The sequence below is a fragment of the Amphiura filiformis genome, unplaced genomic scaffold, assembly GCF_039555335.1.
Source record: "Amphiura filiformis unplaced genomic scaffold, Afil_fr2py scaffold_24, whole genome shotgun sequence".
Lineage (NCBI taxonomy): Eukaryota > Metazoa > Echinodermata > Ophiuroidea > Amphilepidida > Amphiuridae > Amphiura > Amphiura filiformis.
Genome location: NW_027305488.1, coordinates 1,672,963 through 1,745,051, shown reverse-complemented (window position 1 = coordinate 1,745,051; position 72,089 = coordinate 1,672,963). Strand labels below are relative to the sequence as shown.

Below are 72,089 nucleotides of genomic sequence, written 5' to 3'. Positions count from 1 at the left end.
TCCATATCTTCAATATGAAAGGTCAAAATTTTCAATTGATCGTCGGCTTTTCCTCCCAGCTACATACACTTTAAGAATATGTCATTAGATTTATAAAATTTACTTCGAGGACTGTTATATATCAAAAATTTGAAAAATATCAAATTTGAATAATTTGTCATAAAATTTGCATTATATCGTGAATTTCAAAAAATTAAAATTATTTGATATGAGAAAGACATTCTTCGTATTCAGAATGCAATTCGATATGTCTGATGTGCTCTCATTTCCCACAAAAATACTGTCGAAACGCTCAAAACGCTCATTCCAGATCCCTTAAGTATATGTCATATTACATGTTTCACATTTGTACGATTTTAAATAATTCTTTATCATGTTTATAGGACATGGTCTGTTATATTTTTTTAATACACACCTATGACGTCGCGCTATTGTTTTACCGCTCCATTATTTTCCACGAATGGAGCGATGATCACAATAACACGCCATTCGTAAATGCCTTTCTCTTTTCTCTGAAAAGCAAATACTTTTCAGGGAAAAAGTACTGGCATTTACGAATGTAGTGTTAATATCAATTGCACTTTTGAAAAGCAAGTATTTGCGAAAAGTGCGGTATTGTTATCATCACTTCATTCATGCAAAACAATGATACGAAAAAACAAGAAGAAAATGATTTTCATTAAGGGGTACTACACCCCTGGCCAATTTTGTGCCTATTTTTGCATTTTTCTCAAAAATTATAGCGCTTTGGTGACAGGTAAGATATGTATATTATAGGGGCAAAGACTACAACTATACTGCACTGAAAATTCAGCAACTCAAGGCAAGTAGTTACTGATTTCTTGATCAAATATTGGTTTTCCTCATTTTTGACTGTAACTCCAAACTGTTGTCTGTGCTGAAATAAAATTTCCAGTGCAGTAGTTGTAGTCCTTGCCCTATAATATACATATCTTACTTGTCATCAATGCGCTATAATATTTGAGAAAAATGCAAAAATATGCACAAAATTGGGCAGGGGTGTAGTACCCCCTTAATACAATAAATTGAGGAAGCGGATAGCAACATTTGCTCAGTATTGTTATGGGATCTGAGAGCACATCAGACATATCGAATTGCATGCTGAATACGAGGATTGTCCCTATATCTAAAAATAATAATAATTTTGATTTTGTGAAATTCGCGATATAATACAAATTATTAAAATTTCATATTTTTTATATTTTTCCAAATTTAACAGTCCTCGAAGTAAACTTTATAAATCTAATGATATGTAATTAAACTATAGGCCTATGTAGCTGGGATGAAAAGCCGACTCAATTGAAAATTTGACCTTTCATATTGAACTTAAACATTTTTTTCCAAAAAGACCTACATTTTTTAGTGTTTTGAGGAAAAAATCTATATCTTTAATACTGAAGGTCACAATTTTCATATGATTGACGGCTGTTCAACCCAACTTCCTACTATTTACTGCATATCGTTAGATTTATACAATTTACTTTGAGGACTGTTAAATTTCAAAAATATCAATTTTAATAATTTGCCATAAAATGTATAGTATCGCGAATTTAATAAAAATCTAAATTATTTGATATCAGAAGGATGTGTCTGATTTGCTCTCAGGTGCCACAAAAAGAAATACGTAAAAACGTCGCTATCCGAGCCCTTACAATGCAATCTGTGAAAAGCAAGTCAAGATCAAAACGGGCAGGTTAAATTGTTGGCTAAGTTGTACTTATTATGCAAGATGTATTTTTACCCTCACTTTGGAAAATGCTTATTTAGGCTTTACTTCGTAGGCCCTTTATTTATTTATTTGGACCTTTCTTTCTACGCTTACTGTTTTTTATAACATTTTTTTTTCTTCTTTATATTTTTATACGTTTTCAGTGGCTTAGGCCTTACATATAATTTGTCATATTTTGGGCAACATTGCTACATATACATAATACACATTCTGTATCAATGTATTTAGGCCTATGAATCTGTTTATTTTTAAATCGTTCTCTTCGGGCATGTTTAATAATGATAAAAGCCACAGTAGGTCTATTTTCTGTATACTTTTTATTTGTCATTAGTATATCTGATGTTTCATCTGATGGTATTTTGGCATGCTTGAATATTTACATACATCGATCAGTAGGCCTATCCGATACCGTAAAATGGGGTAACTTTGGGCACTTTTCGGAGTTTTTAAACCACTGCTTCCAAACAAAACCAAATATATTTCTAATTATCTCTTTTTTATGACATTAGGGTTCCTTCTAGACCTTGAAGTTGAAAAAGATTTTTGAATAATTTTGAAAGGGTGCCCTAGGGGTTGAAAATAGCCTGACCAAAGTTACCCCGCATTTGGGGCAACTTTGGTCAGAGTATTACATTCCATGAAGAAAAAAAAAGAAAAAAAAATTGATCTTCGCTGTATATGGGCAAGGTTTTGTTTTTTGTGACATTTGACCCCTTGCAAAATTAAGCAAGCACGCATCCTTGCTCACAAATATCGATTTTTATTTTGTCTGAAAAAATTTTTAAAAAATGCTCATTTTTGGTCAAAATGCCAATATTTTCGTAACTTTCAACGAAATTGGACATGAGCGACTTTTATTTCTTCCAAATATATTTCTTAACAAATTGAGACCAAATATGACTAAAAACAATATTGCTGTACGGAAATATGACCATTTAAAAAATATATTTGAACGACCAAAGTTACCCTGCTTACCGAAGTTACCCCCACCCCATTTAACGGTAATTAAATATTACAATGTTAGGGACGATCCATTTGATTTCGGAAGGGGGACTGGAAGTTGAGGTGGCTTTTATTTCGCGTCGAAGGCGGCGAAGTTTGTTTTGTTTTTTGCCGACAAAGTTCAGGGACATAATAGGCCTAGGTAAAATGTGTTGTAGTACATTTAAAATTTTCATACCTTTTCGTACCCGATTTTGGTCCTTCTGCTGCGAATCAACGATATATATCCTCGGAATGATTCAAACACAAAATTATCCAAGATAAACAATAGTGTCCATAATTGCATGGTTGTTCCAAAATCGAACACTCGATTCACAGAGAAGAGTATCATTGCTCAGGTATAGCGATAGGTGTGGCTTTCTTGAGGTACACAACTGTAATGACCATTTCATATGAACCTATATGACCTTTTTGCCCATTTTCCTTATTATGCAAAATAGAGACCTAAACGCAACTACTTCAATAGTTAACGCATTAGAAGTGGGCATAAAGAACTATTGATTGTCTAATCACTTGGATGATTTTACGAATCTACGTTTATTCAATTTGTGTAACAAACATTTTAAATCTTTATAATTCAAGAAGGTGGTTACGGATGATTTGAACTAAACACCTGGATCGTGATATGATGGGTATTTCTATAGAAATTTTACATAAAGCTGAGTTGGACTATTTTTGCACTCGCACCTAAAATTAAGTACGATCATTATATTAGTGTATTGTCCGGCATCAATGAGTAATTGATCAATTTGTAAAGAGCAGCCTATTTCAATAACACTCCATTCGTGAAAAATAATGGAGCGGTAAAACAATAGCGCGACGTCATAGGTGTGTATTAAGTCGGTTAATGGCCGCGTATTAGAACGTGAGTGGATAAGAATGGCTTCGCCGCTCCGCGGCTCAGCCATTCTTATCCACTCACGTTCTAATCCTTGGCCATTATCCTATACATATCCTCTTTTCATTCTTGAAAAGATAGATCATGCTTTTTATTTCACCCATTGGGTATTTCTTTATTAATTTGTGTTTATATGGCGATTTCAAGTGGGATAATAACTCCTGGATGACGTAAGCATAATGTTAGGCTAAGGTTAAGGGGGTGCTTGTTCAGGCCTTCTGAGCATCTCCTCATTCAAATGTGTTGTTTTGCTGTTATTGTATTGTTGTATTTTGAATGAAATAAAGATTGATTGATTGATTGATTGATTGTTGATAGATTTAAATATCATTATAAATAGGCACTTAATAATAATGATATTGAAATAAATTGATAAATAGATAAATTAATAGATAAATAAATAAAAGATATATAAGCCTAGATAAATAATAAATAAATGATAAACTAGGAGTAAATTGCAAACATTAAATATCTTAGAGCAAATGAGCATTTAATAAGTTTTTGCGACAAATATTTTGCCCCTTCTTGTACGTTTTATCATTATTTTATCTTTTACTAATTCTTTTTTGGGACATGCTCGCTTATTTATTTTTTATGTGTTCCTCTTATCATTTGTGAAGTATTTCTTTATTTTTGTTTTAGTACAAGTGATCACTGAGTATGTTTAACTGTGGAAATATCGGTAGATAAGGTGTCTTTTATTTCACCCTTGAGTATTATTTATAAGTGTATCAACATACATTTCACATGTCATGATTTTTCATTGTTTTATTTTAAAGCAATTCTTTATTGGGGTGCATGCTCTCATATATTAGGTGGTTTTTTTTCATGTTCCTCTTGTCATTCTTGATAGATGGCTGTTTATTTATGTCGCGTGTTAAGTATTTGTTTAATTTTTGGTCGAAGTGTATAATTATCATCAGACACATGTCACATTTTTATGTATGATTTTGCATTATTTAATTTCAAATTATATAATTTTTAAACGTACTAACGTAGTTCTTTATTTTTGTTTCTGTGAATATCATCCGAAAAGTAGGCCTCCTGCACATTATGATTTTGCCTTGCTTTATTTAACTCTTTACTGGGGTGCATGCTCTCTGCTGGTTTTTTTCATGTTCCTCTTATCATTATTGACAAGATAGCACCTGCTGTACGCTGTTTATTTATTTCGCCCTAAATTATTTCTTTACTTGTGTTTTTAGATTTTGAAGTTTATATCATGATAGCACACGCTATGTTTTTATACCAACCGCGTTTTCTTTTTGAAAACAGTTCTTGTTTCAAATCCTGGTCCGCAATGTCAACATTCAGTTCGTTCATAAAATATGGCTATTTATTTATGTCGCGTGTTATGTAGTTCTTTATTTTTTGCTCGAAGTGTATAAATATCATCAGACACCTGTCACATTTTTATGTATGATTGTTCATTATCTAATCTTAAAATATATAATTCTTTAAACTTATTTCTTTTTTCTGTTTCAGTGAATATCATCCGAAAAGTAGGCCTCTGCACATTATGATTTTCCTTGTTTTATTTAAACTCTTTATTAAGGTACATGCTCCTCTTATCGTTATTGACAAGTCATCACATGCTGTACGCTGTTTATTTATTTCGCCCTCATTTTCTTTACTTTTGTTTTTAGATCTTTAGTTCTTTATTTTTGTTTCTGTGAATATCATCCGAAAAGTAGGCCTTCTGCACATTATGATTTTTCCTTGCTTTATTTAACTCTTTACTGGGGTGCATGCTCTCTGCTGGTTTTTTTCATGTTCCTCTTATCATTATTGACAAGATAGCACCTGCTGTACGCTGTTTATTTATTTCGCCCTAAATTATTTCTTTACTTTTGTTTTTAGATTTTGAAGTTGATATCATGATATCACACGCTATGTTTTATACCAACCGCATTGTCTGTTTAAAGACAGTTCTTGTTTTAAATCCTGAATACAATGTCAACATTCAGTTCGTTCACCTCACAATGCGGTGCGATGTTATATAACTGTATATATTGCAGGGTTGCCAAACCCGCGATGTAATAGGCCTAGGTCAATAGGATGAGTTTTGAAGATTTTCCTCGCGACAATTTCCTGTCCTATAGACACCAATTGATGGTTAAGAAAAATATTGCATGACTTCTCAACATTGGCTTACGCGACTTCTGGTAGTTTTTTATCTCATAGAAACCAACGGTTGATAAAAAAAATATTGGGCGACTATTCAATGATTTGACCCGCGGTTTGCCCTCATTTGTTTGGCAACCGTGGTCTGTGTTAAGTGAATATATTTCGGTAAGAAAATAATTATCATAGACCATGTAGACAGAACGGACAATAGTCATAGGCGCTCTCCTCCATTTTGAGAAATATACTTTTACACACACACTACATTTATAATTAAAATGATCAGCCTTAAAGTTTTACCTTTTAGTGGGTTAAGCCAAACCTAAGTGGATGAAATATAAATCAACACTTCTGGCACTGATTGGTTTCCGTAGTTGTTATATGGAATACGAGCTGTCTGTAGCTACAAAATTGTCTTCAAATCGGCTTTTGCCGGGCCTCTCTTTTTCGGCGTTTTTCTCATTAAATTAGGGTCCCGTTCAAATAAAAAATAAACTGGTGTCTAGATGTAATCACAGTTAACACACCAGGAAAATTATAGAATATACAACAACCTAGTTACACCTGTAGACTGCGAACAAACATGCACCTGGCCAGACCTGGCCGTATCACAAAGTGTTCTCCCTACGGATACCCTTAAGGGTCACACAATTATGAAGTTTGAAAATCATGGCCGGGTGGAGCGATCTTCTAGGTCATGCACAGTCTTAATGGTGTTAAGATTATCAAGTCCAGGTTAAATATACATGTAGGCTACTACATCATGTTGTCAGTTCATTAAGTCTATTATTGTCGCCAACTTTGGACGGACGACGGTGGGTTGAGCGGCTTGGTCCGGGGGAACCCTCCTCTGATATCTCAAGGACTTTTCTGCTTCTCCACTTTAGAAAGGATTACTTCAAATACACATGTTTTTACATGAACTCCAACTTGATAAAACTGTAGAGTTATACAACGCAATTACTAGAACTGGTGCAGGTGGAATTACATTGCTGTTATGCAACGTCAGTTAAAAACAAACCAACGATTGCAAAAAAAGTTGCACTTACGATTCTGTGCATCAGGACATTACACAGAAGTACTAAAGAGTGACATTCCTCTTTCATTTTACTTGTGTTTTGAGTAATGAACGATTTGATCGATAATTTATTAAAGTGATTTAGAAATGAGATTTTAGTGTAATTTAATTTATCTGATGGAATTGGGCTGTGTAAATTGTTCCACTCCAATAATTTTGCAACATTTTAGTGTGTATATATGTTACGAGACTTGTATAGGTTGTTCCGTATCAAAAACAGGCTCTGAGATTCGAGATAAATGTGTTTATGAGACGCCTTGAAGGCTTCAAGTTCGAATTAAAATAAGGATTTTCTTTAATCTGTTAATGTGGTTCTACAAACCTATATACTAATGTAAATAATTCGTAGGCGTTAACGCGCCTTCAGACCACGGTCTCCAGACTTAGTATTATGCATTAACGATATCAAGGCTTCAGTGCAGTAGATTATTATCTTGAATAAAGTACGTCTTCGCCGATGCGTATAACGTCATGCAATGCGCAAGTAAAAAACCCTCAAAAAACGATGTACTCATCACGATGACATAATTTATTCTCGGTTAAATTTGCTTTCGGGAAATACTGTTTATAGTCTATTTGTATTTGCATAGGTATCTTCTATGAAAGTATTTCAAAAAATAATAATTTCGTGTTTTCACATTTGATCTTTACCATTGATAACATTTTATTTAATTAAAGCAAAACACGATCTTACCTTTAATAACTATTAATAATGTATTTCTGTCAGACGCCTCCAGTTCCATGTTTTTCTACTTGTTGAAATTCAATTTGAAATCCTTCCTTTTACCCTTTCATGACAAATTTGATTAGAATTTAACTTTTCAAAAGAGAACCGCATACGGCATCCCTCAAAACATGCAAAACATGTTCCTATTTGTAACCATATGCCCCAGATTCAAGTGAATAATTGACATTCCTTTTCCTTTTTATTCCTTTCTTATAAGGATTTGACATCTCTTACTTTAAGCACAGACACTGGAAGATCTTTGTGGTTCTATATGCTTTCTGATTTTGTCATTCATAATTTTTTTTTGAAGATTTCTCTAGATATCCCGATTTGGTCCGCTTAGTGTAATGTTCCAATTATGAAATTGACATAACAATCTCATGTAAAGAGTTCTCTGGAACACTGACTAGTGATTTATCACAAGTATTGTCAAAAATCACAATAGAACACTGAGCTGTCCATTGTGAATCAAACTTAATTCGACCATGTTACTTCAGACTTTTTACTTGGCGTTCGATGTATAAATCATTTCCTTTACTTTACCTGAATTTCAATCGTATTTGAATGCAAATGGGAAAATTGTATCATGGAAAGAAATGAACACTTTTAAACCAGAAGCGGGTCGTGTAGCTTTGTTGTGCTTATTATTATATAGTTTTATGTAACAGGATATCATAAAACGTATTTCATCGGCACAAGAATTGAATGAAAGAAACCCGATATGAAATTTGTTTACCGATATGAAATTCTTAAGTAATCTTGAAATCATTGCTACAGACAGACGAGGTGATCGAGGCCTACTTTCTCTCGATATGAATGGGCACAATTCGTAGCAACAACAAGCAACTTGCATGCACACCGAAGCCTCCGCCGCGAAAGCCAAATCTATTCCTTTTTCCACCTTAAAAATGTGTTCTTTTGTGTTCCCACAAAGCATTTAAGTAAAAATGTGATTTTGTATAAGCCGCATCTGTTATGTTGTTGTCTGCTCTATATAGTTACAATGACAATACTATATGTCAGAATGCACTGTTCTTAGATTTGTGATGTTTTTAAAGCATTAAATTCCCGGAGAAAATAGCATACGACATTAGATTATGGTAGACAAGCTTGTAGTCATATTTACTCGTACTAGGTCTGCTTAGTGTTTAAATTTTAAAATGGAATGATATTCATCGTAGCTCAACTTCAATTAAAGATGGCAAATCGTAGTTATTTTAGGACGTGTACATTATTGATGGTGTTAGGATTATCAAGCCCAAGTTATACATGTACTACATCATGATGTCAATTCTTTTAGTCTATTATTGTCGCCAACTTTGGACGGGCGACGGTGGGTTGAGCGCTTTGGTCCGGGGAACCCTCTCTCTCTCCAGTTGCAGATACTGTCATGACATCAAAAAGGATTTTTCTGCTTCTCCATCCATAAAAGGATTTCTTCAAAATACATAGTTTGAATAAAACATGAATCAGTCATAGGTCCGCCAAACAAAACATTTTTCTTTCATACATCATTTTGTCGACACTATATCATATAACACACATTGAACAGGTTTGTACACGAACTCCAACTTTATAAAACTAAAGTGTTATGCAACGCAATTGCTAGAACTGGTGCAGGTGGAATTACATTGAGGGAAAGCACAATTTTGATATAAAATTGGATCGATTGAGCCCATTTATTGGTCGAGCTATGAGTATTGAAATACGTAGTAGAGTCCAATATTTTAAAACTTACAACGAGACCAATAAAATATTGGGCGTAAAGCGTCCAATTTTATCATTATTATGTTTTGGATCCAATATTTGCACACACTTGGATTCATCAAAACATAATTATACAGAAATGAGGGTCAAAGTCGTCAAGAAATAGTCAACAATTTTATTCCCCTCCCCCTTTTTTTTCATGGGGCGGGGAGGGGCAAGAGGCAACATGTCAATAGAAACAAAAATCCGTTCCTGAGAATGATTACGTAGAATGTTTAATTGGTTACCGTATGTTGACGACATCTTTTGTGAACGAGCAGAAGCAAAATAAAGCAACTGAATGAAATACATGTATTGTACTCCTTGTCAGTTTTATTCTTATGCGCTGCAGTATGTAGCAAAGTGGCGTGAACAGGGGCGTAGCCAGCTTTCTTGGTCGGGGGGGGGCAAAATAAAATTTTTGGGGCACAGACGAAAAAAATGCAGTTGCATCATACAATACATAGAGACTGTATGTCTTCAAGCTTCCCGAAAAGGGCCTTATTGGGATGACGTGCGCGCGTAGCGCGAAAAAAATGGTATTTTACACTATTTTCGCCCATTATCCGGCTAGAAAGGGCTTTATTGTTACAATGTACGCGCGTAGCGCGAAAAAATTTTGTATTTTACACTATTGTGGCCCTGAATTTTGCTAGAAAAGGGGCTCCTTGCCCTTTTTCTTTTCCTTTGCCCTCCTGATTTTCTCTTTCATTTTTTGTCAGAGGGGCACTTTTTCTTTCATTTGGGCGTGAAAGCCGCTATTGGAACGAAAAGTACCTTTTGTTACCATAAAACCCAAGGGTGTGATTGAGTAGCCGTAAGCACAAAAGGCACACATTAGCCGCTGATGTACAGTTCGTTGTCACCCTACTGAATCTAGGTGCTTCATTTAAATAAATTGCTGAATGATTACACATCAAGGCTGCCATGTCTGCATGTCTATAGTACTGTATAATGGTAATAGCTACGTATACATGTAACATATAATAACTTGATATACCGGTATAGGCCTATATAAAAGTTGTTTCACAAATTGACATTTTATTTTATTTTAAAAAGGAGAATGTCATAAACAGTGGCGTACTGAAGGGGGCAGCTCTTCTGTGAGAGGTCTTGGGAGGGAGGTAGAGGTGGAGGAGGGGGTATGAAGAATGAGAGGGGGGCTGGAGGAAGAGAGAAAGAGGAAGAAATGAAGAGAAATAAATAAATGGATGTAAATAAATAGAAAGGTAAGGAAAATGATAGGAATGAGAGGGGACAAAAAGTAAAAGGGGATGGAGAAGGGAAGGGTGATAAGAAGAGGGAGTGATATTTTAGCAAGGAAAGAATAAGAACAGAGAAAGGAAAAGAAAGGAATGACAAATAAATGTAGACCTAATAATTATTATAGAAACTAAACACAGCCCCCCCCCCATAGGCCTAACACTAACAGTACTATAGGCAGCCATTCGATGATGTCAATGCCTTTATGCGTTACGTATTTAAAACGCCCAGTCAGATGTATTTTACACCTGCCAAGCACAAGTCACCCAATTTCGAAAATTGGACCAGGAGGGTGAAAGTGCATAGGAACAATGCTGGAAACTACGTCACGCTATTGTTCGACCTAGGCTACATCATTTTTAACGCATGCGTGTTCGTCAATACAGCTTTAGACTCGTGGAGTGACTGGAATCACACTGACGGCGGAGGAGAATACTAGCTGGTCAAACAGTTTAATTCTATCAAGCATATAATACCTGAACAATCATCGTCATTTGATCTATTTACTACAGAATATATTGTATACTCAAAATATAATTTTAAAATTGTAAACCTGTATATTTGTGTACTAAAATATAAGGACATGTGAATAAAATCATGTCGAAGACAAAATGGCCGCTAATCCGCCTATTGTGAGACCTTGGATACATATTTCGAAAGAGGGCAGCAGACTAGGATGCCTATCCCTTTGTCTATTATTCCTGATTGGACGTTGAATGTACACTCTCATGAATATTGATTGGCAACATTTTCCAATATGTCAGCCAGAGCCCTGACACTGAATAATTTGCATGGCAAAATGACCCGTCTCCTCCGCAGCCAATTTGGTTTCGCTCCATCGAAATCAAGCTGGTCACGGAGGAGACTACCCTCCTTTGTGTTTGTTCATTTGTGTATGGAGAGCCCTTCTTGGAGTCCGTAATGACTTAGGCTACGCTCTCAGCTAGAGTCCGACGCTGCATTGCACTAGAAATACCTTTTCTGTGAAATCGCTATAGAGCCAATCGGGAACACGTATTCGTTTTGAAAATATAGCATTAAAATTAGTATCACCCTTGTGGCCCCGTGCAGTGGAAAACCTTAATTCTTTCATTAAAAGGAAATGAAAATTAAAAAAACACGGATCTACCTGTGCACCTATAAAATGGGCACAGCAATTTGTCTCAAATATGAATGAATTTTAAGAAACATACGGGATATGATGAACATTGACCTGACGCCATGATAGTATAGGATCTATTAGTCGTTTTATATACAATGTATATACCGTATTGTCATAATACCAATATTTGTCATTATATATAATGAGTAATATTTAGCATTAACGTAAATGTGCAGTTCATATGCACAAACGAATACTGATCTTTATGATATTCAGGTTTTGTACATCACATATAACATGTCACATACGTGTTGACCTGCATCTATTGTATTTGTTCATCTGTGTATGGAGAGGATTAACGCCATTAAACGCCATTAAAACTCCATCAGTATTAGGGCGTAGTTCAGTGAACTCACCGTATTGCTATTCCAAGTACTTTGATAATACAGATAATATGTATTAATGGGTCGAGGCGATTGCTTGAAAAACCTAATAAATTATTCATAACAGTTACGTAATCAATCGATAGTGCGGACACTTTTCATTTGCAAACCACCAAAATTCGCGATCTTTTAGCGTTGGAAAAGAAACCACGTGAATAGAGTGCCCTCTCAAGAATAGGTTCTCTGTGATGTCAGCGCTCAAATCGGACACAATAGAACAATAGACCATTCAGTGCGTTGGGGATGACCAGCACATGAACCCATGCACCCATGAACCCAAGAATGAACACATACACAATCTCAATGGAGCTATGCACATTATCTCCCTACACTGCTGACCAATGGATTTGATTTGAGTGCACACACGGTGCATCAGTATTAATAGTACCTCATATTATACTCGGGGAGCTAGGACCACTTTCTGTGCACCCCCACAGGACCAAACCAAACCAACTTTTTTAGGTTCCTGAGATGACCCCAAAACATAATCAGGATGTTTCCAAAATATAAACTGGCCCCAAGGGGGTAAAAGGTCATCGAACTTTGCATAGGGTCAAAATTTCAAACTTGCTCAAATTGTGTTTAAAACCATTCCAATGTATTCCCCTAGTCACAAGGATTCAGAAAATGTATAGTTTGACCTATCTAGGACGTATTGTTCTTGAGTTATAACCAAAAAGGTCAAAGGTCACGTTTTTGCCTCTATAGGGGTCGAAAACAACAAAGTGCTCCAATTTTGCCAAAAGAGGTGTCAAATTGTTCGTTTTGGTTAAGGGAGGTGTAATGAGCGAACCGTGGTTTGGATTCCAGAGGGAGGGTGTCTGTAAGAGGCACAGCCATCAGAAAATGAATAACTGAGATCGCACGCCAAATAAACTTACTGCAGTAATTTTCCAAGTCTTTAAAAAAAATAGACATAGGCCTAGTTGGGAATCGAACCCGGCAGCTTCCGGTTCTGAATCAAATGATAGTATCACTAAGCCAACTTCCTATCTGCACTAAAACCTGTGATATTAATTCTTGATAATGTTTAACGAAAAAATCAATACTAATGTACGATGCCCGGGTACGATGTCATTCAAAATCAAATAGAAGTCCCACAACTAAAGTAGCAATCGATAAATCTGCTCACTCAATCATCAAATAATCAATCGAAAAATAAATAAATAAATAAATAAATAAATAAATAAATAAATAAATAAATAAATAAATAAATGTGTCCATTCTCTCGAGCCCCAAAACGTCATTAAATAAAATAAATAAATAAATAAATAAATAAATAAATAAATAAATAAATAAATAAATAAATAATACAAAAAGAAATTATAAATTAGTTTTTCTAGGCCATACGCTGGAAAAATAAAGCAGCATAAGAAAAGTAACAGACGCACGGTTTCGAACAAGCGACGCTCAGAACCACAAAGCCTTAGACCGCTCGGCCATAGAAGCACACAGTCTTCTCAATGTCAAAAAAAATATATTAACCTTTAACGTTACGCAATATTGGCACATGACACGGGCACATGTCTGCGGGTACAGATACTGCATGATAGAAAGGCGTATAGGCTCTACAAAGGGTCTATCCCTGAAGTTAATGGTCATTGACATGTAACCAATTATTTGTATACCAGGGTTCTGCCAGCTACAGTCAACCAATACAAAGAAGTATATTATTAGGCGTTGACGCAATCATGAATGCGGGAAGTATAAAACCATAGTCGCCACTCGTGCACTTGTTTGAGTCCACAGGCATTCCGAAAACAGCCTTCAACCAGGGGGATGACACTCACCTCATTTGCATGGCAAAATTACCCGTCTCCTCTGCAGCCAATTTGTTTTCGCTCCATCGAAATCAAGCTGGTCACGGAGGAGACTACCTTCCTTTGTGTTTGTTCATTTGTGTATGGAGAGCCTTTCTTGGAGTCCATGACTTAGGCTACTACGCTCTCAGCTAGAGTCCGACGCTGCATTGTACTAGAAATACCTTTTCTGTTAAATCGCTATAGAGCCAATCGGGAACACGTATTCAATTTATAAATATAGCATTAAATTAGTATCACATAGTGGCCTCCGTGCAGTGGAAAACCTTAATTCTTTCATCAAAAAGAAATGAAAATGACCAAAAAACCGGATCCACCTGTACGCCTATAAAATGGGCACAGAAATTTGTCTCAAATATGAATGAATTTTAAGAAACATACGGGATATGATGAACCAATGACCTGACGCCATGATAGCAGGATCTATTAGTTGTTTTATATACAATGCATATACCGTGTTGTCATAATACCAATATTTGGCATAATATATAACGACTAATATTTAGTATTGTAAATATGCAGTTCATATGCACAAACGAACACTGATCTTTATGATATTCAGGTTGTTGTACATCTCATATAACATGTCATATAGGAGGTCATATGTGTTGACCTTCTCCTATTGTATTTGTTCATCTGTGTATGGAGAGGATTAGCGCCATTAAACGCCATTAAAACTCCATCAGTATTAGGGCGTAGTTCAGTGAACTCACCAGATTGCTATTCCAAGTACTTTGATAAATACAGATAATATGTATTGATGGGTCGAGGCGATTGCATTGAAAACCTAATACATTATTCATAAGAGTTACGTAATCAATCGATAGTGCGGACACTTTTCATTTGCAAACCACCAAAATTCGTGATCTTTTAGCGTTGGAAAAGAAACCACGTGAATAGAGTGCCCTCTCAAGAATATCAACTCTCTGCTTCAACCCCGAATTCAGATGTCGATTTTGGGTTGTTACATGCAAATACAAACTAATTATATCATGAAAAAAACCACCAAGAGGACTACGATACTTATTCAGAGCCAATCTACATTCTGTTATTTACAAAAGCCGACGATCAAAGTAAAATTATAAAAGGAGCAAGACCAGATATCAACGTTAAATCACGGTAAGCCTAAAATCGCATCGAAAACGCCAAAATGCAGTCACAAAATATATTAGCACTCGGCGGCCCAGTCACTACCTGTCGCTGTGATTTGGGGTAACTCGTTGCTTCCCTTCTCCAGATACCTGTACTTCAAGGTCGCTCATACCCCAAAACCTTAAACAAATCAAATAAGGATAGGATTGTAATATCTCGGATGCTTCGTTAACTAGATAACACAGTAAAATAGGTCAAGTAGGCCCTACCATTGAGGCCTATTGACCTTGAAGCAAGGCCACAACGTCATTTTAATAACAATACGCTATTTACATAAGAATAGGACATATATGCAAATTAGCTAGTGCCACCAGGGATAATTGAATAGTCGGGATAGGTCTAGACAATTTCCTTCAAATTTTAAATTTGTCATTATATACTCAAAATGCTGAAATAATACTAGTAATAATGATCGGGAATGGTTTCTGTCCATTTTGAGCTGAAATAACGAGGTAACGTGAAAGAAACACTGCTTGTTATTTTGGCCGTTTAACACGCAGTTCTATGGGCGGACATAAAGTCATAATTTCTTGAATTATGACTTTATGTCGAACTTTGCTCTGTTTACATACAAACACAACAAATTTGGCTGATTCCATTTAGGTGCAAGTTGTGACATGTGTAAACATTACAAATATGAAAAAAAATCAGGTTTGAAAAAAATTAACCAAATTCATATTATAAGATCGTACATTATGACTATGATGTTATTCACATGTCGATATACTTTAGTACACAAATATAGAAGTTAACAGATTTACAATTTTTAAATTATATTTTGAGTATACAATATAGTCTGTAGTAAATCGATCAAATGACGGTGATTGTTCAGGTATTATATGCTTGATAGAATTAAACTGTCTGACCAGCTAGTATTCTCCTCCGCCGTCCGTGTGATTCCAGTCACTCCTATAGGTCGAACAATAGCGTGACGTAGTTCCCGACAATGCCCCTATGAACCTCTGCCTATGAACAGATACCATCCTGGTGCCACATCCTGATTTATTGATCCATGGTCATGCTAATTAGCGTGTGTTGCTAATCTTCGAGTATCGAGTTTCGAGTTCGAGTATCGAGTTTCGAGTTGCAATTTTCGAGTATCGAGTTGCAATTGTCGAGTATCGAGTTGCAATTGTCGAGTATCGAGTTGAAATCTTCGAGTATCGAGTTGCAATTTTCGAGTATCGAGTTGAAATCTTCGAGTATCGAGTTCAATTTTCGAGTATCGAGTTGCAATTTTCGAGTATCGAGTTGCAATTGTCGAGTATCGAGTTGCAATTGTCGAGTATCGAGTTGAAATCTTCGAGTATCGAGTTGCAATTTTCGAGTATAGAGTTGAAATCTTCGAGTATCGAGTTCAATTTTCGAGTATCGAGTTGCAATTTTAATTTTCAATCTGCTTTTGAAGTAGGCTATAGGATGTCCCCTCTCCGACATGAAGAGAAAGCAATGTTTAACCCTTCTCTATCCAATTTGTTATTACGTTCTCCACGGAATTCGTAAAAGCCCCGGTAAAAGCACACTAGTTGTTCATAAAAAGGGTAGGCCTACTAGTGGATAGGTATTAACCTCGGGGGTATATTTACTATATATGAAAGGCAAAATACTTCAGATCAATTTAGATTAACCTTTGGCCTAAATAATATGTGTTTACCACTTTGATTAAGGGCCGCATGTGCGACAAATGCATCATTTGCAACAGAAAAGTTTAACTCGAACTTCGTTCATTTGAGCGCATTTCGAGTAACAAACTCGAAAACCTGCAAAATGAGCGTACTTCGAGTTAAAAACTCGAAAACCTGCAAAATGATCAATATTCGAGTGAAATCCATATTTACTATATATGAAAGGCAAAATACTTCAGATCAATCTAGATCAACCTTTGGCCTAATAAAATGTGTTTACCACTTTGATTAAGGGTCGCATGTGCGACAAATGCATCATTTGCAACAGAAAAGTTTAACTCGAACTTCGTTCATTTGAGCGCATTTCGAGTAACAAACTCGAAAACCTGCAAAAAGAGCGTAGTTCGAGTTAAACTTTTCTGTTGCAAATGATGCATTTGTCGCACATGCGGCCCTTAATCAAAGTGGTAAACACATATTATTTAGGCCAAAGGTTAATCTAAATTGATCTGAAGTATTTTGCCTTTCATATATAGTAAATATACCCCGAGGTTAATACCTATCCACTAGTAGGCCTACCCTTTTTATGAACAACTAGTGTGCTTTTACCGGGGCTTTTACGAATTCCGTGGAGAACGTAATAACAAATTGGATAGAGAAGGGTTAAACATTTGTGCTTTCTCTTCATGTCGGAGAGGGGACATCCTATAGCCTACTTCAAAAGCAGATTGAAAATTAAAATTGCAACTCGATACTCGAAAATTGAACTCGATACTCGAAGATTTCAACTCGATACTCGAAAATTGCAACTCGATACTCGAAGATTTCAACTCGATACTCGACAATTGCAACTCGATACTCGACAATTGCAACTCGATACTCGACAATTGCAACTCGATACTCGAAAATTGCAACTCGATACTCGAAAATTGCAACTCGATACTCGAAAATTGCAACTCGAAACTCGATACTCGAACTCGAAACTCGATACTCGAAGATTAGCAACACACCTAATTAGCATGTGTGCATTGGTCCATTATTTCTGGTGCGATCTGCTGCGACCTACTACTGTAGTACTGATCTAGGAAAAGAGCATGTGAATATGGCAGTTGACTTCCATAACGTTTCAAGCACGATAGGCTTCATTATTTTAATTACGTCTTTGGGTCTGTTTGTAAACTTTAGTTTGACGGTGTTTGCTCTGTTCAAGAAAAGATGGAAGTTTCTCAAAATAACCGAGTCAGTAGAGGAAGGAGGATTGAAACATCCGCATCTTCTTTTCGGTAACCTACGTGAGGTAAGCTTATGTATACAATGTAGGCCTATAGGGCGAGTGCGCATGTAGTGCATGGTGTGGAGTGGGAACCACAGACGAAAACACAGCCAATATTTACTTATGACCAAGTATTCAAATACTTCCAATTCAAGAAACTGTTTGCCAGACGCGGTGCTAAACACGACTGTAGAATATGCTAACAAGTTACATAAGTGATTTTATAATTTATGGTCAAACACTGACGCATTAATAGTGATGAAATTTGTAGTCTGCGTACTTATCTAATTTTTAAAGGCTGATAACGGATGAGACAGTAGGGAATCTCCGAAAAGTTTGTTCGATAAATTCATTTATTTCTCAAAAAATAAAAATCGCAGTTTAAGAAATAACGGTTACCATGATCATTAATTTATAATAGGTCTGACACTTCAACATTTCGAGGGTTGAGAGCCAGAAAGCCTCAACTCAAAATGACCTGCTCCCATAAAATGAGCATTCAATCGCCAGGGCAGTCCATTAACCCGGTCCATTAATCATGACAAAATTAAATAGAAAACAAAAGACACTGTGCAGGAAATATTGATTTTCTCCTTCACTATCTATGATCAAAGCAAGGAGCTAACTTTATGCTTATTTTGTGAGAGCTGGTCATAGTAAGTTTTCTGGTTCTGAACCCTCGATTTGTTGTGGTGTCCCAAGTTCATAGTCATTAAAGGAGTATTTCGTGATCCTAGCATCCTCTTTTTATGACATTTTCAGTAGATATCCACGAAAAAAGCTTATTTCCAAAATTTCAGTTGATTCCGATTTTGCGTTTGCGAGTTTATATGCATGATTATGTGTATTACACTGCTCATGGCATAGGCCACTTTTGTAATTTCGTTCTGGTATACCAGAACGAAATTCAAATTTTGCGTTATTTTGCTAAACGAATTTATCTGCAAGAAATATTTATAAACATTATGTAGCCAGAGGTATCCAGTGGTGTAACAATCTCAATTTTTTTTGGAAAAGTGGGGGGATGAGGCTGTGGATCACGAAATCCCCCTTTAAGGCTCACGCCCTTTTTTAAAGACCGCCTCAGTAATTTTATATTTAGGTTTCAGCGATTGCTGGAAAAAAGGTGATATGCCCGGGGGGGGGGGCACTTCAATATGAAATGGATATAGGTACTGTGATGTAGGGTTGGCATTTCACAGTAAGGGGCATTCGGTGAGGAAATATAAAAATATGGTGTCATTGTGTGAGAGCATGATTTTTGGCATTTGGTGAGAGCAAAATGTAAAAGATATTGGGTCATTGGGTGAGAACATGGCCTTTTTTTAATGGAACCTTCGGGTGAGAGCCGAAACAGCGCCACATGCAGAAACCTCGAACATTGAAATTCTAGTTCTAAATGGCTTCAAAGTCTTTGTTTAAAAAAAAGGAACAAAATCAGTGATAAATGAAAGTTGCTGGTCAAATTAAAAATAAGGGTCTTTGGGTGATAGCCCCTGGGGGTACTCAAGTTTGGTTTTGGTAGGGACGTGCCGCTGAGAATTTGAAAGTGGGCCCATAAATATACCAATTTTTCAAGAAATTTGGACCCATTGATATACCAAAAGTCAAGTTTCGGCCGAATTTAACCCAAATTGTCTTAGTTTTTACAAATTTTCCCAAAATTTTGGCTAGATTAAGGGATCTAAAATGAGCGTTTATTGGGTTTCGACAGTATTTTTTGTGGGACATGAGAGCACCTCAGACCTATCGAATTGCATTCTGAATACGAAGCATGTCTTTCTGATACCAAATAATTTTCATTTTTTGAAAATCACAATATAATACAAATTTTATGATAAATTATAAAAATTTGATATTTTTCAAATTTTTGATATATAACAGTCCTCGAAGTAAATTATATAAATCTAATGATATACTCTTAAAGTGTATGTAGCAGGGAGAAAAAGCCGACGGTCAATTGAAAATTTTGACCTTTCATATTGAAGATATGGAAAAAAAAAAAAAAAGACCTAATTTTTTTTGGTGTTTTGGGGAAAAAAAATCCATATCTTCAATACGAAAGGTCAAAATTTTCAATTGATCGTCGGCTTTTCATCCCACCTACATACACTTTAAGTATAAATCATCAGATTTATAAAGTTTACTTCAAGTACTGGTAAATATCAAAATATCAATTTTAATGATTTGCCATAAAATGTGTATTAAATTGCAAATTTCAAAAATCAAAATTATTTGATATCAGAATGACATTCTTCGTATTCAGAATGCAATTCGATATGTCTGATGTGCTCTAATGTCCCAAAATAAATACTGTCCAAACGTTCATACCCCAGCCCTTAAGGAAAAAATGGGCTATTTTCCGAAAAAATTGAGAAAATTTTGAAAAAAGGACCCATTCATATACCAAAATAGGCTTTGAAAAAGGGGTCATTGATATACCAAGAGGCTGAAAATGCTACCCATATTTGCGGCACGTCCCCGTATGGTCATTTGTACTGAGTGCCCCCCCCCCCCCCGGGGGTGATAGATCAAATTGAGAAATAAGGGGTCTTCGGGTGACAGAGCATGTGTTCGTAAACCTGAAATATGGGGTATTTGGGTGACAGCAACGCTGAAAAACGCGTCACCTCCAAAATGGAAGTGGTCCCCCCGGGTGATATGTTTGTATTATATGCTCTTTATCTGACAATCACAATATTGATCGCCTTTACACAGCTCAAAAAGTTTGCCATGAATAAGTTCTATTATATTAGCCGGGCTTTACATGTTTAGTCCATTGACCAGTGACCATTGTTGAGGAGTTAAAGGAGGATTTCGTAATCCTAGCATTCTCTTTTTATGACATTTTTCAGTAGATATCCACGAAAAAAGCTTATTTCCAAAATTTCAGTTGATTCCGATTTTGCGTTTGCGAGTTATGCATGATTATGTGTATTACACTGCTCCATAGACAATGTGTTGTAATTTCGTTCTGGTGCACCAGAACGAAATTCAAATTTAACGATATTTTTGCTAAACGAATTAATCTGCAAGAAATATTTGGTACATAAACATTATGTAGCCAGAGGTATCCAGTGGTGTAAAAATCTCAACTTTTTTGGGGAAACGTGGGGGATGCGGCTGTGGATCACGAAATGCCCCTTTAAGAAGATACAGAAATGCCAGAATCTATGGTGGATATCCAAGAGGCCTATCGAGTGCATATCCGTCGGAACACGCTTTTCATAAATGCTAACCTCATCGTGACATCATCCAAGCAGCGAAGTTCATTTCCCATTGAAAAAAACGTTATCCGACGGATCTGCAGTCGACCATTCTGCCAACTTCAGTTGTGTCAACATCTACTATCTAGTCCCATTCTATTTCCAGTAATGTTTAAGTTCTAACGATTGTTTGATGACGTAAAATCGATAATATCAGTTCGGGGGCACTCATAATTCACGAACGTCTCTGATATCAAATATTCTTGAAGCGTCATGTCACATAACAGTATCTATTTTAAAACGGCATAAATGATTCTGTTCATATAAATGTATCATTCTCACATAGATAGTGAAGTAGTCAATTCATTCACTATCTATATTTTTTACTGCTTAGAAATCCATTCATGTTCAATCTGTGTCCAAGCTGTGTCAATGGAGCTTATAATCATAATAATAACCACCACCCTGCATAGAGGCCTTGCATGTGACGTATCATCCCGTAAATATGGCGGACTACTCAAATGCATTCAACAAAAGCATGATTGCAATCTACCGTGACAGTTCGTCTCGCTCATATAACCCTGCACTACGATCGAATAGGTTGATGACAACATTTGATTGAATGGACTGCACTCCGCCATAACTACGGTGAAGGACACCGGTTCAAATCCTTTGTTTGGAGCCAATCGATAAAGAATGCAAGGCCTCTATACGGGCCTGATTGAATGCTTTTGTTTGTTCAATGGACTGAATATTTTGTCTCATGAAGTCTTTGAACAAGTTCTTTATTCAAGTGTGCACATCATCTTTGAGCGGGTATAAAAGTGCTCTTCGCTATTGTCTCGTGCTTGGTACTTTTGCCGGTAATCCCACACCTCGTTGGCTACTCTGCTCAGGTCGATGACCTATTTTTTCCAATAACATGCAGTTCTTCATTAAATGTATGCGTTATGTTTACAAATAATGTTATATTATGTTATCATATCCATTATTATTAACTACTGTTCATTTCTCTGAATATGTTCTGTGTGACTGTTTTATTTTATAGCCACACATGACATAGTCAGAGGATATGATTTTGTGGATTTGTTCAAGTTTCTGCTTATTTATATTGCTTGTTTAAAATGGTCAGTTTTCTGGCATTTTTAGTTGTTTACTACTGTCCATTTCTCTGATCATGCTTTGTATGGCTGTCTTTTGCTATTCATGGCATGACCAGAGGATATGGATATATGGAACAAGAGTTGGCTTTATGTTACAGGCCTATAGGCCTGTATTTTTTTGTCAATGGTATTGAATTTTCATATCCTCATACATAATATGGCAATTTCTCAGCTCATTTCTGGTATTTTCAATCTACTACTATCCATTTCTCTGATCATGCTTTGCATGGCTGTCTTTTGCTATTCATGGCATGACCAGAGGATATGGATATATGGAACAAGAGTTGGTTTTATGTTACAGGCCTATTGGCCTATATTTTTTGTTAAATGATATTGAATCTTCATCCTCATGCATTATGGCAATTTCTCATTGCTCATGTCTGTCATCAACGTTTATTATGATACGTATATTCATGACAACTTAAATATATATTTCTTTAAAGGTTTATTTACATTATTAATGTTATTTTGAATCTATATTTATACAATCAAATCAGTTATTATTTGCCATCAATATACTTCACATTTTTCTGATCATGCTTTGTGTGCATGCTTCTGCTTTTGTGATCAGAAGATTTGTGGCGCTTCACCTGTGCCCAATCAATTGATTGACTTATTCTGTGTTTCATAACATTGTGAGCTGAGTTTGTATAATCATCTATTCAAAGTATTCAGTTATGTATCCTGAGTCCATTATTTTATATGATCAGATCCTCTGTAGCAGTCAATACGTGCATCCTCGCCTGCTCCTATTTTACTATCATCAGCTGTTTAGGTTGATTGCACTTTTCATTGACATGCATCATCAGCTTAGTGGGGTGTTCACACTATCACTGACTCAGTCAGTAGCGCAATGTTTACTTTTTCAGTTCATTGACCTGTCCAGACATACCTTACTTGATTGTATTAATCAGCTGATCAGGAGATGATGTGATCGATCTGATTTTTCTCCACTTCTGTTATCGTGCTCAAGCCTGGAGTTCTATGGCCTTTGTAGCTAGCTGCTGCTGGTCTTCATCATGTGGGCTTCTCTGATCGGGTCAATGTCCTCCGTTCCATTTCACCAGAGAATGTGATGTACTCAGTGCAATTTGGTCTATTTATTTAAATTGCGTCTTATTTATTTGTACGATTATTAGTACCATGTATAGTAATAGTAAATAATGATAATTGTTCAGGATGCACGTTCACAAGTGGTTGTAAATTGATTTATTATGAACTATTAATGTTTATTAATATCAAGTGAAATTACACTTGGTCTTATTGAATCTGTTTGCTGTTTTTGAAATTTGGGCCTACTCGCATAATATTATAAGCCTTTTGTTCTCTCATTCTACTGTGCTCCTCCTTGTCATCTTGATCTTGGTATCAACATAATGATGTACCACATCGCGGCACAGCTAGTGTACGTTATAGTATTATGCAAGTATGGCTATTCCGATTTCCTTGGTTCATCTTTTGCTACGTGGCCTATCACTTATTTTATCATTTTCTACTGACTTTGTTGTTAAAATATTGTCTTTAAATATTACCATTTGCAACTTTGGTTACAATAATGTTGTTTTCACTTTCGATTTATCTTTTTTATTATAATCATTATTTTTTGGGTATATTTTGTGGTGCATTATGTTTTACCATTACATTTGTTCAAACCCTAAGCCCTATGATACCCATGTTTTATTTTTTGTTGTACAATAAAAGCATGTTGACATGGCACAGGATGTCTGTAACATGGAAATCGTTTTCTCCACCCCATTACACCAAAATAATAATAATAATATTAATAATAATTAGATTTGCCATTTGTATTGAATCTTTTTTGTTGCAGTATATCTATACATTGTCTTTGAAATTGACCTACTTCTTTGCATAATATTCTTGCCTTTTGGTGCTCCTCCCTGTCATCTTGATCTTGGTATCTACATGTATACTACAACTCAGCACAGCCTGGCGCACCTCAGTATTATGCAAGTGGGTGTATACCGCGGACAAGTCATCATCTGCTGCTTAGCTTATAGGGGCCTACTTTATATATAAGTTCCTGAAGACTTTGTTATTATTATTGTTATTATCCTTTGTAACTTTCCATAATGTTGTTCTCTTTTTATTTATTTATTTTTATTGATCTTTTTGATATTTCATTATCAGTTTTATTATGATGCCATATCTTTCACCATTACTCATATAAATGATTCCCATGTTCTACGTTTGTTGACTTACAATAAAAGCATGTTGACATGGCACAGGATGCCTGTAACATGGAAACATCTCCACCCCACCCTCATATATGCTTAATCAGTAGTAAGTTGTAAGCTATATTAATTGACTTTATTATGAATTCATTATTATAATTAGTTAATTTTGATCTGCCTTGTACACATGATTGATGAATTGCATACAGGCGGTGTCTACTGTCTTTGATATTTGTCCTACTTGTGCGATGTTTTGCCTTCTGTTCCTGTGCTTCTCTTTCTCAATTTGGGTGATTTGTTAGATCTTGGTATTCATACCATACCACAAAATACAGTGCAACAGAGTGCAAGTAGGCCTACACTCTAAATTGCAGGGATTTAAAAGTGAATCCTTGAGACTGTGGTTGGGGACCGGTCAATTTTAGATTTGAAGTCAATCTTATGGATTTTAATTTTAATTCTTAAAGATTTAATTTTGAATCTTAAAGATTTGATTTTGGATCTGGCACTTGATTGGTCCCTAATCGCAGTCCCTTGGGATTTATTTTGAATCCTTGAAATTTGGAGTGTATACTTCATAGACATTTCCTTAAGCTGTTCAGCCTATATTGATATCTACTATACTTATTTATATTTGACAGTACCTTACATTACTGATGACATGTTCAGTTGATATTAATTCATGATATTGGGGTATATTGATAGGCGTGTACATACACTTCCCAATTGTTCTTTCATTATTCTATATATTTATGTTCATGACATGTTGAGTATCTTGATCATGTTGAAGTATATTTCTTTGTATATTAGCCAACATCCAGCCATTACCCTTTTATTATCAGTATTTATTATTATCCCAGCCCACCCATATTCCCTCACATTTTGGTATAAGTGAGCTTGACTCATCTGTTCCAACTGTTTTAATTTACTTTTGTTTCTAGATAATCCAATTCCTATTCACTTTGGATTGTATATATATATTATATATATATATATATATATATTTTTGCATTGTATATTTATTATTCGTTATGTCTACGTCTGATTTGTCCGATTTTATGTCACATGTCAAATTCAATCCATCTACTTTTGATAGCACTTTAAACCCAAATTCACCAACATCCGATCAATCATGTAATATTGACAACACCATGATTACTGATTGCAATTACTTCGACATTGAGCTTTTCAACTCAACTGACTTCAAAAACACTGAAATTTCTCTTTTCCACCTCAATGCATTAAGCCTTAATAAACGTGCCAATGATGTACCAAACTATCTTTCAGCTATTGATCATCAGTTTGATATATACGCTTTCACCGAAACATGGTTTAGGTCATCTGAGGACGCGGATCTCATCGATCTCAATGATTATTCAAACGAAAATTGCATCAGGCCAGGAGGAAGAACTGGCGGAGGGGCGTCTCTTTTCATTCATCCTAAATTCCATTATCGTATTAGACATGATTTAAAAATTGATTGCCCTGATTGTGATTCATTATTTATTGAAATTACAAACAACTCCCATAACACCATCGTTGGAGTAGTTTACAAACCTGATACAGTTGTTATGAATGACTTTATTATGCAATTAGACAATACACTGAACATCGTCACTAAAGAGAAAATACCCTGTTACATCACTGGTGATTTCAACATTGATCTCCTAAAATATGATTCTAGGCCTGAAGTAAATACTTTTGTCCATCTTTTTACTCGTACCAATTCATCCCATGTATAGATAGGCCTACACGTATTAAAACAAATAAAAATGGAGTCACCAGTGTTTCCCTCATTGATAACATTTTCACCAATAACATATCACAAGTAACTAAGTCTGGTATTTTTGTTACCGACCTCTCTGACCACTTTCCAATATTTTCCCTCGTTAATAGGAATTCACGTCATAACACATCCAAGAAAACATCATTTAAAAAGTCACGTCAAATGAAACCAGATAACATCAGAGGTTTTAAAAGTGCTCTTGCACTTGTGGATTGGTCATTCATTACAAACAACAATGACACAGAAAGTGCTTATAATGATTTCAATAACAAATTAACCACCTTGTTTGATATTCATTGTCCAATCAAAATAACTAAATTATCCAAAGAAAAATCGCCTCGGAAACCATGGATTACAAGTGGCCTAATAAAATCGATTAAAACTAAAGACAGACTCTATAAAAATATATCTCTAAGCCCACTGTGGAGAATAAACTGAAATATAATAAATATAGAAACTACTTAAACTCACTGCTTCGTACCTCAAAGAAACTGCACATCACATCCGAAATTGAATTTCACAGTCATAACATGAAAAAAAATGTGGCAAACTCTAAATAAACTCTTAGGTAGGAATAAAAAACGAAATTTCCTGATTTCTTTACTGATACCGTTAACGGTCATAAAGTCACTAATAATAAAGACATTGCATTGAAATTTAATGATTTTTTAACAAATATTGGACCATTATTGGCAGAAAAAATTCCGGAACCCGATAATAATTCCCCGTCAACCTTCAATGACTTTTCAAACAACAAAAGCCTCTTCCTTTCTCCAACATCAATTGAGGAAATTATCAAGCTCTCTTCCAAAATTAACAACACCTATAGCTCTGGTGCAGACGGAATAAGCTCCAATCTTCTAAAATCAATCATCTTCGAAATAAGTATTCCTCTCACCCACATCTTCAATTCATCTTTATCATCCGGTATTGTACCCTCAAAACTAAAAATTGCTAAAGTCACACCCATTTTTAAAGCAGACGATTGTCACAATTTCTCTAATTATAGGCCTATATCAATTCTACCATCAATATCAAAACTTCTTGAAAAAGTTATTTATAATCGTATTTTAAATTTTATTTCACTTCATGATATTCTAAGCCCTCATCAGTTTGGTTTCCGGCCACAAAGATCCACATATATGGCCATTAATGAGCTTTATTGCAAACTTGCAGAAAACCTTGATAAAAAGCATCATGTTGCAGGCATTTTTCTTGACCTCAGTAAGGCATTCGATACCTTAAACCACAACATCCTCTTGAACAAACTCGATCATTATGGTATCAGAGGTCTGGCCAATACATGGATTCGAAATTATCTCAGTGATAGGAAACAATGTGTGGTATTTAATGAAGCAGTTTCTCCTCTCACGAATATCACCTGCGGAGTTCCACAGGGGTCAATTCTTGGTCCCCTCCTCTTCTTATTATATATTAATGACCTTCCCCTGTGTTCCAAAATCCCACATTTTATCCTTTTTGCAGATGATACCAACATACTTTTCTCGCATGAAGATCACCATCACCTCGAATCAATCATTAATACTGAGCTTATTTTAATATCAAATTGGTTTAAATTAAATAAACTTTCACTAAACATCAAAAAAACTAATTATATGCTTTTTAAAAATAAATACAATAATAAATCTGAAATCAATATAAAAGTACTAATATAGATAATACAGAATTAAATCTGGTTCATACTACCAAATTTCTAGGCCTACTTATTGATGATAACCTCAGCTGGAAATCACATACTACACACATCACTAAAATTGTGTCAAAATATAATGGTATTATACGTAAAGTCCGCCCTTTTCTACCGGAGGCCTCTTTGCAAACCTTATATAATACACTTGTGCTTCCCTATTTAACTTACTGTGCAATTGTCTGGGCAGATAAAAACAACGCCAATCTGGATTCTCTTTTTCTCCTACAAAAACGAGTTGTTAGGACGTGCACAAATTCTTTGTGGCTCGCCCACACTGACCCACTTTTCCACCAATTAAATGCCCTTAAGATCCATGACATTTTCAAATTTCAAACAGCATTTTTATGCATAAATTTCATTACAAAATGCTACCAAATGACCTCTACGACAACTTCTTTACTACTAATGACGACATCCATACACACGATACCAGACATTCTAAAGACTTTCACATCCAATTATTTAATACGGTTTTGCTAGCAACACCATCAAAACACATGGTGCTCTCCTCTGGAATGATCTTGACCAATCCCTTAAACTCATCCCGTCTCCTACAGTATTTAAAAAAACATTCAAACAAAACCTCATCAATGGATATTTACCTGATGATGTTTAAAGTGCTTTCTCCTACATGATGGATTTACATGCGCTGCTTTAGTTCGCATTTTATGCTTCATTGATTTTTCGGACTTTATGTTGTCTGTCTATGGCATTCATAGAATTTGTAACCTTATAAATATCGAATATTGTATTTAAGCTATAGACTTGTCTGTAACTTTCAAATGGGTGCCACAACTTTACACGCTTTGCGTTTCTGTGGCATCCACATCTCTCATACCACATTGTTAAAATATTATTTTGTAATATTAATATTGGTATCTCAATTATAAATTATTTGGCATTGCATTGTTACTAATTTATTACAAAATGTTTTTTTTATATCATGTTATTTATATGTATGTGTGTTGAGATGAAAATAAAACTGAACTGAACTGAACTGAACTGAACTGTATAATCCCTTATCGTTAGGTCCGAGAAGTATGAAAGTTCTATGTTGTGGAGATTATGGTATGCAACTAACCATGGAAATAAACATCTCAAATAATGGACATAATTAAAAAACGGGCTATTGTATTGCAAATCTGTAAAATCAGAGAAGATGGTAAAATGCGTTGGAACAGAGAAGATGAGAAAAGGTACATCTTCTCTGCTCGAACATATCCGATTACCCACAGTTAACCTCCATTCACTTTTCTTTGTTTGGGGTACTTAAAATACCACTTGAAACTTCCTTTGTGGTAATCTGTTTGCATCCGCCACACGCTCGACTGATTCAGTAGTTCTCTTAGTGGAGAAAATATTCCACACACGGAAGTACATCGTTAAATTCCTAATTTCGCAGTCAAATCATGTTTTTTTTCTTTAAAGAAAAATAATACTAACCAGTGTGACCATGATTTTTAAACGAATGAAAAAGCATTATACATATCGCAACTCCCATTAAAAAAATCAAAAGTTTTGTTAAGTTATGGAAAGTCAAGCATAATTAATTTTCCAATAAAATTAATATAAGGTCAAAGGAAAAGAAATTTAAATGATAACCATTTGAATATTTGCGGCAGTTTACGGAAACTTAAGGTATGCACGGCCTCAACCAAAATTTTTTGATATATGGTTTAGATACATATATAAATAGCATTATTGATAGACGTTGCTTAATTCAACTCTTAATTAGTGATTAATTAGTACTTAATTACATCAAAATATATACTGCCCTCCATGGTGAAGTTTGGCCATGACAGATCATTCCATCTTATTATTTGGGAAAAGTCACTATGTTGCCATAGTGACTGGAAGATCATGTTTCTCAGAGATGGCCTTCACTAGTTTTGCAAACATACTCAGCAGGCTGTCTGAAACTAGTGAGTACCACTTGGGGAGTTTTGAATAAGAAAAGAGTTACGGTTTTAAAAATAAATGCATGTATGAAATTTACACACACCTTAGGGCCTACTGATTATTGTTATAGTTTTTACACTTTTTGCTTGATCTGTGCTGATGGTCAGTTCCACCACAACTTTTACACACTCCATTCTCAGTCCCCTTTGAGTTTTTGTTTGGCTTTGTTCTCTTATAAATCATAGGCCTATATGAGGATGTGGCTGGTCTGCTCATGATAGAAAAATTATGCAATTGCTTTACAATTTGCTGTGGATCATCTCAAACTTACCAGGAAACATTTAGTTTAGTGAGTTTACTAGCAAGTTTCAAGTTATAATGAATTCAAGTCTCTGTCAAAAAAATCATTTGTTAGAAACTTAGTAACTAGAAAATTGATGCATTAGGAGTCTACACTGTTTGTGGAAAATAATGCCCAAACACAGTAAATATATATATATATCCTAATTTGTGATTTTGTTCTTTCTTTTTATAATTTTAAATACTAAAGTACTCTACCCACAACTTTTTATACAGAGAAAGTACCATTTCTATTAGCCTACCAAAATAAAACTCTCTAATTTACAGGCCCTACCCCACCTTGACCAGGCGAGACATAGCCACAGGCATGGTTGGCACAGTTACATGTGCAACAGGTGACTAGATTAGCTAAGACTTTTGCACCCTCATAATGCTAAAAATTTACCCAAAGCTGGAAATGGTAGAGTCCACCCTTTGTGTAAACATATTGGTAACCAGGACTATTGACTCTGCTTTTTGGTAACAGGGTGAGGAAGGCAGGGTGTAAAGAAATGAGTGGCATGGGTATTTGGTGTATTGTATGGGGAAGACACCTACATTTTCAAACAGGGGAGAATTACAGCTTTCAGCTCATATAAGAAACATTAGGTAAAAGCTTTGTAAACTTTAGTTAAACCTACCTTTATTTGGACTTAGATAGATCATACTTTTAACATTTTCTAACAAAGTTAGTTATTTTTCTACCACTTACAGCTGGTTCAACCTATACATACTTGTACTTTTCACTGATTGCACTACACGATATGTCTCAACTTTTGACCAAAGGGCCCATCAATACAATGAATCGTTCCAAAGTTACATCCCTTTAAAGAGAGGCTCTAAATTTGAAGGGATGACTGTATTTATGCCTAGTAAATGTGGATGGAATCATGAATGAATGGGCCCTATGGCCAAAATGATGTTTACAGTCCACTCTAGGCAGGGACCAACTTTGAAGTTTGTATCTGGAAAGGATTTTCCAAACCATGGTTTCAAAGAAATTGTCTGTTTTTCACTGAAAACAAGAATATTGTGATCTTACACTACAGAGTGCTTTAACAGAGGCCAATTTTAATGCAGTTTGCTTAGTTAGGAAGTGCATACTCTCATGTTTCATAGGGTTTTTAGTTTTTTTTAATAGCATGGATACTTTTTGAGCTATAGTCCAAAACGTGAAGCTGCGTGTATTCAACAAAGTGGTGCACTGTGATTGGGACCGTGCATACCTTAAAACTAGTGTAATCAGTAATTCAAACTCGTGTCAGTTTCTCCATATACTCCCGTTTTGTGTCCAAACGTGTCCAAAAATGCTACATTACTTGTCGAACACGATAGGATTTCAGGTAATATTACTTAGGAAGTTTTCTCATAGCGCTAATATTCTGTTTGCTTCCCTCAATAGCTAGCTTTTGATTCAAAAAGTAACCGGGGGTGGGGGCGGTGTCCAACCTTCAAGTAATTATTTTGTGTAAGCTAACCCTAAGCCTATTCATAACCCTAATCCTAACCCTAATTCGAACAATAATCCTAACCCTAAACTAACCCTAACCAATCACTGACAGTGCCTGTTTCAAGTCTACAAGCCTCCATGCATGATCGTCTGCCGAATTCTACTACCTGCTTCGACCGGAGACTAAGTTTTAACCCTGGCAATATTGGGTAGCCGTGTTAACGTAATTATGACTGAAATCCTATCGTATTCGACCAGTAATGATTTGGATCCAAAATGAGGGTCTTTTTCACAGGGATCTCGGGTCAAACTTAGCAGCCTAACAATACATAAATTATATTTCGCGGTCAACTGACGTAACAAATTGATATCCGGGCATGCGTCGTTTAGAGCTAGACAGTCGTGACTCGCAAAGCCACTTATCGTATTAGTTGATCAATCGGATTAGATCATTGTTTCCATCAATAGGCGGATGCACACATTATTTATTTGATGTGGGCAGCGAGCGACCTCCTCTTTTATCATCTTCTCTGGTTGGAAGCAGAATTTATTTCTGCGCATTTTGACACCTCATTTGATACGATAGCCCAGAAAAACAATAAAACACCGGTCAATTTAATGTAGTGAGGTCCAGATTTGAAAGTTGCACTTACATACAAATTTTTACAATACAAAAACACTCAGATATCATTACACAGATTTCCTTCCATTACATTGAATGCAAAATCAATGGAATTTACTGCAACTTTCAAATCTGGGCAGGGGCGTAGCCAGCTTTCTTGGTCGGGGGGGGGGCAAAATACAATTTTTGGGGCACAGACGAAACAAATTGCAGTTGCATCATACAAAAGCTTCGAGCTTCCCGAAAAGGGCCTTATTGGGATAAAATGGTATTTGCCACTATTTTCGCCCATTATCCGGCTAAAAAGGGCTTTATTGTTACAATATGCGCGCGTAGCGCGGAAAATTTTTGTATTTTACACTATTTTGGCCCTGAATTTGGCTAGAAATGGGACTCCTTGCCCTTTTTCTTTTCCTTTGCCCTCCTGATTTTCTCTATTTTTTGTCAGAGGGGCACTTTTTCTTTCATTTTTTTGTCAGGGGGGAACTCTGCCCCCCGCTAGCTACGGTACTGAATCTGGGCTACATTGACTTAATTGTACGCTGTCACGTCAATATTTAGTCAATTGCTACAAATGAGTTGATAAAATGTGCAGAAATAAATTCTGCTTCCAACGCATTTTACAGATTTGTAAAACAATCACCCGTTTTTGAATAATTGTCATTATTTAAGAGGGGTCAGTTAATTTTTTTTAGATGTTTAATTCTCTTATTTCCATGAACTAACTTTATCCGCAGTACATATGCATATTAACAATACCATTTTAAAATTAAAAAATACTCAAAAAGTAACGAATCTGTTATAAATACGCCTATAGCGTCAGAACTAATAATTTTGTTCACAATATTTCTACATAGAAAGAAGGATGATTTATTTACGCACATTTTGATACCCCATTTGTCCAATTTCGTTCAATTAACAATACAGCAGGGTTTTGAAAGAAAAATACCTGAATTTATAAGTTTGCAGCTATTTGTATTGATTTGAAATCAGCGCCAAGATAAATGGAGGGTTTTACCACGATGCCACAATGCTTGCGTAATAACCATTGATCGCTTTAAACAGCAACTTTTAAATTCGGATATTTTTCTTTAAAAGCACTAATGTGTTGTTAATATTGAACGACATTTTGACAAATGGGGTATCAAAATGCGCGTAAATAAATCATCCTTCTTTCTATGTAGAAATATTGTGGAAACTATTATTAGTGCTGAAGCTATAGGCGTATTTACCACAGCTGCGTTACTTTGTGTGCAGACTACATTAAATTTAACCTGTTCCCACAAAGTATTCCTAATGCGGCGCGGCCCATACACATCAAAATATTGATCAATATTGGAGACCCTAGATTAGAGTGGCAAGTTTTCCAAATTCCGCGATTTTCCGTGCGTGGTTTTGAATACTAAATTTCGTGATTTAATTTCAATTCCGTGTTCAAATTCGGTGTAAAAAGAAGTTACTTGCATTATCTTTTTAGTTGTTTTAAGCCTAATATGTGGGTGGACGCGGCGAATCAGCCGTAAACTCAGCAAATTGTATTCTGAGGGTCTTTTTATCTTTTCAGTTTCCGTAAGTCTATTGTTCAGATACGAAAACGCAGGGGATTCAGTAAGTTTACTGTAATCTGACTTCATTGTTAACTTTGAAGTACCAATCAGGTTATTTCAATAGAGGGGATGCCTATGTCAATAAAAGCGATAGAGACAAAGTTATGAAACACCGGTGTTAACACCGGTGTTTTTAATGGTCTAGCGCCCTCTCGTCTGACATTTTTAAATTGATCTACATTAATTTGACAAAATGCATGCCAATCCGAATGACAAAGTCCACGTTTTTCTATAAAAACGTTGAAAATAAGCCTTTAAATCACAAAAGGTCCGATTATGAGCCTGTCGCACCCCAATGCACTTGTGCGGGGCCACAGTGTCGCCCTTCCCTCGTATCAATGTCCATCTCCCCATTTTGCTTCCTCCTGTCCCCCCCATGATCAGTCTCCCCACTCCCTCCCCGGGCCCTACTGTCTCCTCTCCAGTTCTTCTCTTTCTAGTCTTTACGTCTCTCCCTCTCCACTCTTTATTCCTCACCCCCTCCCACTCTCACTTGTTCAGTCTCAAGTATCTCCCTCCCCCCTCCCTTGCGAAATTTATCAGTATGATCCATGACTGAAAATAAGCTCTGCAAAAATAAACATTTAAAATAAACCCAAGTCTTTCATATAGGCCCAACCAATTATCCGATTAGCTTGCCATTGCTACGAATGAATAGAATACATTATCTTTGCTCCAATGCAATTCTTTTGTATTGCATTTCAATATAAAACATGATTACCAAATCACCACTTGTACGCGCCTCATTGGGAGATATTTGACTATTTTAGACGCTCGTTTCATCGCCAATATGAAAGACTTTTGCTTATAACTTGGCAACATGGTTAGTATATATTTCAATGCAAGATTATTTTTAAGAGCTACTTACGTCTAGGCGTAAGTGCATATACACCAAACACAAGTCAATTGAAGCCGTACAATTTACCGCGAATTTAGAACCGTAAAATTTAGACTCTTCTTTTGTCTAGATTAGCACCCAACCGCACATCTCAAGGTTTTATGTCAAAAATCAATATAACTTACCAAAACTAAAACTGAAATTCACGAGCTTCAAATTTTCAGTAACTAACAAAAGTCTAGAATAAAAGATTGGTCACACCTGGGAGACTACCACTTCAGAATAACAATGACTTACAAAAACGGATACGGTTACGGAAACAGAAACTGAAAAGATAAAACGACGGTGAGTTAAAGTGTAAAATGTATGTGAAGGTCGTATTCATAGGTGTATCAATTCGTTGCGACAAGTATCTTATCAAACGCTGTTTAAAGGGCATTTCGTGATCCACAGCCTCATCCCCCACTTTTCCCAAAAAAAAGTTGAGATTTTTACACCACTGGATACCTCTGGCTACATAATGTTTATGTACCAAATATTTCTTGCAGATTAATTCGTTTAGCAAAAATATCGCCAAATTTGAATTTCGTTCTGGTGCACCAGAACGAAATTACAACACATTGTCTATGGAGCAGTGTAATACACTTAATCATGCATAACTCACAAACGCAAAATCGGAATCAACTGAAATTTTGGAAATAAGCTTTTTTCGTGGATATCTACTGAAAAATGTCATAAAAAGAGGATGCTAGGATCACGAAATACTCCTTTAAGGTTACACGAAGAAACGTATAAAAAACGTATAAAAGACGTATAAAGTTGTTCTCTAAAACCGCGTTTTCTCAGCAATCAAATATCGCAGTGAGTCAAATGTTTGTGCATGGATGTATCTTAACATTATTTTTGTGTGTTTATACAAATTTTTAGAATCCGTTTGAAAATCCTTCGTTTAAATCATTTTTACGCACCATGTTAACAAGATCAAAAACACGTTCCATGCAGTTTTTTTCAAATATTCGCTCCGTATAAAACTACGCCGAGTGATTGTTTTCTCCTTTTTGTATTGTACTACAAATCGACCAAAGAAATAATGTTGCCATGGGGAAGAACCAAAAACAGTACCGATTAAATTTTATTAGCCCGTTTTTGGGAACAATTTTCGAGAATCTTGGACCACAAAACACTGTTATGTTACATTATCGATATCTGGATTGTGGAACATTAATTTTGATTTCTAACTGCCTACATTATTTCTCAAAAGTATGTCGATTCCTTTACCATTTGAATTTCACTCCAAATTTAAGCTACTTTTGCAAAAATCGAGGTTTTTTGCCATCGATACCTCCGACATTTACAGCGGTGATGAGATTGTTTATCAATAAGAGCCTGGTATGCACTATTCCATAATAGTCAGTTTGAGATCAATCGATTTCACAGATCACTCAGTAGCTCAATCGGTTAGCGCGCTGGCTCACGTTCGACTAAATATAATACTATAATAGTTTTGAGCTGGAAAACTTTGGTACGTGTTCGAGTCCCTATGTGGTCCGTTCCATCTATTTTATTTTATTTTATTTTTCTCTCACTTTTTCCTTTTTTCTTGTTCGTTTCTTTCTTTCTGACTGCAGCGATTGATTGTTTTTGCCCGTTTTTTCATTATATAATTCAGGAATTTTTAGGCTATACTAGTCTAATAGGCGCGGCCTATTAATATATTTTTACAAATTAGATTAACAAAATATTGGTTGTTGGTTTTGTTATCGTTGTTGTAGTTATTGTTGTAGGCCTATATTTTGCATAATCAGGGTATAATAGGCATACTAGGCCTATTATAGCCTATAGAAGCATTGATTTATTTCACGACAGATATCATCCCGGATAATTTTAAAAATTGAAAATTTAGAAAATCCAAAGGAAAAGTGCCGAAAACGGCTGCCCACAATCACCCCCCCCCCCCATCAGCCCATATGGTCCTATCATGGTCGCCCCTTCCCTATCCCTGCAACATATAGGATGACTCACGAGCCGCGGTTTGTCCGTGGCCCTAGTTCAGATTGATACACTATTGTACGCGTGAGTTCATTCTTTTCTGCATGGCTGTTTCCATTATTAACTTACGCCCCTCTGGAATCAAGCCTTGAAAATCAATTGTATTTAACCTTAAATCAATCATTAATACTACTGCTGAAGAGGAAAATAAGCTTCTACCTATTTCTATAGAATAGTTCTTGTCTTTGTTTGCTTTGGCTAAATCCTGTTCAAGTGGTAGATAACAAAGCATTGTATTTTGTCTGGGTATGTATAATCAACAATGAACAATGAGAGGATATTTCTGAACATCGTTTACTTGGGGATGATTTGAAATGACCGCCAATTATGACTGTTGGATATTTATTACCAGAAATGTAGAAAAAGAGACACATGTAGAAAGGATAAAAATACAATTTTGTCGAAGGAATAGAGTTCAACAAATCATAACCCCGCTTTTGGATATCGTTTGAAGTCAAATGATATACCATTTTAAAGCTTATGGTATATATTTTCTAAACACGGAAATAAAACAAAATTGACCGGGCCGACTTTACGGCTGATTCGCCGCGTCCTGTCACATATCTTTGAAGACGGACTTCATTTTCATTATTTCAACCTCACATCTCATTATTTTTTCTTCATTTTTATTTTTCGCAGGGAAAAAACACGTTTTCCGTGAATTTCCGTGTTTTCCGTTTTTGTCTTAAATTCCGTGAATTTGTCCGTTTTTCCGTGACACGGAAAACTTGCCACTCTACCCTAGATGCATGCAGGATTGGATACAAAATCTACCATTGTGCGTGTTCAATGGTATATTTTGATCACTCTTGTATCTAGGGTCTTTGATATTGATCAATAAGATTGAACGTGTATTGGCCGCATAATGCGTCCCATACACCATGTACACGATCAATTTGATTGATCAATATTGGGGACCCTAGATGCAGGATTGGATATAAAATAATTTTTCTCTTCAATATTATTGAAGAGATCCAATCTAGTTTGATTTTATTGACCATGTTGACGGTTGGACAATAAAATCACTATTGATGTCCGTGTGTACAGTGCACAATGGCAGATTTTGTATCCACTCTTGTATCTAGGGTCTTTGATATTGATCAATCAAATTGATCGTGTATAGGCCGCATAGGGAACAAACCAAAAGATCGATGACGTCCTATAAACGAAACTAGTTTCGTTTAGGGGGGAGGGGGTAAAAATGCTCCATTACGTTTGCACAAAAACATCGGTCTGAAGAATGTGTCATTATTAATATTTATGTCAAAATTTTCAACATTTCATTATTACGTTTCTGGCAGGGAGGGGGTCGGCTGAGAAACGAAACTAGTTTAATACGTTTATAGGACGTCATCGATCTTTTGGTTTGTTCCCTAACACAATTAATGTTTCCAATTGTGGCTTAACGTTTGGTCGGTACACCTGTAAACTATACAAGTAAACATACGGGATTGATATATATTTCTGTTTCGTTAGTAATAATCATGAAACATTTATTTGTTTCAGCTTCCTCCGACAGAAGAATTACGCACTATGGACTTCATACACCGCAATCGCAGTTGTGAAAACATAACACGAATGTGGTTTGGCCCGTTCGAGTGCGTGATAATCATGATTAGCCCAGAGTATGTTAGATTAGCTCTGGCAAACGCAGGTATGTAGATCACAGTATAACTTAAAATTATTACTAAATCTTCCTCCAATTTATATAGACGAAGAAGATTGCTGCAGCCACCAGCATGTGCAGTGACCATGATAACCGGTGTTTCCATTTTCTATCAACCGAAGCAGACATTTCATTGTATCATCATGTTTATCATAGTTTTCTGGTCTTGTGACCTATACCTTCTTATACAATTTGAACATTTTTGCTTGGGCATAATGACGCAAATTCATCTTGAATTATTGTTACTGTTATTTCATTGTAAGTAGGCAATTTACCCGGAAACGCAAAAGCAATAGCTAGTCGATAAAGTAACCTCGAGTCGTTCTCTGTTCATGTATATCCTGAGTGTTTGACAATGGCTGGGTCAAGAGGAAGAAGAGAATATGCCATATAGTCTTGCCATAATTTACGATTTACGTCAAATTTTAATTCTGTGATTCTTTACTCAAAATGCTGAAATAATATTAGTAATAACTGTCAAGAAAGGTTTCTGTCCATTTAAAGCCGAAATAACAAGGTAAAGTGTAAGAAACCTATAAATACCAAGCCAAGAAATCCAATTTCATATCAGTAAGATCGTACAATATGGCGTCCAAAGCTCAGCTACATTATGAATCCTTATTAACCATGATAACCAACACTTTCCTTTTGTAGATACCAAAGAAACAAGTTTTCATCATTACCTGCAGTCGTGGCTTGGTGATGGACTCTTATTCTCAGGAGGAGCCAAATGGAAGCGACATCGTCGTCTTTTGACTGCAGGTTTTCATTTTGAGATTCTCAGGCCATATACCGACTTATTTGTAGAATCAACTCGAGTTTTTCTGGTAAAGATATAATAAATATGATGTCAAGTAATGCTTCCCTGGTAACATTGGCGCATATCCAGGGGGATGCGGAGGATGTTATCTAGCTGAGACGAAAACACCCAAATTTTGTCTCACCTATCCCAGATGTTGATGCAAAAACAGCCTGTTTTGGGCTATGAGGAGTCACACCGCCCCTCTCCCACCGAGATCTCTCAGTCCTGAGTACATGTACACTAAAGGGTTAATCTCTCAAAGTCAGCCATGGAACAAGTTGCAAACGAACGGTTTGACAGTTTTGTTAGCTGCAGTTTAATACCATAATTGTGTGTAAAACCAAAATCGGAATGGTCGAGAAATTCAACATGTTCAAGATTGAATAAAATTTTATGTCATTTGATTATAAAAAGGCGAAGGACACAAAGGGTACCTGCTTCCAGTAATAACCTGGTCGTAAAATTTTATCCTTGTTCTATTAAATTTGGAATTCTTCTGCTGATAAATTCTTCTTTATTTAAAACTGAATATATGTTTGTAAAGTTTGGTGGCTCTGAAAAGAACCATAAACGCGTTTTGAAAACCTTTTCTGTCTCTTTCTATAGAAACTTGATGGTTTTGAAAAGAGCCGTTTAGTATTGGTTAAAAATTATATTTTGACCTGTGGGATCAATAAGATTAAATTTATTTTTAGCCCGGATGAGCTTAAAAAACGTCAAGACCGCAAGCCCGGCAGGGCTGAGGCGGGAGACTTCCATAGTGAGGACTTGCAACTAATGGCGTTCCAATATATATATTAATAGCCCCGCAGGGCATGACAGCAATTATTTATATTATATATTAGAGATGGGACGGTAGTTTTTTCAAATTTGTCCAGGGTGTGTTTCTTTAAAATAGGAGTCACTACCATGGCTACCGCTTCGCTTTATTTTTACTGAACCCCCACTACTGAAGGACTGATGTAAGTCAGTGGTTAGGAAGCACATTGTAAACAACAATATTGACATGGGATCCAGAATACACGATTTGTTTGCGATTGACATAGGTAGAAGTATTACTCGCTTGACATCGTTCAATACCATGGTCGTTTTGATCAGAAACAGCTCTTTCATTACCGTGAAGAACGTTGCAAAAATCGCTGTAACAGAACTACAAACTTACATATAAGTTTGATGTCATAACGCGGCTGACAAAATTCCACACACGGACATATCAATTGAATACCTGAGTGGAAGAAGGGCCCAACTCCATCAAAACTGTTTTTGAGATATTAAGAAAAAACTTAATATTTGGAAAAGTTTTATAGACAGAACGTTTTCATCTTCAGGAGACCTTTAATACATGAACATACAATAGTACATACATTCGAAATTATATTTGATGTTTCCATGGCAGCGGTACAGGTCTTAATACGAGTTGGAGTTGGGCCCTTCTTCCACTAATATACTGCAAGTGCCAGTTCTGTGTTATAAATAGCTACAGAAATTACGTAATCACCATTAATTGCATAAGTAGAACTCATGTAATATGTTAGCAAGAAAATTTATTGTAGTGAAAAGCAGATTTCATGGATGAACAAAATTCCTCTTTAACCCTATATTTGTGGAAGAAGGGCCCAACTCCATGGAGTTGGGCCTTTCTTCCATGAAAACTCATGATTAAGTGTACGTGAAAGACTATTTAGAGAGTGGATTTTGGCTCATCTTTCAAAACACAAGGAAGATCAGTCTTCTGGCAATAAAATGCTGGGTCTAACTCATTTTTCTAAAAATTTGGAGTTGGGCCCTTCTTCCACTCAGGTATTCAATTGTATCACAAGTTAATTGTGCTTAAAGGGGTGACCACCAAAGTAGTATGGACTATTTTCTTTTTTTTTGGATGTGTTTGTATCATGTATAGGTCATTGCAGCTATTTACGGCATAAAGCGCTATATAAATATCTACATTTTTATTTATTTATTGGACAGATGTCATACGGCATGTACGGGGGAGGGGGCCATTATGCTGTTACGGTTACCTCAAGCATCATGTCAAATAGACCAGTCCCTTTCCTGTGTTTATAAACGGTCATCTCATTTACACTGTTTTTTTATTTGATATTATCAGATCTTTATTCAGTTTTATCTGTTTTTGACACAGGATAAATTGGACCAAACTAAAGGAGAATACATCGATGTTTTTAATTTTGTCAGTTTACTGGCATTGGATAGTTTGCTCAAATGCTCATGCAGCTACGAGAGTAATTGTCAAATTAACGAGTAAGTTATTTATTATAGTTTTATAAGACGAGTTGTCCGAAGTATAAGATTGACCCTACTAACATGATTAAGACAAATTTGAGTCATCTTTTGTGTTTTATACTTCCCGATATATTTCGAAAGCCTTCGTGTTTAAAACCAATCGTCACGACTTGTCGAGAGTTGTGCGCATTTACGATAACGTACTATGACGTAGTCTATAAAGTATTATGGTACATCCCAGCAAACACAAAATTCACAAAAGGTTAGAAAAGGTTGCCAGAAAACGTTTAAATGTCGGGTTATATAAAGGGTATATAAGAGTATAAAATGTCTTCATAAACATTCAAAAACATTTTGTTGATAACCTACTGCAAATATTCTAACATAATGTTATTTAAGTGTTTACAAAATATTTGGCAAAAAAACGTTTGCAAAAATATTTTACAATAACATCATTGAAAACATATTTAAAATATTGTAGTCTTTTTTCATACAAAACGTTTAAAACGTTTTCTTAACCTTTATATAACCCGACATTTAATGTTATCAAAACGTTTTTATCTGAACCCAAACCATGACTTTGCGGGCGTTTTGACGCCCTGACAGACGCAGCGGCCGATTTTCATACTGTGTATCTTTATGACTTTTATTTCAGGGATAATTCTTATATCAAATCCGTCTATACCTTGACAGAGCTTTTTAGTGATCGGTTACGATTTATACCGTATTACATTGATTTCGTATTCCGACACTCCCCGATGGGCCGAAAATACAACTCTCACTGTAAGATCGTACACGATCACGCTGATGCTGCAATTCGAGAACGTAGGGCGCAGTTGCAAAGAATGGAGAAAGGCGGATCAGTTGACAGAAAGGGAAAATATGTGGATTTTCTGGACTTGTTACTGAAAGCAACGGTAATGCAATTGTCTACGATTTAAATTACTTTCATGAAGAAAAGCTCACCTGTTTCCTTCATGTAGATATACAGCGTAGGCCTAAATGCTTAGCATTGTCATATTAACCTAAATATATCCTTAATCTAATTCTGAACTTTAATGCTATCCATAACTTAAAAACAAAAGTACTTCAATTAAATAACAGCGATGGTGTGTATTATTAAAAGAATAAAAACGTGTACTATGTACCCAGGTGATTAACCCAGAGTATATGAATAATATCTCTTATCAGGATGAAGACGGCCATGGACTGACAGACTTGGAGATCAGACAGGAAGTTGATAACTTCATGTTTGCAGGACATGACACAACAACTAGTGCTATCTCCTGGTGTCTGTATGACTTAGGAAGACACCCAGATTATCAGCAACAATGTCGGCAGGAAATTGACGATCTGCTGAAGGATAGAGGCACTGACCATCTTAACTGGTACGTGGTGTTCGTCAAATTATTATGAATATTGGTGTCAACACTTCTCGAATGTTATTTCGTTTGTTCACTCATAGTGAATTATATGTATTTTAAAATTTATGTGGAATGCATATTTGGTAGCGATAGGCCTAACGTGGTCCTCAAAAGTACAATTTTGAAATACTTCCCCTTGATGAAAAGTTACTAAGAGACAGTTCTACAATTACATGGAAAGGCAGGCGGACCTATGGCCAAATTTTGACTCAAAATGTGCTACATATTTGCTATTAAATATTACTGGATTATGAATTCTTGACACATTTTTGCAGGGATGATTTGAAAAAACTGCCATTTACAACAATGTGCATAAAGGAAAGTCTTCGTATACACCCACCTGTACCTAGTTATGCAAGAACTCTTATCAAAGATGTGACGTTACCTGATGGGCTGGTACTTCCACAAGGTAAGTGACGAGTATAGTAGCCTAAGGGAGTGTTCATAAATACTTTGTTGGGGTGCGTTGGAAAAGTTGGAACCTAGGACATCAAAACTTTTTAGTCCCCCTAAAAAGGGTGAATTTTTTATCCCCTTTTTATGGTCTACAATTTTTGGCCCCCCCCCCCTTCATGCAGGCCCGGCGTTATAAGTGGTGCGGCACTCGCAACATATGATTCAATTCGAGCGCAGCGAGTGGAGCGTAAAACGGCGTGGGGTCCAGGGGTCCGCATAAGGGCCTCTCCAAAAGTTTCTGGATGCGCTTAGAGGCCATTTCCTATTGTTTTTAAAACAAAATTGGGTATGTTCTAGACTTTAGTTAAGACCAAAATAAGGTCCTGGTTGCGCGAGAATGGCAAAAAAATCCACTCTATAATTATTGTATCCCCCCGATTTGCAATGGTAAAGAACGCAATATACCGTGATCCAATTAAAGCGCAGCGTGTAACGGCGTGGGGTTAAGGGGCTGCTTTAGGGCCCCTGGAAAATTGTGTTTCTGGATGTTCTTAGAGGCCATTTCCTATTGGTTTTAAACAAAATATTCTAGGTGTATTATAAATGGTCATGGAAAACATTTTTAAAACGTTTTATATGCAAATATACTACAAGAACATTTTTAATATTACAATGTAGTGTTCTTTTTTTTATTGCTTCTAAATAGCAGAAATAATACTTTTTTGTTTGCTTTGCTCAAAACTGGTGCGGCGATCTGACCTGTCGCATAGGTTGCGCCGGCCCTGTGATGTCCTTAAAAAGAAACCAAAAATACGGTTATTTACTCATTAGCTATAAATTACCGTTTGGACTTATTACTCATTGGAGTCATAGTGTTATATCCAAATTGTAAAATGCGCAAATTTTGATGATTTGAAGCTTGAAAGTACACAATAATTGAAATACTTAACATTCATGCGCGCGGAACTCGCAAAAAATTGGGAATGTGCATGCCTCGTCGGATGGACTTCCTCAGTTTTAACTAAATAGTAACACCTAATATAATATTATGACCTTTGCTTTTAGGTACCACGGTAGCGGTTGCTCCGCACATTACACATGTTCATCCGACGTATTGGAAGGACCCCGATGTCTTCGATCCAAGTCGATTTACCTTAGAGAACAGTCGGGACAGGCACTCGCATGCCTTTTTCCCGTTTTCTGCTGGTCCAAGGTATGTTTACGAAAATTTAGGGTCTTTATCAACTTTATTAGGGTCTTTATTTTAACCGACTGAGTCCCGATATTTTAAAAAATTACAGACACCGCATCCCTGGCCAGGACAAACCTCTTATGCACATTAATTTTTCTGTTGCCTATTATTTCTCAGATAGAGAACAGTAACAAAATGTCAAATTTATGGTATTTTCATTTTGCAGGGGAACAAATACTACTAATATAAACACTATCTTTAAACAGTCAGATAGTGTTTATTCCCTCTGCAAAATAATGTTTTGTCATAGTTCCCTATTTGCGAAATAGGTAACAGTGGAAATGCACATGGGTTTTTCCTGCCCATGGATGCGGTGTCTGCCGTGTGGTAGCACTCTTTTAGTACATTTCTGTGATGAAGAGATAGCAAAATAGGCCTAACACAAAATATGAAAATAATTAAGTGAAATACAAAAACAAATTTTAAAAGTTTTCCTTTTTTGAAATTAGAAAAAAATAATGGTTCGGCAGTTTCAGAATCGGGTTACGGCATTTTTTCCACATCTAAGCAATATTTTACATCCATGAAATGATTAAATACATACAAAACTGCAAAGCACTATAAAGCAAAACCATTAATTTCTTTGTGCAACAGTTTATCTAATCATATATTTTACCTGTTACATTTTCGTACAAAATATAGTTTGCAGAGCGAGCGGTGCTCTGTAAATATTAACGGTATTGAAACACATTGAAAATCTTATAAAATAGACTAGAAACACAGATGGACTAGAATTGACTTTATTTCTATTTTCCCCTTAACATTTTACCTTATTCAATCCAGAAATTGCATTGGTCAGCATTTTGCCATGAATGAGGTCAAGATTGCCGTTGCACTGACACTGCGTCGATTTCAGATCTCACCAGATCCAGATAGACCTCCCATCATGTTGCATCGTATTGTTCTACGCACATTAAAGGGATTGTATCTACGGTTCACGCCACGAGTACCATAGTATAATACGCCATGAATGAGATCAACATGATCAAGGGGATCAAGATTATTATTGCACTGACACTGCGTCGATTTCAGTTCTCACCAGATCCAGATAGACCTCCCATCATGTTGCATCGTATTGTTCTACGCACATTAAAGGGATTGTATCTACGGTTCACGCCACGAGTACCATAGTATAATACGCCATGAATGAGATCAACATGATCAAGATTGTTATTGCACTGACACTGCGTCGATTTCAGGCCCGGGATTTCGGGTCTCGCCAGATCCAGATTATACCACCCATTCTGCTGCATCGTATAGACCACTTGACATCAATCAACAAATGCGAGGGATTGGTCTTTCGATATGCTCGAACGAACCGCTTCACTGTTCAATGGCTTTCTTGTACTATATGAAATGTGGTGGGAGATTTAAAATACACATGCCCTGAGGCCTAAGCAAACTACGATGCGCACGCACACTGCAGGGCAAAAAACAATGGAAAGTGCCATAATGCGTGCGCATACTGCCGGGCAATGACGTCACATGTCAAGTGGTCTATACGCTGGCGAAGTTACGTAATAATCGGATTAACTACCATAGCAATAGGTGAAAACAATTTTTAAATATACCGCGCTGCACTAATACGTTCACGCGGTACCTCTGCATTGAACCATATCATGCTGATCACTTGCACCTGTAAGATGAGTATCTTTGAAAAGACCAGTATTGTATTCAATCTCTGATTACAGACATACACAGGTGATGAGTTTAAGCGCGATATGTGCAAAATTGTTTTCACCTATTGCCATGGTAATTAATCCGATTAATTACGTAACTTCGCCAGCGTATTGCTTTACGCATATTAAAGGATTGTACCGTACGGTTCACTCCACGAGGGAATAAGATATGCCATGAATGAGATCAAGATTGCCGCTGCATTGACTCTGTGTCGTTTTCAGATCTCACCAGATCCAGATAGAACTCCCATCCTATTGCATCGTATTGTTACGCACATTAAAGGGATTGTACCATAGGATATAATAATTCATTCGTTCGTTCATATTTTTATTTACATTTTATTCATCAATCATCATACAATGAATACATTTGCGATTTGCAAGAATATTTACAAAACTGAATTAATGATACAACATTGACGAATATTGCAGATCAAGATATGAACAGTAGTAAAGCATTTCAATTGCAAAATATATTAATATAATAGATTTAATACATGTAGATTTAATAAAAAGGTTAAGGTAAAGGAGACGATCTTGTATTCATCTCTTTTCATTGGCGATTGGGCCAGACTCCTCCACGTAATGTTACTGTATGTTGCCTTCCCAGCATTTAAGAATGCCGGTACCCATTGATACATCTGGGTGGAAAGGAGTAATCAAGATAAAGTGCCTTACTCAAGGGCACAACACGATGGCGTCGCCGGGACTCGAACCTGCAACCTTCCGATTATGAGTCGGTCAGTTGGAACCCGTTTCGCTCTGCATGCTCCCAATAGATTTAATAGATAAAGAAGAGTACAATATGTCTAATAGAAAAGTACAGACAATATTGAAATCGAATATAGTATAAATAAAATGAATATGTGATGAACAGAGAACAAGCATACTTACATTTCACCCACCCGAACCATTTTGCTAGCAATACCACCAAATCCCTGAGGACCAAACTGTGGCACGAACTTAATCTTTCTGCCAAAATTCTTCAAATTCAATCTCAAGGAAACCATAATCAGTATAGTTAGTTACAATTCTACTTAACTCTCTTTCCCCCTCTCTTCACCCCTCCTTCTCTTTCCTATCTTTGTTCATTTCCTTTCCAACCGCATATTTTTATGGATTTCATTAACGGTCCACTTCCGGGCTGCAATTTTTTGGCGATATGGCATGAGAAAGGCGCTATAACTGATAATAGCGATATTAGCGCTCTTTTTTATACTAGACGCAATTGCGCTATTTTGTCATTCGTTTCTACACATAATTGCGATAATAGCACTGCTATTATCAAAAAGTGCTAATTTCGCTATTATCAGTGTATTTTTTAGACTTAGAAGAAAATCAGTTTGGTGAAAATGGCTCTTAGACAAAATTGCGCAATTATGCAATTTTCACTTTACCCCACCACTCAAGTGATAATAGCGCTATTTCGCTATTTTCAAAAATGGCCTTTAGACAAAATTGTGCAATTATGCAATTTTCACTTTACCCCACCACTCAAGTGATAATAGCGCTATTTCGCTATTTTCAAAATGGCCTTTAGACAAAATTGCGCAATTATGCAATTTTCACTTTACCCCACCACTCAAGTGATAATAGCGCTATTTCGCTATTTTCAAAAATGGCCTTTAGACAAAATTGCGCAATTATGCAATTTTCACTTTACCCACCACTCAAGTGATAATAGCGCTATTTCGCTATTTTCAAAATGGCCTTTAGACAAAATTGCGCAATTTTGCAATTTTCACTTTACCCCACCACTCAAGTGATAATAGCGCTATTTCGCTATTTTCAAAAATGGCCTTTAGACAAAATTGCGCAATTTTGCAATTTTCACTTTACCCCACCACTCAAGTGATAATAGCGCTATTTCGCTATTTTCAAAATGGCCTTTAGACAAAATTGCGCAATTTTGCAATTTTCAATTTACCCCACCACTCAAGTGATAATAGCGCTATTTCGCTATTTTCAAAATGGCCTTTAGACAAAATTGCGCAATTTTGCAATTTTCACTTTACCCCACCACTCAAGTGATAATAGCGCTATTTCGCTATTTTCAAAAATGGCCTTTAGACAAAATTGCGCAATTTTGCAATTTTCACTTTACCCCACCACTCAAGTGATAATAGCGCTATTTCGCTATTTTCAAAAATGGCCTTTAGCCAAAATTGCGCAATTATGCAATTTTCACTTTACCCCACCACTCAAGTGATAATAGCGCTATTTCGCTATTTTCAAAAATGGCCTTTAGACAAAATTGCGCAATTTTGCAATTTTCACTTTACCCCACCACTCAAGTGATAATAGCGCTATTTCCAAAATGGCCTTTAGACAAAATTGCGCAATTTTGCAATTTTCACTTTACCCCACCACTCAAGTGATAATAGCGCTATTTCCAAAATGGCCTTTAGACAAAATTGCGCAATTATGCAATTTTCACTTTACCCCACCACTCAAGTGATAATAGCGCTATTTCGCTATTTTCAAAATGGCCTTTAGACAAAATTGCGCAATTATGCAATTTTCACTTTACCCCACCACTCAAGTGATAATAGCGCTATTTCGCTATTTTCAAAAATGGCCTTTAGACAAAATTGCGCAATTTTGCAATTTTCACTTTACCCCACCACTCAAGTGATAATAGCGCTATTTCGCTATTTTCAAAATGGCCTTTAGACAAAATTGCGCAATTTTGCAATTTTCACTTTACCCCACCACTCAAGTGATAATAGCGCTATTTCGCTATTTTCAAAATGGCCATTAGACAAAATTGCGCAATTTTGCAATTTTCACTTTACATCACCACTCAAGTGATAATAGCGCTATTTCCCTATTTTCAAAAATGTCCTTTAGACAAAATTGCGCAATTTTGCAATTTTCACTTTACCCCACCACTCAAGTGATAATAGCGCTATTTCGCTATTTTCAAAATGGCCTTTAGACAAAATTGCGCAATTTTGCAATTTTCACTTTACCCCACCACTCAAGTGATAATAGCGCTATTTCGCTATTTTCAAAATGGCCTTTAGACAAAATTGCGCAATTATGCAATTTTCACTTTACCCCACCACTCAAGTGATAATAGCGCTATTTCGCTATTTGCAAAAAAGGCATTAAGACAAAATTGCGCAATTTTGAATTTTTCACATTACCGCACCACTCAAGTGATAATAGCGCTATTCCGCTATTTTCAAAAGTCGAAAATGCGTATCTGTCTGACCTAACACGTAGCGGAATCGAAATGCGTAAACATTAGACGTAACAGTTCTGCACCCTTGCGATGGTCCAGAATTTCGAATCGGCAATAAAAATATCCGATCTTTCCGATCAAAAACACAAAGTTACAAGTTTAAACATACTATTGTATTGACAAAATACAATATTGCCAAACAATATAGAATAGAACTTTCCACGTTAAGTTGTCACATTATTGCAGGAAATACGGTTACCAAACATTGGGAAAGTTCGCAATGCAATTCCCATTCGAACGTGTGGGAAACTGAAAGTGCATTATGGCCCGTACGCAGGATTTTTTTGGGGGGGTGCTGATTTTGAAAAAGTGGACTTTTTTGATTTTGTGAAAAGTGGACTTTCTTCCCCAAATTTGGACCTTTTTTGACCAAAAAAGCGTAAAAAACCTGATTTTTTTGCTCGCTACGCTCGCAAATTCTGAAATTTTGGGACTTTTTGTATACTTTTGCAAATTTGGGGAGGTGCGGTCGCACCCCCGCACCCCCCCTGCGTACGGGCCTGAGACAGGCTATCTTTTGATTCGCGTGATAGACACTTGTAAGGGTAACAGTAAGGAATGTGTGTTATTAACTGCAATGTCAATGAAAACAAACGAAGTTACCTGCTTTGAATACATTAGGCTTCCGTTACATTCTTGTATGTTTTTGTTTGTTTACTCATCGTGGAGCTGCATGTGAAAGGTTCCGATTATCATGATTGTTTGTTTACGATCATGTTTTGAATCATGTGATTAAACGGGACTGTCACCATTTTGTAGAGTGGGGGCGCTATGTTTATTTAATAATAACACAGGGGGGCCGGCCAAGATTGGCTGAATTTTGACGTTGTCATTGGTTTTACACGTAAACACAAAAATGTCTCAAATTATTCCAAAACTGTACGTATGTTATTAAGCACTATTTTATCAGTCTAAATCCGTTGAGGTTCGCCAGTGAACCTCATTGTAAGTACTGTTTTTGAATGTTTTGTATGAATAACGCACGGTATGTTTATTCTATATACCTAACATTTCGCCCAATTTGTATCTCGGTTCGCTTGGTCTAATGGTAACGGGTCTCGCCTGCGGTGCATAGGGTCCCGAGATCGAGTCCCGCTCACTCCCGGCTATAATATTTTTTTCTTCACATTTATTTTGAATCCAAAATATTTATTTTATGTGAAAATTTATACATTCACTGAGAAATATATTTTGTGCATTTTTTTCTGTAACGGGGCCAATAGAGCTAAAAACACAACTCAGCACGGGGCGTCCAATGTCCAGGCAGTGTTGCCGTCATATTGTCTGTTTTGTTTACGATATTGGCTGTTGCCACAGTGAATAATGTAGTCCACCATCGTCTGTAATAACAGACGATGCTGGACATGACATGTGTGTTTTGTCGTGTTTTATAGTTTATGTTGTAGTCTTTTTTTCGGATAAGCCGTCGTCGTGGTCTGCAATAATGATGAGGCCGTCGGCGTGGTGGGAGGGCTAAAATTGGTAAATGGCGTTTCAAAAATAGTTGCCCCTATGTTTGGCCCCTTCACAAAACATGACATAAAAGAAAGGTATTTGGATACAAAACATGCAAAAGTTGTATTTATGACCAGGGAAATTGACTTGATTTCCCAGTGAACTAATTTTGCAATAACATACACGCAGCAGCCCAAAAGTTTCGAGAACATGCTGCAAGTGGGACCGAAACAGAACATGCTCCAAGTCATGGATTAAACGGAATAATTACCAAAGACAAGGCAAATGAGTGGTATTTTTGTTTTGAAAAATTGACTTTCAACTGAAAGGCCCTGTACAAAGCATTAGGGATTTTGCAATGTCCCCTTTCAGAACCGTGACAAGTGGGTAAATGCAATAGATGGAAAAACCCGTTCGGCTGCTGCATGTATGTTATTAAGAAAAATAGAAACACATTTTGGCCGTAAATCCCCAGATGTGAAGGAAATGCGTAACCATCAGACCTAACACGTCAGACCTAAGAGTTCACACTTTCTTACTTGCCCTGCGGGGCTCTTCCGTTTTGGTCCCACTTGGAGCACGTTCTCGAAACGTTTCCGCTGCTGCGTGTATGTTATTAAAGAAATGAGCAGTTCAGTTTCTTTCTTACCCTGTGGGGCTCTTCCGTTCTGGTCCCACTGGGAGTATGTTCTCGAAACGTTTGGGCTGCTGCGTGTATGCGTAAACGTTGAACAGTAGAATGAAGAGGTAAAGTGAAATTCTCAAAATTTCTCAATAACAGTTCGCACTTAAACTGCATAAACATCAATTTCTTAAGAAAGACCTAACACATCAGACCTAACAGTTCACACTTCCTTACTTGCCCTGCGGGGCTCTTCCGTTGTGGTCCCACTGGGAGCATGTTCTCGAAACGTTTGGGCTGCTGCGTGCATGTTATAAAAAAATTAGCAGTTCACAGTTTCTTTCTTGCCCTGCGGGGTTCTTCCGTTCTGGTCCCACTTGGAGCATGTTCTCGAAACGTTTGGGCTGCTGCGTGTATGTTATGAAAAAATTAGCAGTTCACAGTTTATTTCTTGCTCTGCGGGGCCCTTCCGTTCTGGTCCCACTTGGAGCAAATAGAAACACATTTTGGCCGTAAATCCCCAGATGTGAAGGAAATGCGTAACCATCAGACCTAACACGTCAGACCTAAGAGTTCACACTTTCTTACTTGCCCTGCGGGGCTCTTCCGTTTTGGTCCCACTTGGAGCACGTTCTCGAAACGTTTCCGCTGCTGCGTGTATGTTATTAAAGAAATGAGCAGTTCAGTTTCTTTCTTACCCTGCGGGGCTCTTCCGTTCTGGTCCCACTGGGAGTATGTTCTCGAAACGTTCATTTAGCGCAAAATTGCGCAATTTTTTTGAAAATAGCGGAATAGCGCAATTATCACTTCAATGAAGAGGTAAAGTGAAAATCTGAAAATTGCGCAATTTAGCGCAATTTTTTGAAAATAGCGGAATAGCGCAATTATCACTTGAATGAAGAGGTAAAGTGAAAATCTGGAAATTTGAAAATTGCGCAAATTAGCGCAAAATTGCGCAATTTTGTTGAAAATAGCGGAATAGCGCAATTATCACTTCAATGAAGAGGTAAAGTGAAAATCTGAAAATTGCGCAATTTAGCGCAAAATTGCGCACAAGTTATTGTCATAATTGCGCTATTTTCATTGAGCATTGTGAAAGATTCATAATTGCAATGTTTAGTTCAAAATTGCGCTAATTTCAAAATGGGGTTGATAATTGCGCTAATTTGGAAAAGTTATTATCATAATTGCGCTATTTTCATGGAGCATTTTGAAAGTTTCATAATTGCAACGTTTAATTCATAATTGCGCTAATTTCAAAAGATGGTTGATAATTGCGCTAATTTCAACAAATTCTTATCATAATTGCGCTAATTTCAAAGCCTCACATTGATAATTGCATATTAGCAGTCAGTGTTGCTATTCTGTGTTAATATCGCTATTGTCAGTTCCAGCGCCTTTATGTATGGCATGGACCTTTCCCCGTCCAATTTTACCGTTTCGTGAAAGCAAATTTCTTTATTTTTCCCCATGTCTTCACTATTCTTCTCTCATGTGATGTCACCCTTTCTTTTTCATACAAATACATAAATGAAGCCAATTGGTTATTATTGGTGCACAAACTTTGCACTATTTCTGAGAGAGGTGTTGTAGTATAGTTTTTGGATATACAATGTGATGAAACCCCGTAAAACTGTTCTGAATAGATATCGCACTAAGTAAAGTAACATTATTTATGATTAAATTGATGATATAGACCTGCGAGTGTTGCCGCGCAAGAACAGTGGTTGGGAGAAAAGGCAGGGGAGGCAAAGTAACTTTTCTGGAGGAAAATGTGCCAAAAATATGCCCAAAATATTCAGTATTCTACAGTGGAGTAAGACGTCTGAAGGAGGAAGGGAGAACTTCCTCCCTTTCATTGTCTCCTGTAATTTCACTTTTCCTTCATCTATCTCTTTCCTCAACATTTCATCTTTCTTCCTTCCTGTTCTGCCTCCGCTCGAATTCGTTTGCCTTCCCCCTCTCGTCCCGTGCTTCATTCTCTCTCCATGAGCATGATGAGTCCTTGACCCGGTCTTTTTCCAATTCTTTCAATGCGGCGTCTATTTCCAATGTCTTCTTTGTAATCTCTTCCTCCTATGTCCTCATTCCTTCTCTCATCCTGCCTCTTTGCCAACTCTCTCATCTTCGTCTCCAATCCTATCTCCGCCTCTCCCAACTTCTTACACCTCCTCACTTCCCTTTCACAGTCCCCTGTATCTTAATATCACTCCCTTCACATGAGTCTGATGCCTGCGTCGTAGGGTGATGTTAGTCAATGTCATTGTCGATGGTGGACGCCTGTGTGGTATAAGGAATTTCTGGGGGCAGGCGAAGGCCTTATGCCCATATTTGCGGCAACGGTAGCACTGTCACTCAGTTCTTGCGGTTAGCTGCAGTCTATCTCCGTCCGTTTTTTCTAATAATCTAATAACAATATATATCGAGGGTTTAGAACCAAAAGCCTTATCTCACTTTTTGGCCACTTTGAGATTTTGGTACCAAAATAATTACTAGCACCCACAGATAAAGCTTTAACCAAATTAAACCTCATATTGCAGATATAGCACAATTCTAATCAGAGTTAAATCAGACACTTACATTGCGAGTTATAAATGGGTTTAGTTCGCAAAAATATTAAAATTTGTTTTTCTCTAAATGGCATTTCTTGAGTTAAGACTTTGTGGCTCTCAGCCCACGATATAAAAAAGGAACTTAAGAAGATTCATCCGAACTCAACAACACCACCAATCACAAATAAACAACCACAACAAAACATCCCAGGCATCAACAGAATAACTTGTCGTGGCCCTCATATAGACTATACACTTCCATAAATGGCACGTACACCCCGATCCTGGTGTAACCCCCACCCTCATTACAATGTCGTTTCAGGGATTCGGGACAAAATTAACTGCTGCTTTTTACTTCCCCCTCCTTATCTCTTCATTTCTCTCATACCATCGACATTCCACTTAACATGCTTAACTCCTTCCTTCGTACACCGTCTAACCACAATCTCTCCCTCAACTCTCCCCTAATGACTGCAACCGCCTCTTCTCCTTCCAAACTGTCTCCTTTCTTTCTTCGCCATCTTTCCACCAGTTGTCCGCTCTTCCCGCTCCTTCTATATCTGCGCCTTTAATACTTTCATCGCTGTCCACATTGCCTCCATCTCCTCCTTCAACTTGCCACTCTTCCCGCAACGCCCACACTACTCAGTTCACTGATCTTATGCATTTCCTTCCTCATATAAGGCTTGTCCCTCTGTTTTTCCTTTCAACACTTCTTTCTGTCTCCTGTCTCCTCCAACACCTTCTCACTTCCCAATGGCTCATCTCTTACCCTCTGTCTTCTCCCATAAGCCACCCCTCTGGCACCCACTTCCATCTTCCTCGTATATGGTGTCGCTTTTGTTGACCACATTAAGTACCTATAATAAGAAAAGATAAACCATTGTGTAACAGTATAAACTTGTTATGTTGACCCCCCTTCGTTTATTATACACCGTCATCGAACCTTGGGCCATATGGAAGAACAGGGGAATACTTAAATTTTCCCCTGAATATGGACCCAGTATAAAGAAGAAATAAACAAACAAACAACCAAACCTTTGATTTGCTCCGCAACAAAGGGGGAAAAGTTAATTTTGGTCTGAAACAACAGGCCAAAAATCTTTTTAACACGATTCCCTTTGGTACAAACTTGCATGACCCCCTCTTCAGAGGGCCAAAACTGTTTGAACTCCCCCTGTTCGAGGTCTTCCCTCTCACACCATGACCCCCTTATCATTTCCAGCACTCAATGATCGCCTAGGTAAAATAGTTCTGAACGGATTTTGGCAAAGCTGACACCAAATTACCTTTCCCCCCTCTACTATGACTATTGTATAAAATTTCCCCAAATGCTTTCCAAAAGTAGACTCAATAGACTTCTTCTTTTTTTAAAAATATTTCTGTACTGTTTATGGGCAGATAACTTACTGCTCTTCAGTGACAAACAACAAAATTATTAAATTAAACGGCAAAAACTACATGGCTACAGTTAAAGGACAATTTCCAAGTAACAGATTGAACTTAACAAACTCCAAGCAAAATAAGCTGCGTCTTCATTCAAAGAAGCAAGTAAAGTACTTGCTTTTATTGAGTGAAGACGCATGTACAAGCTTACACCTAATTGGAATCGGTCAAATTCATTGTTCGTCATGTTCGTAGGACAACGGAACAATTTGAATTCATTTTTTGACATGATAATACATTAAATCCTCCACAGAGCTCTACAGCTATAAAAGCTTAAGTCGTTGCAAATATCACTTCACAAATTTTGGCATCAGAAAAAATTGACATAGGCCTATCACCAAAAAACATAAAAAACAAAAACTTTTTAATACCGCGTTGGTAAGCATTCCACAGGAGTGCAAAATGTCCGAAGGAGGGAGGGGGAGTTTCCACCTTCACCTAGCCATGGTCAGGGAGGGTAACGGTGTCTTCTTCTTCTTTCGCCCTCTTCATTCTCCCCTTTTTTCTCTCTTCTCTTTTCCTCCCTTTCACGTTTGTGCAAATCATAACGGGGGGGGTCGGGTCGGTAGCCCCTCCTATCACCACCACCCGGGTACCCGTTTAATAATTTGCCATTCTCCTCACTTTCCTCCCTTCCTGCCCGGTCTTTCCCTCCTGTTCTACCTGAGTTCTAATTCGTTGGCCTTCTTCTCTCGTCCCTATGCTTCTCTCTCCACGCTTGCTTGACCCGGTCGACTCCAACATTCCAATGCTTCGTCTATTTCCAGTGTCTTCTATGTAATCTCTTCCTCCTCCTTCTTCCTCCTTGCCAACTCTCTAGTTTCGTCTCCAATCCTATCTCCGACTCCCCAACATCTCTTTGTACCTCCTCACTCAGTCCCCTTTCACAGTCCCCCGTCCCCCTATCTTAACCCCAGATCCTTCCCATTAGTCTGATGTCTGCGTCGTAGGGGGTATGTACTAGTCAATGTCACTGTCGATGGTGGAGCCCTGTGTGGTCTGAGGTATTCTGGGGGCAGGCGAGGTATGCCCATTGCGACAACAGCATTTTTGGGGTCTCTTTTCTATCTTTCTTTCAACCTCTTTTGGGAGACATCAACAGACTCACTTATCACGAACCCTCGCACTTATAAAAACGGCGTGTACACCCCCGGTCCTGGTATAACCTCCCCACCCTCAATACGATGGCATTTCTACGGTCTGGGCCAAAACGTAACTGCTGCTTCCCGGATCCCTTAGCTAACCCTTCCATTTCCTATTTATCTCTTCCTTTCTCCTACCATCGAGATTCCAACTCCTTCTCCACCTTCCTTCGTACCCCGTCCAAACACACTCTCTTCCTCTTCCTTAAACGGTCCCCTAAACGACTGCAACCGCCCGCCTCCTAAACTTTCCCATTTCTTTCTTCGCCATCTACCCATCATTCACAGCTATTTGCCCACTCTTCCCTTATCTATCTGCGCCCTTAAGTCATTTATCGCCGTTCTCATCGCCTCCATCTCCTTCTTCAACTTCTCCCTCTCTTCCCGCAACGCCACCACCACACCACATTCACACTTCTCAGTTCCCTGATCTTATGCATATCTCCTTCCTCATTAAAGTCATGTCCCCCTTTTCATTTCAACACGTCTTCTTTCTGCCTCCTCCTCAATGTCGTTAGTCCCGCCCTGTCTTCTCCCAGCAGCCACCACTCCGGCACCCCAGCAAAAGTACCTGTAATAAGAAAGACAAAACAACAACATTAGAAACAACAAAAACTTGAATCTATACCCATACAACACAGCGACCAATATAGAGGTCGTGCATCCACCTCTTAACTTAGACCCACACTTAACACTTGCACTTGTATTTACTCCCTTAGCATTAGCTAAGCCTCTTTGTATCATTATTTTTTCTTTCTGCCAAAGGCACCTAGATATTGTTGTTATTTATGGCCAAATCGTAAGATTATGTCATCCAAATGGCAATGTTTTTCTTTGGCGTTGTTATATTTGACTGAAATCGTACATGAAAACTGGATAATAGGTCCAGACAAGACCGTAGACCGTGTAGACAAGGAGGGAACAAGTTAGGTCAGCAGCGAACTGTGTCCTATACGAACGATACAGTTGTCGGTAAAACAATGTGCATGTATTTGTTTCATCAGAAAAGTGAAATACATACTTCCCTGTTTTCATTCTCACGTTTCAAATAAAATAAAGGTAAAAACATTGTAGGGGCAAAGGAAAAATCCATATTTCTCATAATATTTACAAGAACTTCCTAATTCTATCTTTATTATTTTCATATAGGGGATAGCGCGTACGCAGTCCCCCACTACCAGAAATTATACGCCCGAGTTCCCCACGTTTGGGGAATCGCAGGGTCAGCCCAACCGAAGTGCAATGGAAAGGCCTCGCCCTGGGGAGCTGCCTTCTTGATCATTTTTTTTTTTTTTTGCATTTCACCAGGCACCTTTCGGTACCTAGTGCATTTATTATCATTATTACCTAGCTGGGGGGTTTTCAACCCCCCGAGCTAGGTACTGTTTTGCTATCCGATTCTTCTTTCTTTCTTCTTCTTCTTCTTCTTCTGGCAACAAACTTCAAAATGCTTCTCCTCCTACATGTTACACCCTACAATTACGTAACTTGCACATATGTTTCGCCTTTATCCAGTGCCCATATGGTGCAAACAGAATTGGGATCAAAGGTCATTAAAGGGGCATTTTCGGTATATAACCAAATATTTTCAAAATGCTTCTTCTGCCACATATTACATAGCACAATGACGTCACTTACACATGTGCATCGACTTTACCCAGTGCCCATACCTTACACACAGAATTGGGGTCAAAGGTCATTAAGGGGGTAAAATCTTACAATTGTATTATCTGGACATCTGTAAGGGGTATGGGGCTCAAACTCAGTGACAACAAATATCATGACCAATGGAACATTTTGCAGGGGTCAGGTCAAAGGTCATGCAGAGGTCAAATTTTAGAAATGCATTTTCGGGACATCTGTAAGGGGTACGGGGTTCAAACTCACTGACAACAAACTTAATGACCAGGGGAACATTTTGGAACATTTTGCAGGGGTCAGTTCAAAGGTTATCTGGGGTCAAATCTTATAATTTCATTTTCTGGACATCTGTAAGGGGTATGGGGCTCAAACTCAGTGACAACAAATCTCATGAACAGGGGAACAGTTTGCAGGGGTCAGGTCAAAGGTCATGCAGAGGTCAAATTTTCAAAATGCATTTTCTGGACATCTGTAAAGGGTATGGTTCAAACTCTGTGACAACAAACTTACTGACCAGGGGAACACTTTGGAACGCTGTGCAGGGGTCAGGTCAAAGGTTATCTGGGTCAAATCTTATTAAGTTAATTTTCTAGGCATCTGTAAGGAGTATGGGACTCAAACTCGGTGACAACAAACCTCATGACCAGGGGAACATTTTTGGAACATTTTGCAGGGGTCAGATACCTCCAAAACACCAACATGCCCCAGCTAGGTTTGTGGTCTATGACCACCATTTGCCACTAGTATTCTACTGTTTTCTCATTTTTCACAATAAAGTCTTTTCTTATAATCAGTACAAAATGTTGACATATTTATACATTCTATACATAGTAAAGTGGATCAAAGGTTACATTTAATTGAAATGAAAAGTACATTCCAAGATTATATTAACATACATGTGGTTTTACAATATATTATATCTGTGTGAAAATTGAAAATAAGGGTTCAATTGTTTGAAATTAGTGAAACATAAATCTGCCTTGTATAAACAGTTGTTAAGTAGGCTGTGACAGTAAGTATCCTATTGTGGTTATGTGTTGAGCAATCATCTTATTTTTGAGATGAGTCATGCAGGTGGCATATCCTTCGTGTGTGTTTTAAAACACTATTTATTTTATAGAAAATAATTATTTAAAAACATCCTTTCAATTTTTGCCATTGTTCATCGTTGGTATTCAAAGTAAGTTCCTGTTTGATTCTACTCATGATAATAGATTTGCAAACAACTTGTGTGTTTTTTCTTTGGTGATTGAAAGTGGCTGCATTCCTTACTGACCAGATAGCATATCTTGCAGCAGACAAAACAAAGTTCGCAATATTAATTTCCGGGGTGTCTTTGTCATAAAAGCCTAAGATGATAGTCTTAAGGTTTACCATAATGGGAGTATCAAGATATTTACTTAAGATCTGGTTTATCTTTAACCACAAATTGAATTAGTGTGGGCATGAAGCCATCACATGTAAAAGGCTTTCATTCTCATTATTACAAATAACACATGTTGCACTTTGTAAAATTCCAGCTCTTTGTAACCAGTGATTTGTTTTGAGAGCATGATGTAGAATACGCCAATTTAAATCACCAAGATCCTGCGCCAGGTAAGTATGCTTAGTGAAGTTCAAATTTAATACTCCTTTCAAAAATGATTTATTTAATATGTGGTGTCACACAAGCTTAATTAACGCGACTCATATTGAAATTCAACCACAAAATGAACTACAACGTTATATTCAATAAATTGTATTGTAATTTTGTATATCACAATAATTCATTTTAACTTGGATTAATTTGTTACCAATTTCATAACGTTTTACTTAAATATTAAGAAATTTATTTGAAGCAATACCTTCTTTGTTTCCCTATAAGGTGACCTTAACAAGGTGAAGAGGCGGTGCTTAAATACTGATTAATTATTCATTAGGCAGCTGCACGCAGGAAGCATGTATTCGTGTGCTCTGTATACTAGTATTTGGTATATACATGTATATATACAAACTTGCATCGAGTATGCTGCCATGATTGTATTGTGCACGATTCCAGAATCTGTTGAATTTTGTTAATGACAAAGTCGCTACGCGGCTCGATTTTCAACCAACCTATCATTTCCATAAACACTTCTGTTTATTGGCGAAATCATTGTTTCCACTCCGGTCCAGTCTAAATAAGATTTATTACCTTCCTACCAGTAAAATCTCATTAAGGGATATATGTCAAAACCCATGTTGATTTACTATGTTGAACTGTGTGTAGTTTTGGGTTAATTCGGTTGTTTATTTGAAGGCTGAAGTGGTAAATTTACATGCCGTTTAACAGCTTAACGCAGGGGCAATTATTAAAGCTTATCATTTTATAAACTAATTTAATGTCTTTTGCCTACTTCAGTGGGATTCAAAAATAATTTAAATTGATACGAAATTGTAGTCCTCCCGGTAGTCCTATATATTACTTTATAGCTCCTCTAATCGACGATATCATACTAACTAAAGTATATTCTACTGACGTATTTTCCCGTCTCTTTTCTTGTTTGCCCTGCACTGCAGTGTGACTGATCAGCAGCGGGTTTGTGATATATCCCCGGGATATATCTGGGTCGAGCGGATATTTGCACTAGCGCCACCAATACTTTAGGAATAAAAGTAATGAGCAAAGGCAGGCTTTATTATTACCTTTTATTAAAAAGTAAACCACAGCTTTTGTGACTGAACAAGTTGGTGTGGCAGAACACTCAGGTGCTGCAGAAACACTAAGCGGCGGTCTTTAAATTCTTTAGGGGGTGGTCTTATGTCCGACGTGACCAGAGCGAGTTTTTATCCATTTTATGTCCTTTCTCCCGGGCCTTTCTCCGATTTCTCCTTATTCTTTCCCGGATCCCGGGTATTCTCCAGGCTTTCTTTCTTTGTTATCTCTCCGTTTTCTCTCCTGTTTTTTCTATGTAGGCCTAATTTCTACCCGCGTTTACGTTCGACCGGCTTAAAAAGCACCTCTAGTCACAGTGTCTTCTTGAACTGAACTCTCCGTTTTATAGGCCTATTCGCCATTGAATCCACCTGCAAAAAATACGTACACGTTAACTCCCACATTTGAGCAACTCAATCGTAGGCTCCCGGTCTAACTTGCAACTCTTAAATGCATAAACTAAGTGCAATCATATCCCTGGTGCAGTCCCCAACATTAATACATCTTGATATGATATACAACATGATGTAATCATTTTGTTTTGAAACCACATCACACCATCACACCTACACAGCCTTTATACCGGCATGGAATAAGAATTCCCAATATCTTAATTTCTCGACCCAAGGGCTAAGAGCAAATTGTACAAATGATTTGTTGGGAGTGGCCTTTCTTTTCCTTATTCTTTTCCGCAATCCTGTTTCTCTCTTTTCTCTTCATCTATCTAGGCCAGCATGCTTATATAAGCTTTTTAGCCTGGCTTAAGCATTTTGCTTGACCGAGGTCCCATCAGAACCAAAGTGTGTATCCGCCCGGTTAAACAAACAAACATACTTTCCACATTACGAATATCCTAATGGCAATCTATAGATTTCCTTGAGGATTCATAACTATGGGTGTGAGATGGCTGTCATCTTCTCAGAATTGCGTTGCGTGAGATTATCATTATAAAGTTGATTTATAATTAGACGGAATCTCGGAAGCGCCGATCTGACTTTTCTTTGAATACCGTAGTTCCCAACACGATGTGACCAGATTTAACTATCTCCGTTTTCTTTCTTTGTTTTTCTCCATTCTCTCCTTTTACCGATGGCGCAATCGCGCACAACACGATCGGGTAAACGGGTAACTCGCTTAAACCAATGCTATCCTATTCTTTTTTAATTGCTTAGGAAGACGAACAATTTGAGACTATTTCTATAACAATCGGGAGTATTTTTCAGGTTTTGACCCCTATGGAGGTCAAATGGTGACCAGAAGGGAATGTCACAGATATGCAAAAATAGAGGGCCTACTGGATCGATATGACAAAACGGTGAACCTTTCAAAAGCATTTGAGCAGTTTTTAATTTTGACCCCTGTATGAACTTTGACCCTACATATTTCAAAGTGCGCAATACTGGCAGAGGTCCAGTAAACTTGTGAAATGTAAAGTAAACTTGTGAAATGTGTAGTCTGGAGAAGCAAAATCTCTCAAAAACAAAACTATGGACACCAAAACAACGTCAAACGTCAGATTAGGCCTACTAGTAGGCCTACTATATACAAAACCCTGACAGTGTTCATTCACTGTGAGTGAGCAATCCAACAACTGAACAAAGCTGTTTTGTCGCATTTGGCGTACCACACATCAAATGTCCAAATATTTATATTTGTTAGGCGTTTAGCCAAATATTTCTTATTATGCCAAATTTTTGTTGGTTTGCTTACCCTCCACCGACCGACCCAAAATTGGCCAAAAGTTGGCTCTTTTTAATTTTTTTTAGTTTTTAGTTTATAATTTTAATGGTTTTTTATTACTTTTTCTGTTTCTAAATTTCATTTCAAAGGTAAATTTGGCCAACATTTTCTTAAAAAAGAAATCATTAATGTAAACTCATCATAACATTCCATTCCTGAATCAATGTTTCCAATACTCTTTGAGTCTTATGCCTGTAAGTAGGCCTATGCAGTCGTTCTTTATATCATCATGCTCATAAACCCCATTCTAGGGTTTATGTTCTCACTGAGTCTATTTCTAAGGTGTATCTTGAAGTTAAGTATTGATTTATCTTTCCACATGACCAATGCCTATCTGTACAGTAGCGAGTCATAAAAAATATTTTGGTGACCGACCGACCCAACCCAAAAATCCCACTGGAGGGCAAACAATATTTTGTTTGCCTTACATTGAGCTACCCCCTTCCATAGGCGGCGGAAGCGAGGGGGCACGACCCCCGGGCATGACCCCCTAAATTTTGCAAGGGGTTACGCCCCCTAAAAATCATAACAGACGGAAATATAAAGCAATAATTGTTCTGTACATTTGCCTTTTCAAAATACTGTTTTGGGCACAAATAGGGTAAAATTGCACAATTTTGCGCGCAAACTCACCTCGTTTTGGGGCTAAAATATGTTTTTTTCGCACGCCAAAATAAAGACCCAGTTAAACTGGAACAAAACATGCTCGTCCTCCAACCCCCTAAATTTGATTGCTTCCGCCGCCACTGCCTCCCGGTGCCCTCTTCAAGCAGAAAACACAACTTACAGAGCCTAAGCTTTTTGACCCCCCCTTTTCAGGACCCAATTTTGTTGACCGCTATATTTTCCACCCCTCCCCTCCCGAGTATTTAGGCTCCCATTTGAGTAATTTTTTGCCCGGATTTTATGTCCTCAAACAAATTCCAACCTTGACAAATTTAGCCTAAATTAAACCACAATCATTTACAAGGCATTTAGGGGGATGTAATTTTCTTCGGCGGGGGGGTCATGGATATGTCGGTGACCGGAGTCAATTTTTTATGACCCCCCATCGCGGGCTAAATATTTTTACGACCCCCCATCTTGGATCGAAAAATTTTATGACCCCCCTCCCTTCGACTTATTCGTTGCTGACACTAAGGCGTGGAGCGCGCCAAAACTTGGAAGTTTTGAGTGAAGAAAGTGTGCGGAGTGCGTTAATTGTTAGCAGAAAGAAGGCATGCGGAGCGCACACAAATTTTGCATTATATAATTAAAGATGGTGCGTAAAAAATTTGAGTCACCAGCCCTTAATAATTCTATAACCCCCCCTATTTTGGGTCTCAAAATTCTATGACCCCCAGTATATACATGACCCACTACCTTCCGAAGGAAATGACAGCCCCTTTAGATCAGCACCCCCTTCAATTCAAGCAGAAAGCATTTATAACAACTTACAGAATCAAATATCTTCCCCTAAGCTTACTTAATACAGAATGTCCATATCAACGCTCGATTCGTCGTCCCTTGCTTGTCGATGTCCTGATGTCTACTCCGCGAAATTAAGTATAAATCCTATTTGTATGTACCGTTAGCGAAAGTGCCCATCTCCGTCGTTCGTTCTGTCATCGAACTTGATCACCCTTCCAATACGCAAAATTTCATAAAATACTACAACCACGCAAATGAGGACAAAATATGAAACTTCCTCCCATCTCGGCATAAAAATGAAAGGTGTAATAATCGCAATCAAAATGAATCTTCCTTGCCATCCCACCATTTCTCTTCCATGACATTTCAATGTACATGAATGATGTGTAAGAAATCTAAAATATTAACCTTCTCACGGTCTTCCGTCTTTCCGGCTCGCTAGTTCAGTCTTGTCTGACACGGCTTCTGAATCGAGTGTCCCTGGAGTGTCTCAAGTTTTGATCAGTTGACTGTCTTCAACCAATCACCGTCCGCGCCGGATTGCGAGGTTACCACAAAGAGGATCCCGCTTCCTGCTCAGACATTGGTGTTATGCAACGTCAGTTAAAAACAAACCAACGATTGCAAAAAAGTTTTACTTACGATTCTGTACATCAGGACATTACATAAAATGTTAAGTACTAAAGAGTGACAGGCTTCTTTAATTTTACTAAAAAACCTGATTTACTAAACTGACATTTTGGTATAAGATTCCTGTAAGCTGTTACGCCAAAACGTTGACAACAGTGTTTTGAATAATGATTTTGATCGATAATTTATCAAAGTCATTTAGAAATGAGATTTTAGTGTAATGTAATTTATCTGATGGAATTGGGCTGTGAAAACACCAAACATGTTAGTAAATGGTGCTGCAAGCTCTTTACTAATGGCTGACATTCCTGATTCCAGTACAACATTGAAACCTGAAGTTAATAGTAGTAGGCCTACTTTGCTTACAAATACTGTTCTCGCTCCAGTTGATGTGAACTGCAGATGTGCAAATCCCCAGTGTAGCGTAAATGATCCTGATGAGCCCAGTTGCATATGTGCTATTTGTACTGACTCTTATCACATTGTCTGTACATCCCTTAAAAAGCAACCCGCTAAGTCTACTAAGTGGATATGTGTTGTCTGCAAAGACTTTCACTCTCTCATGAAAACACTAAAACAATCTGTTTGTGGTCTTCAACATCAAGTAAAAACCATGCATTCTGAACAACAATCTATGCTAAAGAAGCAAGAATCACTTTGCAAAGAAAATGAAAACTTGAAAAGCGAACTTGAGAATCTGAAACATGAGCTATCTGAGATCAAAAATGCAGAAATCAAATCTATCAGTGGCGCTAAAATACTTGATGTTTCTCAAGCATTAAATCGTCGCACTGATCTGAGCAATTTCAAAGATGTCGTCATCCATTGTGGCACCAATGATATATCAACAAAATTCCCACAAAAGACATTGTATCATCTATGGAAGCAGCAATCACCTACATCCAGATTGAAGCTCCAGCAACTAGAGTTCATATATCAGCTGTGTGTCCACGTGACGATACAAAGCTCAGCATAAGCATCCAAATGTTGAACGAAGATCTGAAGAGTCTATCCAAACGTTTGGACTGTGGATTCGTCGATGTAAGTGTGAAGATGACATACAGAGACGGTACAGCAGACACGTCGCAGTTAAAAGACGGCTTGCATCTAAACCAACGTGGCTTCGAAAATATGTCACAAACTTTTGCTGAATCCATCCCGGGACTAGCTTTGGCAAAGGAAAAGTATTCAACAGTCACCAAGAGGAAAACAAATCCAAGTAGGGTCAATTCAAGGTCCGGTACCTCGCGTTTCAAGTTTTCATTTTCTTTGCAAAGTGATTCTTGCTTCTTTAGCATAGATTGTTGTTCAGAATGCATGGTTTTTACTTGATATTGAAAAAATTGACAATGTTGATGATGCTGTAAATATGTGGAATTCGATGTTATTTACCTAGCCGTGACTTGCGTCACGGCTAGGTCTTGAAATGCTATCGGATCTTTACAAGACGGCAGACCTGCCGTCTTGTTCTGTTTCTTACTGGTTCTTTCTTTCTTTCTTCTGGCAACACATGACATTTCGCCCTAGCTCTGTTATGCTTGACCATACTTGGTCACAAATACCACTGACCATGTCCCCACATGTGACATGATATTGAACTCCATTTGACCTTTGACCTGCTCACAATGGCAAAAATGTGATTTTTACCCTAAAATGCATCTTCTTCCACAAATAACATGTGATGGTGATATGCTTTAGTCATGTGACTTGACTTTGGTCGGTGTTTATAGATTGTTCACAGATAAGGGGTCAAAGGTCATTAAGGGGTCATTTCCGGTCTGAAAGCTAAAAATATTCAAAAATCACTGTTTTTACAAATTACATAGCAGAGTGTTGTCATTAGCACACATGCATTACTACTAACCAGGGTCTTTGGGGTGCCTACAGTTTGGGGGTCAAAGGTCATTAAGGGGTCGCTTCCGGTCAAAAACCAAAAATCATCAAATATGTTCATTTTTTTTTATCTCAAAACGTAACCAGACCAGAGTGACATAAACTTTATATATGCATTAGTGTTACTCGAGGTATGCACGGTATTTTTATTTTTTTGGTCAAAGGTCATTTAGACGTCATTTCCGGTTTTAAGCTAAATAACTTTAAGAATTTTTATCTCCATAACTATAGTAGATTTTTTTTATTTAAACTGTAACAATGCATTTTCTCGGTGTATATAAGGGTTTTTTTATATTGGGGTCAAAGGTCATTAAGGAGGTCAAAACGTGAAATTTGCAAAAAAAAATGTTTAAAACTACGGGAAAGTAGCTGTATATCAGTCTATGGAAGACGGATAAAGCCCCTACATGCTGCAGTGATGCACCATTAATGGTGTGAGATGTCCATAATAGCCTTGACCCAAAAAGTCAAAGTTTAAGGTCAAAGTTCAAAAAGTTGAAAATCCATATACAAGTTCGGATTGAGCTGGAAATCACCAGAAATGTTCCTTATGGCATCCTAAACATAATGCAAGTGCAGTTAACCACATCCGCGACACAGGGGTCAAGTTATAGGGGTCAAAAGTCAAAAATTTTAATCGACCGACATGCTTGGATGAAGCTGAAAATTAATATAAATGTTCCTTGTGACACTCTGAACACAAGGAAAATACATTTAATGACATTTGTGACCCAGGGTAGGGGTCAAAGGTCATCTAAGGTCATTTCTGACACACGGTAAAATGTTTAAAATTGCAGATGACATGTTACAGTGATGCACCATTGATGGTGCATGGTGGGGATGTCTATAATAACCTCGACCCAAAAGGTCAAAGTTTGGGGTCAAAGTTCATTCAGCCATCTGACCTTCATGCCGTCTTGTGTTTGTTGTCTGCGGACAACTAGTTACACAGCCGTGACGTTAGTCACGGCTGTGTCTTTTTTCTTACAGGTTCTTTACACAGCCGTGACGTTAGTCACGGCTGTGTCTTTTTCTTACAGGTTCTTTCTTCTTTCTTTTTTTTACACAGCCGTGACGTTAGTCACGGCTGTGTCTTTTTTCTTACAGGTTCTTTCTTCTTTCTTCTTTCTTTCTTCTTCTTTCTGCCGACCACTACATTTGCTCTAGCACTCACATGCTTACACCGATTTGGACCTAACTTGGTCACAATCATCATTGACCATGCCCCTACATGTCACATGAAATTCGTGGGGTCAAAGGTCACGCTGGGGTCATAGGGGTCAAAACGTGATTTCAACTAAAATGCTTCTTCTCCTACAGATTACGTATGACGGTGAACCCACTTGCACACATGCATTACTATTACCCAGTGTCTATGGGGTCCTCATAGATTTGGGGTCAAAGGTCATTAAGGGGTCACTTCCGGTATAAAACGAAAAACCTTCAAACATTTTTATTTGCTAAGAAAAACATAGGACAGTAACGGTATGTTCACACATAAATTGTAATTACCCTGTGTATATGTGGTATTTTTTTATTTAGGGTCAAAGGTCATTCAGGGGCTACTTCCGGTACAAAACGAAATACCTTTAAAATGCTTTTTCTCCCACAAATTACGTCGGACAGTAACACCACTTGCATACATGCATTGTTATTATCCAGTGTCTATGGGGTCCTCACAGATTTGGGGTCAAAGGTCATTAAGGGGTCACTTCCGGTATAAAACGAAAAACCGTCAAAATTTGTATTTGCTAAGAAAAACATAGGACAGTAACGGTATGTTCACACATGAATTGTGGTTACCCAATTCATATGTGGTATTTTTTTATTTGGGGTCAAATGTCATTAAGGGGGTCACTTCCGGTCTGAGACGAAAACCTTCAAAATGCCCCTTCTGTCACAAGTAACATAGCAAAGTGGTGCCACATGCACCCATGCATTGACATTAGCCAATGTCTATGGCCGTTTTCATATATTTTGGGGTCAAAGGTCATTAGGGGTAACAACACGGCTGTGTTCGTGGGTTAGACCACAGCTTAGTCTAGTTTCTTTCTTCTTCTTTCTGCCGACCACTTCATTTGCTCTAGCACTTACATGCTTACACCGATTTTGACCTAACTTGGTCATAACCATCATTGACCATGCCCCTACATGTCATATGAAACTCGTGGGGTCAAAGGTCACGCAGGGGTCATAGGGGTCAAAAACGTGATTTCAACTCAAAATGCTTCTTCTCTCACAGATTACATAGGACGGTGACACCACTTGCACACATGAATTGTTATTATCCCGTGTCTATGGGGTCCTCACAGATTTGGGGTCAAAGGTCATTAAAGGGTCACTTCCGGTATAAAACGAAAAATCTTCAAATTTTTTATTTGCTAAGAAAAACATAGGACAGTAACGGTATGTTCACACATAAATTGTAGTTACCCTGTGTATATGTGGTATTTTTTTTTATTTAGGGTCAAAGGTCATTAAGGGGCCACTTCCGGTATAAAACGAAATACCTTTAAAATGCTTCTTCTCCGACAAATTACGTAGGACAGTGACAGCACTTGCACACATGCATTGTTATTACCCAGTGTCTATGGGGTCCTCACAGATTTGGGGTCAAAGGTCATTAAGGGGTCACTTCCGGTATAAAACGAAAAACCTTCAAAATTTTTTATTTGCTAAGAAAAACATAGGACAGTAACGGTATGTTCACACATACATTGTAGTTACCCTGTGTATATGTGGTATTTTTTTATTAAGTGTCAAAGGTCATTAAGGGCCACTTCCGGTACAAAACGAAATACCTTTTAAATGCTTCTTCTCCCAAATTACGTAGGACAGTAACACCACTTGCATACATGCATTGTTATTACCCAGGGTCTATGGGGTCCTCACAGATTTGGGGTCAAAGGTCATTAAGGGGTCACTTCCGGTATAAAACGAAAAACCTACAATTTTTTTTTATTTGCTAAGAAAAACATAGGACAGTAACGGTATGTTCACACATGAATTATGGGTACCCAATTCATATGTGGTATTTTTTTATTTGGGGTCAAATGTCATTAAGGGGTCACTTCCGGTCTGAGACGAAAAACCTTCAAAATGCCCTTCTGCCACAAGTAACATAGCAAAGTGGTGCCACATGCACCCATGCATTGACATTAGCCAATGTCTTTGGCCGTTTTCATATATTTTGTGGTCAAAGGTCATTAGGGGTAACAACACGGCTGTGTTCGTGGGTTAGACCACAGCTTAGTCTAGTTCTTCTTTCTTCTTTCTGCCGACCACTACATTTGCTCTAGCACTTACATGCTTACACCGATTTTGACCTAGCTTGGTCACAACCATCATTGACCATGCCCCTACATGTCATATGAAACTCGTGGGGTCAAAGGTCACGCAGGGGTCATAGGGGTCAAAAACGTGATTTCAACTCAAAATGCTTCTTCTCTCACAGATTACGTAGGACAGTGACACCACTTGCACACATGCATTGTAATTATCCAGTGTCTATGGGGTCCTCACAGATTTGGGGTCAAAGGTCATTAAGGGGTCACTTCCGGTATAAAACGAAAAAATTTCAATTTTTTTTATTTGCTAAGAAAAACATAGGACAGTAACGGTATGTTCACACATAAATTGTAGTTACCCTGTGTATATGTGGTATTTTTTTATTTAGGGTCAAAGGTCATTAAGGGGCCACTTCCGGTACAAAACGAAATACCTTTAAAATGCTTCTTCTCCCACAAATTACGTCGGACAGTAACACCACTTGCATACATGCATTGTTATTATCCAGTGTCTATGGGGTCCTCACAGATTTGGGGTCAAAGGTCATTAAGGGGTCACTTCCGGTATAAAACGAAAAACCGTCAAAAATTTTTATTTGCTAAGAAAAACATAGGACAGTAACGGTATGTTCACACATGAATTGTGGGTACCCAATTCATATGTGGTATTTTCTTATTTGGGGTCAAAGGTCATTAAGGGGTCACTTCCGGCCTGAGACGAAAAACCTTCAAAATGTCCCTTCTGCCACAAATAACATAGCAAAGTGATGCCACATGCACCCATGCATTGACATTAGCCAATGTCTATGGCCGTTTTCATATATTTTGGGGTCAAAGGTCATTAGGGGTAACAACACGGCTGTGTTCGTGGGTTAGACCACAGCTTAGTCTAGTTCTTTCTTCTTCTTCTTCTTCTTTCTGCCGACCACTACATTTGCTCTAGCACTTACATGCTTACACCGATTTTAACCTAACTTGGTCACAACCATCATTGACCATGCCCCTACATGTCATATGAAACTCGTGGGGTCAAAGGTCACGCAGGGGTCATAGAGGTCAAAAACGTGATTTCAACTCAAAATGCTTCTTCTCTCACAGATTACGTAGGACAGTGACACCACTTGCACACATGCATTGTTATTATCCAGTGTCTATGGGGTCCTCACAGATTTGGGGTCAAAGGTCATTAAGGGGTCACTTCCGGTATAAAACGAAAAACCTTCAAACAATTTTTATTTGCTATGAAAAACATAGCACAGTAACGGTATGTTCACACATAAATTGTAGTTACCCTGTGTATATGTGGTATTTTTTATTTAGGGTCAAAGGTCATTAAGGGCCACTTCCGGTATAAAACGAAATACCTTTTAAATGCTTCTTCTCCCTCAAATTACGTAGGACAGTGACACTACTTGCATACATGCATTGTTATTACCCAGTGTCTATGGGGTCCTCACAGATTTGGGGTCAAAGGTCATTAAGGGGTCACTTCCGGTATAAAACGAAAAACCTTCAAACAATTTTTATTTGCTATGAAAAACATAGGACAGTAACGGTATGATCACACATGAATTGTGGTTACCCAATTCATATGTGGTATTTCTTTTATTTGGGTCAAAGGTCATTAAGGGGTCACTTCCGGTCTGAGACGAAAAACCTTCAAAATGCCCCTTCTACCACAAATAACATAGCAAAGTGGTGCCACGTGCACCCATGCATTGACATTAGCCAATGTCTATGGGCTTTTTTTATATATTCTGGGGTCAAAGGTCATTAAGGGGTCACAACACGGCTGTGTTCGTGGTCTTAGACCACAGCTAAGTCTAGTTCTTTCTTTCTTCTGTCAACAAATTTCAAACAAATTTCAAAATGCTTCTTCTCTTACATGTTACATCCTACAATGACGTCGCTTGCACATATGCATCGGCTATGTCTATGTACTATATGGTGTTCACAAATTTGGGGTCAAAGGTCATTAAGGGGTCATTTCCGGTATAAAACCAAATATCTTCAAAATGCTTCTTC

The 72,089-nt window shown here is 37.3% G+C and overlaps 1 protein-coding gene and 1 non-coding gene across 2 annotated transcripts; one reads left to right on the top strand and one right to left on the bottom strand.

Moving 5' to 3' along the window:
* Positions 1–17,832: 17,832 nt before the first annotated feature.
* LOC140143603 (cytochrome P450 4A12A-like) lies at positions 17,833–46,855 on the top strand. The gene is made up of 9 exons (XM_072165416.1): positions 17,833–18,027; positions 38,372–38,519; positions 39,186–39,358; positions 41,474–41,592; positions 42,230–42,491; positions 42,766–42,962; positions 43,274–43,407; positions 44,460–44,607; positions 45,430–46,855. Exons 1-9 carry the CDS (start codon positions 17,833–17,835, stop codon positions 45,599–45,601), a joined length of 1,548 nt encoding a protein of 515 aa, XP_072021517.1. The 3' UTR covers positions 45,602–46,855.
* An 11,080-nt stretch (positions 46,856–57,935) lies between these two features.
* On the bottom strand, positions 57,936–58,105 carry LOC140143627 (U1 spliceosomal RNA). The gene has a single exon (XR_011857780.1). It is a non-coding gene; the product is annotated as a U1 spliceosomal RNA (small nuclear RNA).
* Positions 58,106–72,089: the final 13,984 nt, after the last annotated feature.

Excerpts from the sequence above, each read along its gene's own strand:
- LOC140143603 (XM_072165416.1), top strand. The coding sequence starts at position 17,833 with ATGGCAGTTGACTTCCATAACGTTTCAAGCACGATAGGCTTCATTATT. Across the intron at positions 41,593-42,229 it reads AGTAATTGTCAAATTAACGA|GGATAATTCTTATATCAAAT; the intron begins GTAAGTTATTTA and ends CTTTTATTTCAG. Across the intron at positions 42,492-42,765 it reads ACTTGTTACTGAAAGCAACG|GATGAAGACGGCCATGGACT; the intron begins GTAATGCAATTG and ends ATCTCTTATCAG.